Consider the following 72,089-nt stretch of genomic DNA (forward strand, 5'->3'; position numbering starts at 1 on the left):
GTAATGAGTCATTAGCAATTCATAATCTGATTTTAGCTGGTATAGAGTAGATTATGAGTTTTTAATAATCTATCCATCTAGTTTTTATAATCTACACCATAAGCTGTGCTGTTCGGAGATAGAACAGATTATAAAAACTAGATTATATAATCCGGGTGGTTCCAAACAGGGCCTAAGGCCCATAAGGTTTGAGAAGGAAAAACACAAGGTAGAAAGAGTTTCCAAGTGGGAAGGTGGAATCCTACTCCAAGTAGGATTGGAGTAGGACTCCTCCACCTCCAATTTCGGCCAAACCTTGAGGTTTTGAGGCTGCCTCCTCCCCTCCCTCCCTCCTATATATAGTGGTGATTTAGGGCTGATTTGACACAACCTTTTTCCACATGCAACTCAGATCTAGACACCATAGTTCTTCCTCTAGATCGTATTTCTTTGGAGCTCGGGCGGAGCCCTGCAGAATTAGATCGTCACCACAACCGGAGCGCCGTCACGCTGCCGGAGAACTCTTATACCTCTCCTCCCCCTCTTGCTGGATCAAGAAGGTGGAGATCATCATCGAGCTGTATGTGTGCTGAACGCGGAGGTGCCGTCCGTGCGGCACTAGATCGGAACGGATCGTGAGATGGATCGCAAGGTAGTTCGTGCAACGGATCGCGAGATGGTTCGTGGGACGGATCACGAGACGGATCACGGGACGGTTCGTGGGACAGTTCGTGGGGCGGTTCGAGGGACGTGAAGACGTTCCACTACATCAACCACGTTTCTTAACGCTTCCTGCTGTGCCATCTACAAGGGTACGTAGATCCAAATCTCCTCTCGTAGATGGACATCACCATGATAGGTCTTCGTGTGCGTAGAATTTTTTTGTTTCCCATGCAACGTTCCCCAAGAACTACTAAAGGAAGCAACAATATACATATCATCAAAATATTGAACGAATACCAACTTCACATGATTAATTATAACAAGACTTTTCCCATGTCCCCGAGAACAAAAGTAACTACTTATAAATCATCACCATGTTCAATATCAGAGGTATAATAAATACGATAAAAGTTTTGAACATATTATCTTACACCAAACAAACCAACTAGCATCACCTAAAACACGTAATCAACACTACTAGTAACCCACACGTGCCAATCTGAGGTTTTGAGAGAAAGATTGAATACAAGAGATGAACTGGGGTTTGAGGTGATATGGTGCTTGTGAAGATGTTGGTGAATATTGTTCCTCCCACGAAGGACGAAGCGTTGGTGATGATGATGGCTTCGATTTCCCCCTCCCGGAGGGAAGTTTCTCCGACAGAATCACTCTACCCGAGAGCAGAAGGGCCTCTGCCTAGGTTTCCACCTCGAGATGGTGGCGCTTCATCCCGAAAGTATCCTCTTGATTTTTCTAGGTCAACACCCATCATAGAGAAGAAGAAGGGTGGGGCGCGCGCGCGCGCGGGGGGGGGGGGGGGGGGGGAGGCCGCCTATGGCCCTGCCAAGCCATCAGGGCGCGCCTACGGGGGTGGGCGCGCCTTGTTGGCTTGGCACCAACATGTGGCTCCCCTATGGTATATTTTTTCTCCATAATTCAGATATATTTCACAAAAAATCCTCTTGAAGTTTCAGGTCATTTTTAGTCCAAAGAATTTTCAGCATTTTTCTTGGTTTTGAGGTCCAAAATTCTAGTTTCCAGCAATTTCCCTCTTTGTGATGTACCTTGGAAATTCAGAGAGAAAATACATAAAAATTGTATCATAAAGTGGAAGAATAACTCAAAATTAAATAATTGTTCATAAGAAATCATGATGCAAAATGGATGTACCACTATCTATCTAGCAAGCTACTCGTGAGAGGGGCGAGCCTCATGGTCGTCCCTGGTGGACCTAGGACGACGCTGCAACGGTTGAATCTCTTCCCCCTGCTCCTCCACAAGCTTATCCCAATCTACGGGATCCTCCTCTGCTCTCTTCCTCGCTACATAATGTAGGAGCATCATCTTATTGGTCTCTACGAGTTTCTCATCTCTAGCAAGCTCCCTCACTAATGGGTTGAATAACTGTTGCTCAGCCTAGATGTTCTCCTTCTCCTCAGCCCTAGTGCATATCCTTATGTTCTCCGACACGAGGAACTTTGTGAACTCACGACAATCAGGGAAGTTCTGATTCGCATATCCCTTATGGTACTCAACCACCATTGCATCGCCCGCGCCGCTAGTGCTGGGGCATCCTAGTGGCCAACCTCGTGGACGACATTGTCCTTCCTAATGGTTGCGTAGTACTTAGTCCCCTTCTGTTGCACATCACGAATCTTTGGAGCCATCTATCACGGTACCTACAACACCTATATATATACAATCTAGACAATTTAACTAGAGTAAAATTTTCTACACTACAACTACACAACAAATCTTACTAAAAAGTCTACACTACAACTAGAATAAAAGGTTTGACACTACAACTACATAAAAATCTTATACTATAGTCTTACAAAAAAAACTACACTACAGCCACACTAAAATCTTAAACTACAATTACACTACAAATTTTAAACTAAAATCTCAATAAAAATTGTACACTAAAAGTACACTAAAATCATACAGTACAATTACACTACAAATACTGCACCACAAATCTCATTAAAAATTATACACCACGACTACACTAAAACCTTTCATTCCAATTACGCTAAAAAATTAAAATACATTCTTACATTACAACTACACTAAATTCTATACTACAACTACAATAAAATCATATATACTATAATCTCACTACAAATTCTACACTAAAATTACGCTATAATCTTACACTATATTTACACTAATAATTCTATACTACAGCTACAATGAAACTCACGAGCAACGAAGACGATGTGGCTGGTAGGTCCTTGACGACGGCGGTGGATGCGGTGTAACAGTCCAAGTGCAATCTTCTTGTAACCATTCATGAATCCAACCTTGTATGTCTTGTCATCATGTGGTTTGATTTAATAAATTTGAGCTTCATGTCATTCACTTGTGCATCATGGCATCATGACATCCATTTCATTTTGTTGCATCTTGCTATGTTGAGTGTGAGATGTTTTGTTGATGTGCTTGCATCTTGTCGTGTGGACTTGTTCGATTATACTTAAAATTATTGCAATCACTAAACCCCTTCTCAATTCTTACTTATTTCTATTTTTTACCAAGTGTGCCTCCCTGCCATATTTTTAATGTTTACTATTTGTCTAAAACCCCTAAATATTGGCCTAAAGCCCTCCTCCAAATTTCAGCCAGCTTCAAATTGTTTTGGTTGGATTCAAAAGTGCTTCAAGTTTGAATTTAATCCAAACTTCAATTATTTTCTATCCCTAAAAATATCCTAACTAATTTTATAAAATAGGGCATATTTTTGTGAGTTCAAAATATTTTGGTTTCATCCTTAAACCCTATCTCTTTCTCTCGTTATTCTTTTCTTACTTCACTGATTTCAGGATGAGGAAATTTGGCTTTTGAGAGGGATAGAGTGCAACCGAATGCCGACAGCTGAGCTGGGCCTCTTCCTTGTTGGCCTAGCGCACCACAGCAGCCCAACTCGCCTCCTAGAGTTGCCTTTCCAGCGTGGATGCCTGCTTGGCTCCACCTGCCAGCGACGCTAGCGTCCCTTTCGTCCTTCTCCCGGTCCCCCCTCTCTCTCATGGTAAAATCCTCTCGCCGGAAGTGCAGTAGCCACGACGGCAGCCAGCCGGGCCTAGCCTCCCCTATGAAAGCCCCATCGGCATTGGGGCCCTCCTTAGGGTTTCTCTCTCCCATCTTCCGCCGCCGCTAGGTGAGTCCGACCTCTAGATCCATATCCTGGATACATCCCGAGTGTGCGAGAGAGCACTGTTCATCGCTGCGCGTGCCCTCCAGCGATCCGAGGAGAGAGCAGCGTGTCGAGGAGCTTCACCAAGTTCGTCTCCTTCCATGACGTTGTCTGCATCATTGCGGGGTGCCAAGACGCCGACGCTTCTTCCCGGTCTTCTTCCTCAACTGGAGATCGTCACCTTCTAAATTCGCAGCGTCCTCTCGTCCTCGAGCTCGAACGGCTACATCAGGCCCCCCGAAGTGGGCAACCGCGCCTCCCTAATGGCTTTCCCCCCTCAATTGCACATAGGTTCGCCGTCCTCTTCGAGCCCGAGCCCGTGCCCGTCGGAGCTTGCTTCGGGCGAGCGCTTCGAACTAGCTAGCCATGCTTGTCCGTGCATAGAGGTGCACCATGTCTAGCAGGGTCCATTCCCGTCGTTAAGTAGGTGGTTTTCACGCCATAGCATGATGATGTCTACTAGACAACTTGTTCTTGTTGACTCGTGTTAGGCCTCCAAGCGCAGAATTTTGTAGGATAGTAGAAAATTTCCCTCAAGTGGATGACCTAAGGTTTATCAATACGTGGGACGCGTAGTATGAAGATGGTCTCTCTCAAACAACCCTGCAGCCAAATAGTAAAAAGTCTCTTGTGTCCCCAACACACCAAATACAATGGTAAATTGTATAGGTGCACTAGTTTGGCGAAGAGATGGCGATACAAGTGTAGTAATGATAGTAGATATTGATTTTTGTAATCTTAATAAATAAATAAAGAAAGGTAGCAATTCATAAAACAAAGCACAAATGGTATTGCAATGCTTGAAAATGAGGCCTAGCGTCCCTACTTTTGCTAGTGCAGTCTCTCAACAATGCTAATATAACTGAATCACATAAGAATCCCTCAATATGCAATAAAGAATCATTTCAAAGTTCCTACCTAGCGGAGAACATAAGAAGAAATTGTTTATAGGGTACGAAACCACCTCAAAGTTATTCTTTCCGATCAATCTTTCCAAGAGTTCGTACGAAAGTAACAAGTTATCATTTCCGATCGAATTATCGAAGAGTTCGTACTAAAATAACACCATAAAAAAATTCAGATTCATAATACTCAATCCAACACAAAGAACCTCAAAGAGTGCCCCAAGATTTCTACCGAAGAAACAAAGACGAGAACGTGCATCAATCTGTATGCATAGATTACCCCAATGCCAGCTCAGGAATCCGCGAGTTGAGTGCCAAAACATATATCAAGTGAATCAATATGACACCCCATTGTCACCACGGATGTTCATAGCAAGACACAAATCAAGTGTTCTATAAAATTATTCAATCCGATAAAACAAAATCTCAAAGGGAAAACTCAATTCATCACAACAAGATAGAGAGGGAGAAACACCATATGATCCAACTATATTAACAAAGCCCGCGATATATAAAGATCGTGCCATCTCAAGAACACGAGAGAGAGAGAGATTAAACACATAGCTACTGGTACAAACCATTAGCCCCGAGGGTGGACTACTCCCTCCTCATCATGGTGGCCATAGGGATGACTAAGATGGCCATCGGTGATGATCTCCCCCTTCGACAGGGTGCCGAAACGGGCTACCGATTGGTTTTTCATGGCTACAGAGGCTTGCAGCGGCGAAAGTTCTCATCTAGGGTTATGGTCCTCCCATGAAGCTTCTAGTGCCTATTTTGTTCCAAAAACAATAGTCAAAAAGTTTTGTTGCATTTGGAGAACTTTTATTTATGCACAAAAAACAACACCGCGATAGTTGTGCTGAAAACAACGTCATTTCGGGTTAGTTCTAAATAAATCATATAAAGTGCATAAAAAGGATATAAAAGTATTGTAAACATAGGCAAACGTGGCACAAATACTTCATAAATTATCGGTACGGAGGAGACATATCAACATCCCCAAGCTTAATTCCTACTCGTCCTCAAGTAGGTAAATGATAAAAGAAAATAATTTATGAAGTGTGAATGCTAGCATAGTACATAAGTTTGATCATTGATAATTTCAATCACATTTCCTAGCATCATAACAACAACTCTTTCTCATAAAACTCATCATGATAAAGTAGCAATTGAAAACGGAATTTTAGATGTGGAATGCTACCTATCATATTCTTCATGTACTCTTTTCTTTTGTAGCATGGACATTTGGACTTGAATGATTGAGAGCAATAGTCTACAATTTGACATGAAAACTTTAATACTCAAGCATATCAACAAGCAACAAAATCTTTCAAAATATCAATGCTATAGAATGTTATCCCTAGCCCCTCATGCTCAATCATTGATCCATTCATGGAACACACCCAAAAATTAGCTACATCCAATGCTCAATTATGATAACAGTGTTTCGTAGTTGGTGCTTTATAAGAGAAGTTGGAGACTCAAAGAAAGTTTTTTGCATAAAGGTAAATAGATAGGCCCTTTGTATAGGGAAGCAGAGATTTGTAGCTCTGCCACAGCTCAAAGCGGAAAAATTAAGAGATAAAATATTTTGGGTGGCATGCTTTTCCTGTCAACGAAAACGACTAAGAGTTCCCAATATCTTCCATGCTAAACAAATCATAGGCGGTTCCCAAACTGAAAATATAGTTTATCCCTTTTTTCACCATTCTTTCAGAGTTCGCACCTAGTTCCATCCACAAGTATCGTTCATACCAACAAAGGAATTTAACATTTGACAATATAAAATAAATTTCTTTGCATTTCGGGACTGGGCTCCCTATTACCGCCACACTCTCGTACAATGACAAGTGAATAAACACTCCTCTTTAGAATAACCTATTTAGCATGGAAAATACTGGCCACCCCTCGCCGCTTCATGAGCGGTACGGGCACACAAAACAAAAGTTTATTTTGAACATTAGAGTTGGCACATACAAACTTACTTGGAACGACACTCAAATACCGCATATAGGTAGGTATGGTGGACTCATTTGTCACAACTTTGGGTTTAGGATTTGGATGCACAAGCAGCATTCTCGCTTAGTACAAGTGAAGGGTAGCAAATAGATTGAGAAGCGCCCCAACCAAGGAATTAAAACCATCATAAATGAACATTAAACATAACTAGCACCGAATATTGCAACACAAGTAGGATGTAACTTCATAGCATAATTATTGACTTAATGTGCATGCATAGGGAATCACAAACCTTAACACCAATATTCTTGCTAAAGCATAATTACTCGTCAACACAACTCACATATCATTATATTCATATTGCAAAACTACAACAAAGAATCAAGTTGAACATCCAAGGATTAATTTTTTTATTATATCTCCCTTGCATATCTATCACTTTGGGACCAATTTCATTTAAAGTAATTTCCATTGCAAATAACGAGCTCTCAAACAAATATAACTTAAGAACAAGACCACAAGTTTCTTTAAAATTTTCAACTCTCAAAATAATATAAGTGAAGCAAGATAGGATTTCTTCAAAATAACAGCACCATCGTGCTCAAAAAGATATAAATAAAGATCAATGAGTAGTCAAACAATTAAGTAGCTATGCAAGAACTCTCTCCCAATAAAGATTTTCATATATGATATTTTATTTCAAACAGCAAATAAAACAAAAGAATCTCCAAGAATATCACATATCATGTGGACAAATAAAATTTTAGGCTCAACATAGGCTAACCGATAGTTGTTGATGAAGAAAGGTGGGATGCATAGCATCCCCAATCTTAGATGATTGAGACTTCTTGAAATATTTACTTGGGGTTCCTCGAGAATCCCCAAGATTGAGATTTTGTATCTCATTCAATCCCCTCATATCCCGGTTTCACCCAAATCTCAAAAACTTCATCCACACAAAACTTGAAAAGAACTCGTGAGATAGGTTAGTACACGTAAAAGTAAATCAACACTTAATGTACTACCAAGACAAGTTGCATAATAATTTTCAAACATTGGGTATTGTATACTATCATTTCCATAATTTATATCTACCAATATAAGCTATGAAAACTCTAGGACAAGTACATAACAAAACTTTGACCGCAATCTGTCCAAACAGAACAGTATGTAGCAACTTATTTAAAACTTGTACTTATATATCTCAACAAAATCCTAAAATTTAGGAAATTATAAAAAATTTGCATTAAAGTACTGTGTAAAATTATAGAAACTTTCCTTGTTCCACTAAAATATGATAATCCAAATACTACAACATAAGTTTCTGTTTTTGTATAGCACGCATCACACATGCAGTTCAAGCATTCTAAAGGAATTCTTGGAAGTTTTTAATGAAAAACAAGATTATAAATAATATATAACAGAGGAAAACAAAATAAAACGACTCTCCAAGCAAAACACATATCATGTGATGAATAAAAATATAGCTCCAAGTAAGATACACCGATAATGTCGGAGATGAAAGAGGGGATGCCTTCCGGAGCATCCCGAAGCTTACACACTCTCTTTCTTGGATATTACCTTGTGGGTTCCTTGGGTATCAGTAAGCTTAGGTTTTTGTTGCTTCTTATTCTCCTCATATTGGTATCTCATCCAAAACTTGAAAACTTCAATCACACAAAACTTAACGGAACTTCGTGAGATGGGTTAGTATGGTAAATATAGATCATTCACTTAGGTAATGCCAATACAAGATTCACAATTGTTCTCACATGATGTCTAATGTATTATATTATTCACATAATTTATACCACTCAATATAAGCTATGGAAACACTAAACACAAGCAAACTATGCACGCAAAACCGAATCTATAAAAAATATAACAATCTGTGAAGATCAGAATGAAAACTTTACTTTCCTGACTCTAAAAATTCTAAAACATTAGGAAAACTCGGACAATTTGCATATCCAAACTGTGTAAAAATTTCAGAATTTTTTGACGCTCTAGTAAAATCAGAAAAATTCTGCACTAGACGTAAAAGTTTCTGTTTTTGCACAGAATCAAACAAACAAGTATCCATGCTATCCCAAAGGCTTTACTTGGCACTTTATTGAAATAAAATCTATAAAACATGATTAACAAATTATATGAATCATGTTAACACACAAAAACAAAAAGTAAAATTGTTGGGTTGTCTCCCAACAAACACTTTTCTTTAATGCCTTTTAGCTAGGCATGTTGATTCTAATGATGACCGTATAGGAATAATAGTTGAAACATGCAAGAGAGCATCATGAATCACATGGGAAGCACATTAAATTATAACCCACTTACTATGCATAGGGATTTTTCAAGAAAATAATTTGTTGTAGCAATAATCAACTTGCATATGAAGGCAAAACAAGCATGAATTCAAAATTGTGAACACATAGGGAGGGAACTTCATATTATTCCAATTCCTACAAGCATATGTTCCTCCCTCATAATAATTTTCAGTAGCATCATGAAGGAATTCTACAATATTACTATCACATACAACATAGTTTTCATGATGGACAAGCATAGAATTTTTGTTACTACCCACACAAGCAAAATTCTTATCATTCATAGTAGTGGGAGCAAAGTCAACAAAATAACTATCATGAGATACTTGAGTGGCATAATCCAAATGAAAATTAGAATCATGATGGGAAGTTTCATGGTTATTATTACTCTTTATAGCAAACATGTCATCGCAATAATCATCATAGATAGCAACTTTTTTTTCATAGTCAATTGAAACCTCTTCCAAAATAGAGGACTCATCACTAAATAAAGTCATGACCTCTCCAAATCCACTTTTATAATTATAAAAAGATTCAACACCCTCCAAAATAGTGGGATCATTAGTACCTCGAGTTGACACTCTTCCAACCCCACTTTCGTCAATATAATCATCATAAATAGGAGGCATCTTTTCATCATATATAACAAATTTTCTCATCAAAACTTGGGAACTAAAAATATATTCTTCATCAAACATAGCATCCCCAAGCTTGTGGCTCTGCATATCATTATCATCATGGATATTCAGAGAATTCATACTAGAAATATTACTATCATGCTCATCATTTAAGGAATTCACATTAACATTTTCATAAATTTTTCCTCTAGAGGTTGAGCACAATTTTTTGAACCAGCATTTTCACGAAAGACATTATAAAGATGAACAATATGAGACCACATGAATTCAATTTTTTTGTATTTTCCTTTTTATAAACCAAACTAGTGAAAAACAAGAAACGAAAAGATTTAATTGCAAGATCTAAAGATATACCTTCAAGCACTCACCTCCCCGGCAACGGCTCCACAAAAGAGCTTGATGTATACTACACAACTTGTTCTTGTAGAGTCGTTTGGGACTCCAAGCACAAAGTTATGTAGCACAGTAGCAAATTTCCCTCAAGTGGATGACCTAAGGTTTATCAATCCATGGGAGACATAGGATCAACATGGTCTCTCTGAAACAACCCTGCAAATAAATAAAGTCTCTTGTGTCCCCAACACACCAAATACAATGGTAAATTCCATAGGTGCACTAGTTCGGTGAAGAGATGGTGATACAAGTGTAGTAATGATAGTTGATATTGATTTTTTTAATATGAATAAATAAAAACAACAAGGTAACAATTCATAAAACGTAGCACAAACGGTATTGCAATGCTTGAAAATGAGGCCTAGAGTCCATACTTTCGCTAGTGCAATCTCTCAGCAATGCTAATATAATTGGATCACGTAACAATCCCTAATTATGCGATAAAGAATAACTCCAAAGTTCCTATATAGCGGAGAACATCAGAATAAAATGTTTGTAGGGTACGAAACCACCTCAAAATTATTCTTTTCGATCAATCTTTCCAAGAGTTCGTACTAAAATAACAAGTTATCCTTTCCGATCGATCTATACACGAGTTCATACTAAAATAACACCATATTTTTTTTGATTCATAATACCCAATCCAACACAAAGAACCTCAAAGAGTGCCCCAATATTTCTACCACAGAAACAAAGGCGTGAACGTGCATCAACCCCATGCATAGATTACTCCAATGTCACCTCGAGAATCCACGAGTTGAGTGCCAAAATATATATTAAGTGGATCAATATGAAACCCCATTGTTACAACGGGTATTCATAGCAAGACATAAATAAAGTGCTCTTAAATCCATAAAAGTATTCAATCTGATATAATGAAATCTCAAAGGGAAAACTCAATTCACCACAACAAGATTGGGAGGGAGAAACACCATATGATCCAACTATAGTAACAAAGCCCGCGATACATCAAGACCATGCCATCTAAAGAACATGAGAGAGAGATTAAACATATAGCTACTGGTACAAACCCTCAGCCCCGAGGGTGGACTACTCCCTCCTCGTCATGGTGGCCGTAGGGATGATGAAGATGGCCAACGATGATGATATCCCCCTCCGGCGTGGTGCCGGAACGGGATCCCGGTTGTTTCTTCATGGCTACACAAGCTTGAGGCGGTGGAACTTATTATCTAGGGTTCGTTCTGGGGGTTTCTGTATTTGTAGGATTTTTGGGCGTTGGAATCACACCAAGATGGGCCACGAGGTGCCTACTACCCACCAACCCAGGGGCAAGCCCTCTGGCCCACCCTGGTGGGTAGTGGCCACCTCCATCACCTTCCGGTCCTCCCACGAAGCTTCTAGTGCCTCATTTTTTCGCAAAAAAAATCATCAAAAAGTTTCCTTGCATTTGGAGAACTTTTATTTCTGCACAAAAAACAACACCATGGTAGTTCTGTTGAAAACATCGTCAGTCCGGGTTAGTTTTAAATAAATCATATAAAGAGCATAAAAATCATATAAAAGTATTGTAAACATAGGCAAACATGGCACGAATACTTCATAAATTATCGATACGTTGGTGACATATCACCTGACGTCTGAGCTCGTCGTCGTCGCCTTTGTACCTTGTTTTCGGCATCGTTCCCATGGACGTGTGATGCTATGGGTCGCATGCCGGTGTGCGGGATGTTGTTGCGGTCGGATCCGTGCCCTCCGACACGCTAGTAGGTCACGTGAGCAACTCCAGCACGATGTCGCCGTCCCTCTGCCTGATACGTCACAAACGTATCTATAATTTCTGCTTGTTCCATGATCTTTTGGGTGAAATTGTTATATGTTTTGCTACACTTTTATATCAGTTTACACATATTTGGACTAACCTACTAACTCAGTGCACCCAGTGCCAGTTTCTGTCTGCTGATGTCTATTTTGCAGGGGCTTTTACCCAATTTTTCGAAGCCCAAGAAAATCCAAATATATATATATATATATATATATATAGGGAAAATACAGTCTACCTCCGGTGGTAGTTACCCCACACTAGCTGCCGTACGATCTCGCCTCACTCCGAGCTTTGATTAACGGGTTAGGTTGTAAATACAGTCAATTCCGCTCGCGAGGACCCGATAAAAAATGCAGCCTGATGCCTCTGATCTTCATGCATCCTATTTATAATTACCCAGCCTTATCCAACGACCTGCTAGCTTTCAGTTCTCGACAGCCGCATGCATGCATACACGTTGGACCCTTTAATATGTCTCAATCTCAACAATTTCAGTTACGGCCGCCAATGGTGATTACAACCAATTGGATCAGGAGAATGGAAGGTACATTTTCTATTAGAAATCTTTCATACTCTTTCTCATCGGTTTCTTGTTTCCTTCTTGCCTCATTTCTCCAGTCATGTCCATGTATACATGATCCTAAGACCCATTACAGATGCATAGATGGTTCACTTGTCCGATGAGGCATGACGATGAAGAAGTATGGCTTCATCCCTAACACAACCATAGACTATGAGTAAAGGCTTTGCTCACTAACAACAAACGGCGACAAATGGCTGCTCCAACTTCGTGAAAGGGGCAACGATGATGAACAGATATACACCTGCTTCGATATCATCGACAACATGGTTTTATTGTCCATGGCTGTCTTTTTGATTTTCTCAGGCACGGGGACATCATCCATCGGCCATCAACGTTGAACGGCCGGTCGATCGTTCACCGTCGGACTGCCTACATACCTGGATCAATGCCTGCTAGTTCAGATGATGCATAAATGACGCTGTGTCTGCATGATGTACGTATATGGCATGTACTATTCGGATGCATCAGCTAGATGTATATGCACATGCTCTGTTGTAGATCATGTCCACCAAACTCCTTGTATATTTATATTCATACTCCTTTTTTCTATATATATACTTCACATACTGCTACCTACTCTTTTTACATACTACATACTATGTGCATATGGTCTATTTTATGTCGAATGTCTCAACTAAATTTACTCTACTGTATTGTCATTGACATTCTTCATACTACTCTTTTTTCAGCACAAAGTACTCCTTTCCCAAATGATTGTATACTCGACATACCCTCATTAGCATAAAAAATAAGGTCCAGGCTACTACTTCAGTATATGTACAGATGCACACTCAATATCTTGGTTCAGAGACAAGTATATATGTTTGCTTCTTTCTAGAAGAAAGAAAATTACATACTCGTGTACCAAAAAACATACACACATACTCCATACTAAAATTTGTAACTATACTCCATACTACCACTAAGCGTGTTCATGGTCTGTGCTTTAAAAAGAACCACATACTATATACTACTTTTCTCAAGGTTCGGAGTTTATATTTTAAAATGTTCCAATAAACAAATATTAATACTCCATTCTTCAATTTTAAGTTAATACTCCATACATCAGATCTAAGAAGTACATGTCAATACTCCATACTCCATCGCGAGTAAGTATATGTAAATGTTGTAATGCAAAACAAGAGTACATGTTAGTACTCCACAATCCAATTATACAGGAGAGCATACATACTGTTTTAAAAAAGCAATATATTTGATACTATATTGCGCAAACTCTAGAAAATGTTACGAAGTACACAGTTTTTGTAAGGAAAACTATGTATGTATTCTGACTAGCAAAAAAATCAGCAAACAAATATCCATAAGAAGTTTATCCATAAGAAGTTTGTTCTATACTAGTACCACATAGCCTAGAATCAAGGAGGTAGTTCAACCAGTGCCTACCTTGCCGGAATATTTAATTCGTAAACTAATATTGTTGTTGCCTATTGGATTGTACAGCACTGGCTAATGAATCCCTCTACCCGACTCACTTGATCCCACGTTTGAGGGAGGGGGAAGAGGGACACGTGGAGGTCAAAGAAGATGGTGGTAACTACCGCTGCTTGTAGATAAAATTTGTCATATATATATATATATATATATATATATATATATGCGAAACAAAAGCTTCCGGATCACCGAAGGAGGGCCAGGGGCCTCCCAGGCGGCCTGCTGGCGCGGCCAGGCCCTAGGCCAAGCCAGGAGGTCGCCTGGGTGGGTCCCACCTCTTCCGGTGCCCTCCTTTGGCCTATATTTAGAATTCCGTGAGAAAACCCTCGCAGACTTTCTGGAATCGCGAATTTCTCCATCGTTCCGCCGCCGCAGCGCTTCCGAGATCGGGAGCGTCACGAGACCTCTTCCCGGCACCCTGTCGGAGGGAGGATTGACCTCCGGGAGCTTCTCCACCATCATGGACGCTTCCCGGACATGCCGTGAGTAGTCCCGCTTGGACCATGAGTCCATGACCAGTAGCTATGTGATGTATTCTCTCCAATCTTGTGCTTCAATGGTTAGTCCTTGTGAGCTTCCCTACATGATCAAGGCATCTATGTAATTCTCTTTTGCTATGCTCGGTTTGTTGGGATCCAATGGATTATGAGATTATGTTCAGATTTTTATGAGTTATATATTTGATCATCCTTTTATATTATGTTCCTTAGTGATTCATGCATGTTCTCCGTTGCTTTTTATTGCTTTGGTCAAGTAGTAGATCGTAACTCCAAGAGGGAGCGTTATGCATGATTGTGGGTTCGGGCCCCTCGATGTCTAGCTTGAGTGATAGAAACATGAGACTAGGGTATGTGCTTGTTGCCACCAGGGAGAAAACAACGGTGCTTGTGACCACGGTTGCAAGGATTGTTTACCTTACACATAGTTCGTTAATGCAGTTGTCCGTTGCTTTGAGTTTACACTTTGGGTGGGGCTCGCAACTTAATACCGGAGAGATGTTCTGGATAGATATCTCAAGGTGGATGATTAGTAAGTAGATAATGATGAATAAACGGTCTACTTGTCTTGGCGTACTGCCCATTACTATTGAACCTCTAACTATCAAGGAGCATAATTAGCATTGTGGTGCAATCATAATTCTGTCAATTGCCCAACCGTGATTTGTTTACCCTAGCATGGTTGTTTATCGTCTTTTGGGAGAGAGACATCACTAGTGAACATCATGTGACTCCGGTCCATATCACTATCATTGTTTACACCTCCATCCTTTACCGCTTTCATTTATTTTCCGTTGCAATTATTATTACCTTCCCTCTTGTGTTTTGATCCTTTGGAAACTACAAGGCCGGAGAGATTGACAACCTCTCTGTACTCGTTGGGAGCAAAGTTATTTGTTGTGTGTACAGGTCCACGTCTTCTGCTAGCGCCAGGGTGGAAGACACCTACTTGTTGAGCCTAGGAGTCCTCCTGGTTCGATAAACCTTATAGTCTGCGTGTAAGGGAAATTTTCTGCTGACTACATCTCCACCTTCCACTTGGGGTACCTAATGAGGGGCGAGAAGTATATACATCAACTCGTCATCAAGTGAATTTCTGGCTCCGTTGCCGGGGACTCCACTCTTCAAGATAGGGGAGTTGCACACTATCCTTTACCTTTGCTTTTTAGTCTTGTTAGTTTTCTTTCTAGTTTTTCCTTTAGAGTCTTATACCAGAAACCACAAAAAAAAGCAGTTGCTTTGTTCTTGCTTGTTGCTGCTGCTATGGGTTCCAGTGAGAACACCAAGTTGTGTGACTTCACTAGTCACAACAACAATGAATTTATTTGCACTCCTATTGCTGCTCCTGCCACTAAGACCACGTCCTGTGAGATTAAACCTGCTTTACTGAACCTTGTTATGAAAGATCAATTCTTCGGTGCTGGAGATGATGCTGCCTTGCACTTGAACAATTTTGTTGAGCTCTGTGATATGCAAAAACATAAAGAAGTAGATGGTGATATTGTTAAACTTAAGCTTTTTTCCTTTCTCCTTAAGAGGAGAAGCCAAAGTGTGGCTTCAATCTTTGCTTAGGAATAGCATAGATTCTTGGGATAAGTGCAAATATGCTTTTATTGGGAAGTATTACCCGCCTGCTAAGATTATCCAGTTGAGGAGTAACATTATGAATTTTAGGCAACTGAATAATGAACATGTTGCTCATGCTTGGGAACGTATGAAATCTCTTGTTAAGAATTGCCCTACTCATGGTTTGACTACTTGGATGGTTATCCAAACTTTCTATGCAGGATTGAATTTTACCTCGCGAAATCTGTTAGACTCGGCCGCGGGAGGAACCTTTATGTCAACTACACTTGGTGCTGCCACAAAGCTATTGGATGAGATGATGACAAATTATTCTCAATGGCACACCAAAAGAGCTCCAATGGGTAGGAAGATAAACTCTGTTGAGGAGATCTCCTCCCTTAATAATAAGGTTGACATGATCATGACTCTACTTACTAATCAAGCTCCTATAGATCCTCATGATGTTCCTCTAAATTATTTGGTTGCTCAAGAAAGAGAGCAAGTGGATGTTAACTTTATTTCTAGGAACAACTTCAATAACAATGCTTATAGGAGTAATTTTGGTAGCAATCATAGACCGTTCCAATCCAACAACTATGGGAACAATAACAATTATCCTAGCACCAAAAACTCCACTTCTGAATTAGAGAGCATGCTTAAGGATTTTATCAATTCTCAAAAAGCCTTCAACAAGAGTGTAGAAGAGAAACTATAAAAATTAGATAGTCTCTCTTTGAATGTGGACAACATAGCTCATGATGTAGAGATGCTTAAAATTAGAACTTCCCCACTTGAGGTAAGGAACACTACACCCATGAATGCTATCCAAGTCCAAATTAATGAGAACATAAGAATGCTAGGCAAACTTAAGGATAGATGGACTAGAGAAAAGGAAGAGGAAGAGAGAATTAAGAGCCTTCCTACACACACTACCATTGCTACTATAAAAGTTGTTGAGGATCTCAAAACTTGTAGCACCCATCACACTCCTAGTCCCAATGGACCTATTAATGGTGATGCTAATACCTCAACTATAGGACAAGAAGGTCCTATGAATTTATAGACTACTAAAAGAATGAGCTTAGATGATATTATTACCACTTTAATTAATGGTAGTAACCTTCATTTTGACAATTGTAGTCTTTCCGAAGTTATCACCTTTGTGCAAAGAATGGCTATGGACCCCCACACTAGTACACTCAATGTTGCCTTCACTGAGCATATTACCAATGCTCTTATCAAAGCTAGGGAAGAGAAGCTCAAGCTAGAGACTTCTATTCCTAGAAAACTAGAAGGTGGTTGGGATCCTATGGTCAAAATTAAATTGAATAATATCTCTTGCTTTGCTTTGTGTGATGTTGGAGCTAGTGCTTCCGTTATGCCCAAAAGAATGTATGATATGCTTGATTGGAAACCTTTTGATCCATGTTATTTTGGTGTTAGTCTCATTGATTCTTCCATAAAGAAACCTTTAGGGAGAATTGATTATGTTCTTGTTATTTTCAATGATAATTATGTGCCCGTTGATTTTCTTATTATGGACATTGAATGTGATCCTTCATGTCCAATTATTTTGGGACGTCCTTTTCGCCGCACCGTTGGTGCTATCATTAACATGAAAGAGGGAATTATTAAATTCCAATTTCCTCTTAAAAAGGTAATGGAACACTTCCCTAGAAATAATATTAAGTTACCTTATGAGTCCGTTACACGGGCAAATTATTCTTTTGGAGTTGATAACACTTGATCTTCTTGCATTATGCCTAGCTCAAAGGCATAAAAGAAAGCGCTTGTTGGGAGGCAACCCAATTAGTTTTTAATTTCTGTTTTAGTGGTCTTGATGTGTGTTACTACTGTAGAAACATCAGTGTATCTTTATTTTTAAGCTTTGTGCCAAGTTATAGCCTCTGATTGCAAGAAAATTCAAAAGTTGTGACATGCTGTCCAGAAACAGATTATGTCTGGTTGACGGAAAAATTCGCCAAAAATCACCAAATCATCCTGTTTATCTGAATTGTTTTGACATCATGCTCTATATAATTTTGTTTCTGGCATCTGTTCTGAGTTTTTTTTATTTGAGTTACAGAAGTACCCCGAATAAATTATTTACTACCTATTGTTCTATTTTTCACAGATTCTGCCATGTTTTGCGTTTTCATTGTTTTACAAATCCTAAGCTTGCTTTTTATTTGCAAAAACATTTTGGCATTCATAAGAAGCAGTAGCTTTTCATGAAAATATTTATTTCCAGCACGTAATGAATTGTTTTATTAAGGGTACTAACCACTCTAATCAGCTTATGGTGAGTTTCGTATGAAAAGAGTTTTCAAGTATGCGATGGGAGAGATGATGAAAGAAGATACAGGATTTTCAAGAGATCAAGCTTGGGGATGCCCCCATGCATCCCAAGAAATATTCAAGGAGACTCAAGCGTCTAAGCTTGGGGATGCCCCCGTGCATCCCCTTCTCTATCAACAACCATCAATTCGTCCATCTCCATGCTATATTGTTATCACTTCATATGATATGTGCTATGCTTGGAGCGTCCCGCTATTTGCTTTTAGTTTTGCTTGCTGGTCATAACAAGTCGTAAACTAGCCTACCTTGTTTTCATTCTTATCTTTTTTGTGTGTTCTTCATCTTTTCGTAGCTACTGTCTTGCTTAACTCTTAGTTTTCATGCTTATCTTTTTAAGAGCTAATATTTAGGTTGTATTTGGAACTCTCTTGAGTTATCATGCTTATCTTGTTTAGAGAGTTGGCTCATTGCACTGAGTTGTGTGTATTTCATGAGTAGGTAATTGAGGTTGCTATTTAAGTATAGTAGTAACTTGCAATAGTTTTGAGGTATTGATTTGAGTAATGTCTGGACTATTGGTGCCAAGAGCTTGAGCCTATTAGTGATAGGTGTCGTATTTCGGGAAATCCGTGTGTTTTTCAAAACCTAAAAATTAGTTGAGAACTCTAGCTACTAAATTAATCGCTAACCTCTCGAGGGGTTGGAATATATAGAGTACCCTCACGTTACCATGAGTCGAGGATGCGCAAGGATAACCAAACCCCCAAACACTCCTCCTCGGGGTACTTATCTCTTTGTGAATTTTCTAACTAGATAGAGAGTTACCGATAATAAGTGTATGAGTTCTTCGGACTAATCTGAGTAAAGATTGTTGGCACTTCCACCATCCATATTTTGCTAGCCTCTTCGGTACTGTGCATTGCCCTTTCTCACATTGAGAGTTGGTGCAAACTCCGCCGGTGCATCAAAACCATTGACATGATACGCTTTGTCATACATAAGCCTCATTATATCTTTCCTCAAAACAGCCACCATACCTACCTATTAAGGAATTTCCATAGCCTTTTTGAGATACATTGCCATGCAACATCCACCATATCATGACTTGATCTTCATGTCATACATGGTTTTGCTTGATCTAGAGTCGCATGCTAGTTGGGCCTTGCCCTCATTACTGCTACATGACGCGCTAGTATCATTGCATATCCTGCTACACTGGTAGAGGCATACATTTGCATACATCATTATAATTTTCACTTGTCTTTATGTTGAGTACTTCTTATAAAGTGTGATGATTTTTCTTTCTATTTATGTAAAACATAGAGTGTTGCCCTTAAGTGAGGAAAAGATCCCAAAGTGGAAAAAACAAAAGATCCCAAAGAGGACAAATGAGAGATAAAAAGAAAGAGCCAAAGAGGCCACAAAAGAAGAAAATAAAAAAGAAAAAGAAAAAAGAAATAAAAAGAGAGAAGGGGGCAACACTACTATTCCTTTTGAAAGATCCACACTCGTACTCCATTGCTATATTGGTACTATATAGAGATTATGCACAAATATGTGGGGACCCTTACACTATAGAACTTGGTTTGCATATTCCAATGATGAGCCTCCTCAAATGAGCTCTAGGTCTTCATGAGCAAACAAGTTGGATGCACCCCCACTAATTCCATTGGAGAGCTCACCTTAGCTCATATGTGCATCCGCTACATGGCAATCCCTACTCCTCACATTATATCTATCATTTGGCTTTCTCTCGCCTATGGTTGTCCTCATTGATGTGAGCCTTTCACACCTTTTTGTCTTCCTTCCCCATCATTATTCTATTTGCCATCTTAAGTGCCAACATATCTTGCTTACCCTCATCCATTGCATGAGTGCTAAAAATCGAGAGGGAGAGGATCATTTTGACTTGTGCCTGACAAGTGGTCTGGGGATGAGTCAGAATAAGATTCTGAAGGAGACTAAGTGTGAGGTTTAGAAGATTGAGTTCTCAATTTAAAAATTATTTTATCTCTGAACCCATCTCCCACTTCTTGCATGCAAACACCATTTGGAGACATTCGAGTCACGGAGAACGAGACCTCTTGCACCTTTATGTTCTTACTTTGCTAAATTCAATACTAGATATAGACTCTTGCTTGTTATTATCTTGACTTGAATTGCATATCTCACTAGCTTTACTTTGAAGTCCTTATATGTGTGTTAGCATGTCACCACAGAAATTATTATGTTATCATTTATCTACTCGACGTCGAGCAGAAATTAAGCTTGGGGATGTTGATATGTCCCAAACATATCTATTATTTCTCTTTGTTCCATGATCTTTTGGGTGACATTGTTATAAGTTTTGCTACACTTTTATATCATTTTACACATATTTGGACTAACCTACTGACTCAGTGCACTCAGTGCTAGTTTATGTCTGTTGATGTCTATTTTGTAGGGGCTTTAACCCAATTTTTCGAAGCCCGAAAAAAATATAGAAATAATATATAAAAAATCAGCGAAACAGAAGTTTCCTGATCACCGAAGGAGGGCGAGAGGGGGGCCAAGGGCCTCTCAGGCGGACTGCTGGCGCGGCCAGGCCCTAGGCCGCACCAGGAGGTCGCCTAGGTGGGTGCCACCTCCTCCGGTGCCCTCCTTTGGCCTATATTTAGAGTTCCGTGAGGAAACCCTCACGGACTTTCTGGAATCGCGAATTTCTCCATCGTTTCGCCGCCGCAGCGCTTCCGAGATTGGGAGCATCAGGAGACCTCTTCCCGGCACCCTGACGGAGGGAGGATTGACCTCGGGGAGCTTCTCCACCGCCATGGACGCTTCCTGGATGTGCCATGAGTAGTCCCCCTTGGACCATGAGTCCATGACCAGTAGCTATGTGATGTCTTCTCTCCAATCTTGTGCTTCAATGGTCAGTCCTTGGGAGCTGTCCTGCAAGGAGCATAATTAGCATTGTGGTGCGATCATAATTCTGTCAATTGCCCAACTGTGATTTATTTACCCTAGCATTGTTGTTTATCGTCTTTTGGGAGAGAGACATCACTAGTGAACATCATGTGACTCCGGTCCATATTACCATCATTGTTTACACCTCCATCATTTACCGCTTTCATTTACTTTTCCGTTGCAATTACTATTACCTTCCCGCTTGTGTTTTGATCCTTTGCAAACTACAAGGCAGGAGAGATTAACAACCTCTGTGTACTTGTTGGGAGCAAAGTTATTTGTTGTGTGTGCAGGTCCACGTATTCTGCTAGCGCCACCGTGGAAGACACCTACTTGTTGAGCCTAGGAGTCCTCCTGGTTCAATAAACCTTACAGTATTCGTGTATGGGAAATTTGCTGCTGACTACATATCCACCTTCCACTTGTGGTATCCAATGAGGGGCGAGAAGTATATACATAAACTCGTCATCATTGCCTCAACGGCGTTAGTTCGCAAGTTTCTCTGTTTTGCGTTGTGTGTGTCTCTTATCCGTGGGCCCCGAGAGGCTCCGCGGTGAAGTCATATATCCATGACCCCCCTTCTCGCAAGCTGACCGAGCTAGCCCAACTGGTTCGACCCAGCCAACCCTAGCCAGCGACCTAGGTATGAACCCCCCGGGGCGCATGATATTCCCCCTTTTTCCTTCCCTAAAGAGGCACTAAAAGTGGGCCCATGGACTCACTTATCATACTGACATTTTCTTAGTGTCACTGCCAAGTGGCCTCGATGTCTTCTTAATTAATTTAATTTGTTAATTTCAGTAATGCCATTTAGGGCATAATTCCAATTCTGGTAGTTTCCTTTTCACTTAATTCAAATAGGGCAAGTCCAAATATGGAAGTGTCATTTTTGTCGTGTGCCATTTTAGGCAGAATTCACAAAATCCATCTATGGCATTAGTTTTGTCTTTTGAGCAAGTTTCACTACTAGAAAAAAGGCTGTTAGTGGCGCACCTATTTTTCCTATTAATGGCGCACTATAGGTGCGCCACTATTATCACGCCACTACTAATAAATAGTAATGGTGCACGTCTGGTGCGCCACTGTTAATCGACATAACAGTGGCGCACCACCTGGTGCACCATTACTAGGCCCAGAAGTGCGCCACTGCTGTGGGTTACTAATGGCGCACTTTTAGATGGTGCACCACTACTATGAATATTAGGAATTTGTTTTTTGCTTTTCTGATATTTGCATAGGTTACAAAATACATTACAGTACAGAATATAAAGAACACAACATATAAACATCAGATTTATCGAATACAATAGAAGATTAGTCTCCGAATACAATTCATCATAGTGATACATATATAAGTGATGTAGAAGTAAGTGATACATATTCTATACAATAGTTTTATAAAATATCATCACATCATCTCAGAAATAGCGATACATAGGGATGTAGAAATAATCATCATAGTCAATGAGACATCATATAACAAAAGTTGGTCACTAGTTATAATCACAACTCCTCTTCATCATCATCGTCAACTCTAACACATTGTAGCACATCATCACATCATCTCGGAAATAGCTAATAATCATCATAGTCATTACCACCAATACTATTTAATACATTGTAGCACATCATCACATTAACACATTGTAGCACATCATCACATTGTAGCACATAATAACACATTGTACCTAGGACCTACTCCTGTGCTTAGGTATAACATCATCTTGTCTCCAATTCTTGGCCTACGCACAATGTTGCTTCCAAGTAGCTCTCTACGATAGACCATACATTTTTTCCAATCTTTGATTGTCATGACTTCATCGGTTTTAGAAATCCGATATGGACAGGAGTGAATCAGATACCTAGGCTGACCTGGCCGTGCTGGTCGAATCATCATAACATCAACGCGACCTCTTGGTAACATCAGATGAGCACACAAGCTTCCAGGACTTTCTGTTGAAAAACAAAGTATTAGCTTTGTAGCTAGCAATGTAGTTTAGTTTTACAAGAATTTATGCAAAAGATGCATGGATGTCGTAATAGTAGAAAATTTTACCATGCAATCTCCATGCATGTTATTGTAGTTCACCACGTGCACTAGTGGCACATATTGACCATAATGTTGGGGAGTTTGCTGATAGGTATTGTAATTCTCAAGGTCATTGATAAATTGGACAAGATGATGTTTCTCCTTACAAGTTAATTCTGCTTCATCATTGTAGTAATAGGTTCTTTCTGTCATTTTCGGTACATTTTTTGAAGAACGAAAATAAGCTGTCAATGGAAATAAGTTGTCAACTATTTTTAAATAAACAATATAAATTACTTAATAAATGTGGTTGAGAAACTCACATAATGGTAAAACTGGAGGCGTCTGCACATCGACCCAGATGTCGATATTACCTTCAATTTCATCTTCCGGACGAATATGAAAGGTGATAAGCATATTAGGCTCAAATGCATAAGCCTTGCATAGTGCTACCCAAGTTTTGCATTCAAAAAAACGAGTAGGTGTTTGCATTGTATAATTTTACGGCAAAAGTATAACCATGCTTGGTCCTCAAGTGAACTATCTTTACCTCCATATTTATTTCAGTACTGAAACCAATCTTATCCAACACATAATGTCTTGCATAGCAGGGGATACGCTAGTAGAATAGTAAAAAATAAAAATTATAAGTTGAAGCAAAAGAAGTCATGCTTAATTACGAAAAAAGACTTGTCGTCACGACTTATTGTATCCACTTTGAAGTCCTCATCCAGCATGATGCTGAAGCGCCTATCATCAACTAGGTAAGGCGTGTCGCAAAGGCCGCGCTTTGTCTTGACGGTATTCGCACATAACGAATTCGTCGTCAGACATTTCCTAAAACAGAGAAAAATTGGGCATGACATTTACTAAAAAGTGGACATATGGAGCGCCGGAAATTTACCGGAACGGAAATGAATCAATATTCTCGCAAAACATTAAGTTGACCAAACCTCAGAAATACAAGCAAAGCTACCAAACGTGAATATCACTCTTTCGGTGCAAGGGATGTATCAAAAAGGAAAAGCATCACTGGTGGAAAAAGGGCCTTTGGTCGCGGTTCGCAACTGCCATTAGTCGCGGTTGCGCAACCGCGACCAAATAGGCGCGACTAAAGGCCCCCCCTTAGTCGCGGTTGCTTAAGAACCGCAACTAAAGGCCCGTCCACGTGGGCGCCAGGCGGCCGTCGGGGCGGAGGACCTTTAGTCGCGGTTCTTCTGGCCAACCGCGACTAAAGGCCGCCGCAGGTTTAGGTAGCCCCCCCCTAAACCTGTTTTCTATTTAATTTGTATTGTTTTATTTCTTTTGTGCTTTATTTTAATTTTGAAGGAGTTTCACATATTCTACGGTACTACATACATGCATATGAATGTACAATTTCAAACAAATTTGAAATTAGAACCAAAAAGAATTCAAGAGGAATATACAATATATATTCAATATCATCGGATGACCATATACAATTTTGAACAAGTTTCCATACATAATTTAATGCATATAAAGTTCTACGTCCTCGTAATGGTGTTCTCCTTTAGGATGGAGGACTTCCCTCCTGAACCATCCAGCTAGTTCCTCTTGAAGTGGTCGGAAGCGAGCTTCTGGACTAAGCATCATCCGGAGGTTATTCCTCTGAGCATTGGTATCACTCGGAACCCGCTCAGAGGTGTATCTCCGGATCATCTCACAGACATAGTATCCACATAGATTGGTCCCCGCTGGCTGAATATCCCCACCATTCTTAGCCTTTGACCTTTTGAATTCTAGCTCTTTTTTGAATTCACCGACCTTTGTATCTACGAATTGTCTCCAAACCCTACGAGGCAAAGAAAATTAAATGAACAAGAGAGTTATTAGTTACTTGATATTAGGAAATGAACGAAATAGGCCGATCGATATAGAGCGCAAATGAATGAAAATAATTACTTCTGCAGCATTCTTCTCATGCCGCCCCAAAGCTTTGGATCCATATTCAGAGAGTCGTGGACGAGACATTCTGAGGTGTCAACTTTAATTACTAGCAGAATCCAGTGGAACCTGCGGACACGATACATGCACAGTACGTCATGCATAACTCATCGATTAGCCGGCCACATACCATGCATGGAGTAAACAAAAGAGAATGTGCTCAAGACAGAAACACTCACCCAAAATGGTAAGGAAATAGAATATCACTTTTGAGTTCCTGCTTTGTAAGAAACTGCCACAGGTCTGCCTCCATGTCGGCGGGGTGATGCTCCAACACATATCCATTAACGATGTGTGGGTCAATGAACCCAACATCATGGATGTTCCTTACTCTGCATTCCTTAATCTTCATTCTGCATGTATAATAGCGGACACAACAATATAGTTAGGACATATATATAGTGCAGGCAATATGAACGAGATGGGGTAGAAATAAATCACTTACAGAACGTAGCAACTGATGATAGATTTGTCGAGCTCGCGCAGATTGAAAAGCTGGAACAATTCACTCAGATGAATTTGTACATAGTAATGTTTGAAGTGATGCTCATATCTAACTTCCGCATAAATATATTCTTTGGCGTTTTTATTTTTTATGTAACCCTTGTACCATTTCAGCAGACCTTTCATTTGTGGAGGTAGATCCTCTTCCTGCGCAGGCTCGACGAGAGGCCCATTCTTCACATATGTAATTACTACCTCCTTCACTGGCGCCTCATCAAGGCCTAACAGTTCACGAAGAGTAATACCTAAGTTGGCCGCTTGTTCTCTGGCACTCGTTACAGTCAATCCATGTGCTGCCGCAGCTGCTATGATATCGGGGTCATCCGGACCGGCGGCTTTCACTATAAGCGGGGCAATCGATTGTTTACTTTGTTCCCCGAGCTGGGCAACTCGTTTCCCGCTTTTTTTACTTTCTAATTCCGTTTTCTCGGCCTCCTCCAAGGCTTTGTTCTCCTGGTTCTCCGCCCGCTCCTTCTTCTCCTTCAACATGAGTGCCTGCCTACGAAGTTCACGTGCATAGTCGTCAGGCAGATTCTTCGCGGCTTGGGACGGTGTGCTCAAAAATGACTTAGCCCACTTCTTTTGCTCATCAGAAAATACTGGCTTGGGCTCGGGCTCTCTTTTCTTCTTGCAGTCCGCCTTCCATTTCTCATGATCAGCAGCCGCGGCCGCGGCAGTTTCCTTGGCACTACGTTCCCAAGGCCTTGTGGGGAGAGGCTTCAGTGATGGCTCCGGTACCTTTGTGGTCTTAGGTACATAAGGGTCCGGGTTAATAATCCAGGACTGCTTCTGCTTCTTTGCCGGAGGTGGATTGGGGGGCGGCGTCTGATCACCCGCCGGACGAGGACTGGGGGGCGGCGTCTGATCACCCGCCGGACGTTGTGGACTGGGGGGCGTCGGCTGACGTGACGGAGGTGTAGGTGAACCGCCACCACCACCACCACCACCACCACCGCCGCCACCGCCACCACCACCACCGTAGGGGGGTGGACTTGTTGTCCTTGGCGCCTCGCCTGGAAACTTGATAAACTTCTTTTGCCATAGAATGAAATGGCGCTTGACATCTCCAAGTCTTTTCTCCCCTTCAGGTGTAGCAATGTCAATCTCCAGGTCCTCAAACCCTTGGACTAGGTCCTCCACCGTGACACGAGCATGGCCATCTTGAATGGGGTTGTTGTGGTGGAGTGCTCCAGGTAAACATGGTAAAGCACTGCCGATGGCTACCTTCATGGACATGTTCCCGATAGGATAATACAGATGACATTCTTTCATCTCCTTTATATCGTCCACGGGGTAGCGAGGAGGCTCCGGTGCAGTAATTTCGACCACCAGAGGCTCCGGTGCAGTAATTTCGATCGTCGGTGCATCTGCACCAGCCGGTGGGGCCTCCGTGGAAGCCACCTCCGTGGAAGCCACGCTGCTTCTCCGCTGCTGGCTTCCGAGATCCGCTGGATGATCTTCATGCTGCGCCCGAGCTACATCTCTTTCGGCTAATAGTACACTCACGGTTTTCTTCATCACATCCATTTCCGATGCCAACCGCGCCACAACATCTGCTTCCCGATCCATCTTTCTCTTACGGCTTCTGTAACCGTACGGGTCATCGTTCTGGGGGAACCCTATTTTCCACGGAATGTGCCCCATGCCTCGTACACGTCCTCCGTGTTCAGGATTCCCGAGGGCTTTTGTCAGCGTGTCGTTCTCTCTGTTGAACTTGATCTTCCCCTCTTGAGCATCCCTCATTGCGTCAATAAGGGCTTGGGTGGGTTTAATTAATTTGCCCCGGTAAACACACTCCCCTGTCTCCGGGTTCAGCGTTCCCCCATGCCCGTACCACCAGCTTTTGGCCCTTGGGTCCCATCCCTCCGTACCTGGACGGATTCCTCGCGCCCTCAGCTCGTTCTCCATCTTCTCCAACCTAGGCACCCAAATGCGATGCCCTCCTGGCCCCATAATATGATTGTACTCCTTCTTAGCCGCATTTTCCTTATTTTTTTCGATATTTGAATGAACTGCTCCGATTTCTTTTGCTTCACAAATTCTGGCCAATCATGTTTCAGTTTCTCATATTGTCCTTTGAAATCCGGAGTCTTGTTCTGCTTGACAAAGTCATGGGCTAGATTTTGCTTGAATTTCCGGAATGCGTCGGCCATCTTATGAAGAGCGAACTGTTTGACTAGCCTCCTCCTCTCCTTGTTTTCCTCAATCTTGTTACCCTCCACATCGAATTTGTTGTATTCCGGAGGTAGAACGAAATGTTCCATAAGCTTCTTGAAGCAATCTTTTTTTGTTCTCTTATCGACAAAAGTGAAACCAGCAATTCGTGCCTTCTTTGGCTTATTCCACTCCTGGACGGTGATCGAGACGTTGTCTCTAACAACGGCTCCGCATTGGCTGACAAACTTGGTGGCGTTCTTGCGGGGCTCCAGCGGCCTGCCGGTTGCACTGTCGACAACCTCGATGGTGCATGTTTCTCCTTGTTTCATCGTCTTGGTTGCGCCACGCTTTGACGACGTACTCGATTGTTTCGACGATCCGGCCGAGGGCTAAAATAAGAAAGAGAGTCGCGCGCGTTAGTACACACATATTTATTCAAATCAGTTAGTTTGTATCACCAGAGGCTCAATGTATATATATACCTCGGCGCCGGAGGTGGTTGCTACTTCCATTTGAAGATCGTCGTTTATCGACGTTTGTTCGGCATCATCTTGCTGACGGCGCCCTTCATCTTCACCGTCAAGGTTCAGATAAGAAGAGATATCATCTTCTTCTTGTCCGGTCGGCACATATAGAATATCGCCGTTTATGATGCCGAACATATGTGCTTCACCGTCCGGATCATAGTTGTCCATAATCGGGTCAACTCTATCGTCCGCCATTATGTCAGTCCTGAAAACATGTAGTAAAAACAAATTAATTAAGTGAAGAAGGGGGGCGGTGGCGGTGGCGGTGGCGAAAGGGCGGTGGCAAAAGGAGGGGGCGAGGAAGGGGTGGGAGAGGGTGTCGCGGTAGAGCGCGAGACGGGCGGCAGACGACGGCGTCACGGAGAGGGAGGCGTTATGGAAATGCACAGTTTTTCATACAAAAAGTTTCTTCCAACTGTGAACGGTTTAAAAGGTTGGAAAGCTTATTTGAAAATGGCTAGCCAGATCGACGCAAATAATATAGATGTTAATTTCTCAATGGTTTGCTGTAATGGAGCAAATGATATAGCATTGGAAAGGTTGAAAAAATACGAAAATTTTATATGTTGTTTGTTTTTTTAATTCCGTACGGTTTTAAGTCAGTTTTAAAATGTCTAAGAACTTTTTTCCGTAGTTTTTACAAATTTTATCACAATGGGGCAAATAATATACCATTGAAAGCTACAAAAAATGCAAAACCTTTACAAGTAGTTTTTACAAACTTTTTTCCGTAGTTTTTACAAATTCTAAGAACTGAGAGAGGCGCGCGCGTGCGCGCGCGGCAGTACCGGCCGGCCGGCGGCGTTGAGGGCGGGCGAGCGAGGCGGCGCGCGCGCGGTGGGCGAGGGAGGCCGGTGATAGCGGCCGGCGGCGCCGTACGTGGGCGAGAGGGGGCGGCGTCGAGGGCGAGGGCGACGGCGGGCGATGGCGGGCGGCGTCGAGGGCGAGGGGCGACGGCGGGCGTCGAGGGCGACGGCGGGCGGCGTCGAGGGGCAGGCCTTCGGCGCGGCAGAGATCGGAGAAGACGAGAAATGGAGGCGACGGTTCGGGCCCTTGTATTTATAGCCCCCCCCCCCTTTAGTCGCGGTTGGGGAGGCGACCCGCGACTAAAGGGTAACCTTTAGTTGCGGTTGGCCAGACCAACCGCGACTAAAGGGTTTTTTGGCGGGTTTTTGCGTTCCCGCGCGCAACGACCTTTAGTCGCGGTTGGCCAGGCCAACCGCGACTAAAGGTATTTTTCAAAATACTTTTCTTTTTCAAAATCTTAAAAATACAAATAATATATCAAAAAATTCAGAAAAATAAAACTAATTCAATTCAATATGTTAAAAACACAAAAATTATATCAAAAAATTCAGAAAAATAAAACTAATTCAATTCAAAATTCTAAAAATACAAATAATATATCAAAAAATTAAGAAAAATAAAACTAATTCAATTCAAAATGTTAAAAATACAAATAATATATCAAAAAATTCAGAAAAATAAAACTAATTCAATTCAAAATCTTAAAAATACAAATAATATATCAAAAAATTAAGAAAAATAAAACTAATTCAATTCAATATAATTTATAGGCACGGCGCCGCTTCTGCTTTGTCTTGTTCCTCCGACAAGGGCGTCGTGCGCTACCCACGCATCCTTATCCTGCCGACAGCTTTAATCACGGTTGCACCCTCCAGCCGGGACTAAAGCTTACCCAAACGTCCTTATCCCACCGACAGTTTTCTTAGATGACACAAAAACCACATTTAGTCCCGGTTGCACCAACCAGCCGGGACTAAAGGTTAGATGACCAGCTCTGGATTCCTCTTCTTCCCGCCATTTCTTCCCTGTCTTCCCGCCTCTTTCTTCCCGCCACTTTCTTCCCGCCTCCTGTCTTCCCGCTCCCATTTTTCCCGCCATTTCTCACTACATATATGTAGCCCGGCTTGGCCAGCATTATCACATCTCTACACTCTCTCATCACTCTCTCATGGCTTCCACCGCACCCACTCTAACCTACCAGCAGGTGGAGGAGCTTTGCGCCTCGAACTACCCTTGTCCACCGGGCTACCGCGTCCCCACCGGCTGGAGCCTAAGCGCCGGCGGCGTGCCGATCCCTCCCGTCCCTCAGGGTACTGCGCGCCGGGCGGCCATCACGAACCACTACTACCTCGACCTCACGCCGGAGCAGCGGATGAATCCCCGCTGGCATCCCGATAACCAGCATACTTGGGACGCCTTCTTCATCAATCGGCGTGAGAGGGCGCTCGCCAGGTATGAGGAGGACGGTCTGCCTCCTGGGAACTTCCACGAGGCCGGCCGTCGGCTATGGTGGTACGGCCGGACTCTGCAGAGCGTCATGGACTACATCACGGCCGGCGATATCCCCCGCCTGCGCTACCCTCAGTTCGAGCCACGAGCGCCGCCCGACGACAGCGACGACAGCAGCGACGACGACGGCGGCAACTTAGAAGGCGACGACTACCAGTACCACGGCGGCGGCTATGAAGACTACGAGTATGCATATTATACGCCTAGGCAGGAGTATGACTAAATCACTCCAAATTTCATGTATCATCAGTGGTATCTCGAATCATTCGAAAATGGACACCAAACACATCACGGGTAATATAATTCACATGATCCATTCAACAAATTTGGTACAATAAATTATTACACATCATTTCTTCCCTTGTGTCCCTGCTTGCTTACGATTGTGCCGTATCCATGGAGCATCCTCATCATTTAACTTAATGCTTGGGTCGGTGTTCACTTTGAAGGGCGGAATTTCAGCAAACATATTATAATCTTCTGACATGTCTGTCTTGTCCTCCACTCCCACGATGTTTCTTTTCCGTGAAAGAACAATGTGGCGCTTTGGATCATCGCATGATGTACTGATTGTTTTCTTATCTTTCCGTTTCCTCGGTTTGCTACTCATGTCCTTCACATAGAAAACCTGAGCGACATCTTTCGCTAGGACGAATGGTTCGTCAAGGTAACCAAGATTGTTGAAATCCACCATTGTCATTCCGTATTGCTGGTCCACCTTTACCCCACCTCCTGTTAGCTTGAACCATTTGCACCGGAACAAAGGGACCTTAAAGGAGGGTCCATAGTCAAGTTCCCATATCTCCTCTATGTAACCATAATATGTGACCTTTTGCCCATTCTCGGTTGCTGCATCAAAGCGGACACCACTGTTTTGGTTGGTGCTCTTTTTATCTTGGGCGATCGTGTAAAATGTATTCCCATTTATCTCGTACCCTTGGAAAGTCGTTATAGTCGAAGATGGTGTCTTGGCCAACATGTACAGCTGATCTACAACATCATTGTCATTCATTAAATGTTTTCTCAACCAACTGCCGAAAGTATCCATGTGGGCCTTCCTAATCCAGGATTCAGGCTTCCCCGGGTTGTCCGAGCGTAAAATATTCTTGTGTTTCTCAAAGTACGGAGCCACCAAGCTGGAATTGGTCAGTACAGTGTGGTGTGCTTCAGTCAGAGAATGGCCGTCCATACATATCGTTGATTTCCTTCCGATCGTGCCTTTTCCACTTAGTCTCCCCTCGTGCCGCGATCGAGGAAGACCAATCGGCTTAAGGTCAGGAACAAAGTCAACACAAAACTCAATTACCTCCTCATTTCCATAGCCCTTGGCGATGCTTCCTTCTGGCCTAGCACGGTTACGAACATATTTCTTTAATACTCCCATGAACCTCTCGAAGGGGAACATATTGTGTAGAAATACAGGACCGAGAATGAAAATCTCTTCGACTAGGTGAACCAAGAGGTGCGTCATAATATTGAAGAAGGATGGCGGGAACACCAACTCGAAACTGACAAGACATTGGATCACATCGTTCTGTAACTGTGGTAGAACTTCTGGATTGATTACCTTCTGAGAGATTGCATTGAGGAATGCACATAGCTTCACAATGGCTACTCGAACATTTTCCGGCAGGAGCCCCCTCAAAGCAATCGGAAGCAATTGCGTCATAATCACGTGGCAGTCGTGAGACTTCAGGTTTTGGAACTTTTTCTCCGCCATGTTTATTATTCCCTTTATATTGGACGAGAATCCAGACGGGACCTTCATACTGCTCAGGCATTCAAAAAAGATGACCTTCTCTTCTTTGGTCAGAGCATAGCTGGCACGACCTTGAAACCATTCCGGATGCCGGTCATCAGGGTCTTTCAAACGTTGCTGGTCCTGCCGTGCTTCCTTTGTATCATTTGTCTTCCCATACACGCCCAAGAAGCTTAGGAGGTTCACGCAAATATTCTTCGTAACGTGCATCACGTCGATTGCAGAGCGGACTTCTAGGATTTCCAATATTCTAGCTCCCAGAATATAGATTTCTTCTTCCACATGGCTGCGTGCCCGTCAGCTCCCTTCGGAACTGATTGTCCGCCAGGACCCTTTCCAAAGATGACTTTCAAATCCTTGACCATATCAAATACCTCAGCACCAGTGCGTTCCGCAGGCTTCGGCCGGTGATCTGCCTTGCCGTTGTAATGCTTGCCTTTCTTTCTTACTGGATGAATTTTCGGAAGAAATCGGCGATGCCCAAGGTACACGTTCTTCTTACAATTTGGCAAATGTACACTTTCAGTCTCATGTAAGCAGTGCGTGCATGCATTGTATCCCTTATTTGACAGTCCCGAAAGGTTACTAAGAGCAGGCCAATCGTTGATGGTTACGAAAAGCAACGCTCGTAGGTCAAATTCCTCTTCTTTGTGCTCATCCCACACACGGACACCAGGTCTGCCCCACAGCTGTAAAAGTTCATCAACTAATGGCCTTAGGTACACATCGATGTCGTTGCCGGGTTGCTTCGGACCTTGGATGAGCACTGGCATCATAATGAACTTCCGCTTCATGCACAACCAAGGAGGAAGGTTGTAGATGCATAGAGTCACGGGCCAGGTGCTATGGCTGGAGCTCTGCTCGCCAAAAGGATTCATGCCATCTGTACTTAGACCAAATCTTATGTTCCTTGCGTCAGCTGCAAAATCTTTGAACTCTCTGTCGATCTTTCTCCATTGCGTTCCATCTGCGGTGTGTCTCAACTCCCCGTCCGACTTACGGTCCTCTTTGTGCCATCGCAACAACTTGGCATGCTCTTTGTTCCTGAACAGACGTTTCAACCGTGGTATTATAGGAGCATACCACATCACCTTGGCGGGAACCCACTTCCTGGGTTTCTCGCCCTCAACATCGTCACCAGGGTCATCGCCTCTGATCTTATAACGCAATGCAGTGCATACCGGGCATTCATTCAAATTCTCGTATTCACCGCGGTAGAGGATGCAGTCGTTGATGCATGCATGTATCTTCAGAACCTCTAAATCTAGAGGGCAGATAACCTTCTTTGCTTCGTACGTACTGACGGGCAACTCGTTATTCTTTGGAAACATATTCTTCAACATTTTCAGCAAGTTTTCAAATGCCGAGTCAGCTACACCTGCCTGTGCCTTCCATTTCAGCAAATCCAGTGTGCAGCCCAGCTTTTTCAGACCATCATCGCATCCGGGGTACAACGACTTTCTGTGATCCTCTAACATGCGATCCAAATTCTCCCTCTCCTTTTCAGTTTCGCAGCGTCTCCGTGCATCAGCAATGGTCCGACCAAGATCATCAACGGTCTCATCACGTGCCTCTTCTTCACCTTCACCTTCCCCTTCACCTTCCCCTTCACCTTCAGCATCCTCCATGAAAGTATCACCGAAATGAGCAAGATAGCTTTCATCGATGAAATCATCCCCTTCTTCATCTTCTTCCATTATAACCCCTCTTTCTCCATGCTTGGTCCAACAATTATAGCTTGGCATGAAACCGTGCCGAAGCAGGTGCAGGTGAACTTCTATTGAGGAAGAGTAACCCTTCTGATTCTTACAGTCAACACATGGACAAATAACAAAACCCTTCTGCTTGTTTGCATTAGCCACTACGAGGAAATCTTTCAAACCCGTAGTGAACTCGCGGGAGAGTCGGTTACCGTACATCCATTGCCGATTCATCTGCATTATTATAATATAAAATATATAATTAACCATCATGCATTTGTTAAACTAACTAGCTATAAACAATAGAAATTAAACAATGAACAACACACATGCATATTTTATCAATGACACACATGCATGAAAGGTTCAAGTTGCTAACCGCGATCGAGGAGGAAAAAATAAATGAGGAACCTCAAGTGTGGCTCCAACACTTCATATCATGTTTGTTTCACGCTCTTGGGGCATTTCATCAAACACCTTGTGTGCATAAGAGGAACCAAAAGCAAATCTACACCCCCTTGTGAAGCTTGTGAAGAGAAGTGGCACCAAATGGCTAAGTGAGTGTGCTGAACTGGTATATATAGGGGATGAGATTTAGTCGCGGTTGGCGTGGCCAACCGCGACTAAAGGCCTTTAGTCGCGGTTGGCCTGGCCAACCGCGACTAAAGCCCCTCACGTGCACCAGCTGGCCACCGAGCGCCCTGGGCCCAGGCCTTTGGTCACGGTTCGTCTTCCGAACCGCGACTAAAGAATTCATTAGTCGCGGTTCCTATAGTTTCGCGACTTATGGGGCTGGACGGAAGCCTCTTTTTCTACCAGTGCATGAATGAAAAATAATAAAGAACATCAGCATTCTACTTTCATCTTTGTCAGATAATAATTGGTTCGGATTTTCTTTCAGCACGGCAAGCACCCTAGGCAGATTTAGGAATTACTTAAAGGTTCTAACACAAATATTTATGCACAGTATGTTACTTGCCTACTATTTGGAGATTACAACATCATAATATGTTCCTCCGAGAACACTAGATGAAGCAATCTCTTTCCAAATTCCATTGCTAAGCAGATGCAAATATTACCCTCAAATGCAGATACACAAATGGTTAGATTCATTAGTTTTGGCGGCTGGTTAATTGGAGTAGCTACATGTATATGTATATAACTACATCTTCAATGGACGGCGACGGCGGCAACGACCAACGAAACAACCCAAGAGCGAGAGCCAAAGACAAATTCAATTCAAACGAGTCGAGCCGGCGGCAGCAGCAGCAGAATTTTAATCCTGTTTTTATAGGGAGCGATAAATTATTTTTTAACACAAAAATAAAAATAAAAATAAAAATCTAACTATCTATGTTAATAATTTGCTTTACACTAAACTTGACAGTTTTCAAAAGAAAACATTTTATTATAGAGGAAACGATTTCTTTCTGGTTGACTGCGTAATAAATCGTACGAGCTAGAAAACTATTTGTCTGATCTTGTGTGCAATGAGCTTATACATATTAGTAGTATAATAGCCTCTCTCTCTCTCTTATCTTGCTCATCCCGTTCATTTGAACTGTGTGTGCATACTTTAGTCGCTCTTGACTCTCTATGCATGGTCCCAATTGTTTTTATTGGCTAACTGCTCTAGCAACAAAATTATGTGAGAGTGCGAGATTAATTGAAATTTATTTTTGCTGGTTTCAGCTGTCAAATATTTATTCTCTAAAACAGGGGATTATTAAAGTCATCTCATAATCACACCTGATGCTTATATGTAAGTAGCGAAGTTCGTCCTTGGCTTGTTTCTTTCATAGGAAATACTCCAGATCGCAATACACCAACAAAAGACCTATACTGCGAGGAACAACGTCCGAGCGGCCGGAGCTGACATCACTGTCACGGTGCTAGGGCAGGGCGAGTGTATGGCAGGGTAAACCCTAGGGGAACGAAGGAGGCGTGAAGGGAGGGAGGGGGCGAGAGGGGCGAACCTCGCGGCCGGAGGAGGAGAGCGCGGCGGAGGCAGAGGGGAGGCGGCGGCCTTGTCGTCGCCCATCATCGAGGGTCAGTCCACGTGCGGTGGTCGGCGCGGGTCGGAGGGAGGAGGAGGCCCTCGCTCGTCGGAGGGAGGAGACGAGGACCGGACGGCGGGGGAGGAACCCTAGAGCGCTCAGTCAATCGGTGGGGGAGGACCGGGCGGCGGCGGGAGGTGGTTAGGGCCGGCCTTCGGGGGAGGAGACAGGGGAGGGAAGAGTCCGTAGGGGTTATATTGGGGGAGGGTTAGCAATGGCGCACCTCCTAAGAATGTGTCATTGGTAATCAGGATTACTAATGGCCCACCTGGTGTGTGGTGCGTCATTACTAGTTTTGAAAAAAAAATGTTATAATGACGCACCACACCCACGGTACGCCACTACTAACAAATTTTTTTCAAAACTGACGCACTTTTCCTTGGTGCGTCACTGCTAAGTCTGGGAAGGGTGTGGGGCCAGGACAAAAACTAGTAATGGCGCACTGCACACCAGGTGCGTCATTAGTAATATGGCCAATAATGGCGCACCTGTATCTGGTGTGCCACTGTTATATAGCAGTGGCGCACCACATACATGGTGCGCCATGAATGTCCATATTAGCTATAGCCGGTTTTCTAGTAGTGTTTGTGTGCATGTTATTTTTTGCTAATTAAGATGTCATTTGGTCTATTTTGTGTGATTTTATCTATGCACCTTTTGAAAAGTTGTGAACATGAAAAAAGCCATTTGACATGTGTACTAGACCCTAGTATTTTTGGTTTCCATGAAAATCTATGTTTAGGTATTATATTCTTGCTATCAACATGCTATAAAAATGTTGCCGTTTTGACGCGCCAAAATAATTACAAGTGTGAAACTGCTATATTTTGTTGCTATGTTGCCATGTGAATTGCCATTGATCTACAACTCCTTTGCGGTTGGCCCCATGGAGTGTTTTGTAAAGCATGCTATTCTCTGTGAGGTTGTGCCATTAATTTTCCTGTATAGATTTTGCATCATAGTTAATTCTGCTATAAAACATGTCAAACTGATAAAACTGCTCCTCTTTACACCATGTTATTTTTTCTATGCATAGTTAAGTCTAAGAAACTGTTTATTTCAGATTGCCATGTTGTGTTGATGCTAGCCATGTTTGTGTGCATATTTTGATGATGCCCGTGTGGAGTTATTTGTAGTGCATCTTGCCCACTAACTCTAAGCACTTGAGCAACCAGATCATCATAGGTACCTCATCCCCTTTTAATAGTATTGGCTTTCCTATGGACTCAATTGTGATTTCTCACATAAGAAAAATGTAGAGTTTTGAAGCTTGTTGTCAATAGATGTTCCTTGGATCTAGGGGATCTTTTCACAATCCTTAGCCAATCCATTCATTGAACTTTTCCTGAAATATACTGGGTAGAATCATTAGTCCAACGAAATATGTTGTTTTTAATTACCAAAATTGTTGGAAATATGCCCTAGAGGCAATAATAATTAGTTATTATTATATTTCTTTGTTCATGATAATCGTTTATTATCCATGCTATAATTGTATTGATTGGAAACACAATACTTGTGTGGATACATAGACAAAACACTGTCCCTAGTAAGCCTCTAGTTGACTAGCTCGTTGATCAAAGGTGGTCAAGGTTTCCTGGCCATAGGCAAGTGTTGTTACTTGATAACGAGATCACATCATTAGGAGAATCATGTGATGGACTAGACCCAAACTAATAGACGTAGCATGTTGATCGTGTTATTTTGTTGCTACTGTTTTCTGCGTGTCAAGTATTTGTTCCTATGACCATGAGATCATATAACTCACTGACACCGAAGGAATGCTTTGTGTGTATCAAACGTCGCAACGTAACTGGGTGACTATAAAGATGCTCTACAGGTATCTCCGAAGGTGTTCGTTGAGTTAGTATGGATCAAGACTGGGATTTGTCACTCCGTATGACGGAGAGGTATCTCGGGGCCCACTCGATAATACAACATCACACACAAGCCTTGCAAGCAATGTGACTTAGTGTAAGTTGCGGGATCTTGTATTACGGAACGAGTAAAGAGACTTGCCGGTAAACGAGATTGAAATAGGTATGCGGATCACTGACGATCGAATCTCGGGCAAGTAACATACCGAAGGACAAAGGGAATGACATACGGGATTATATGAATCCTTGGCACTGAGGTTCAAACGATAAGATCTTCGTAGAATATGTAGGATCCAATATGGGCATCCAGGTCCCGCTATTGGATATTGACCGACGAGTCTCTCGGGTCATGTCTACATAGTTCTCGAACCCGCAGGGTCTGCACACTTAAGGTTCGACGTTGTTTTATGCGTATTTGAGTTATATGGTTGGTTACCGAATGTTGTTCGGAGTCCCGGATGAGATCACGGGCGTCACGAAGGTTTCCGGAATGGTCCGGAACGAAGATTGATATATAGGATGACCTCATTTGGTTACCGGAAGGTTTTCGTGCATTACCGGAAAAGTTTCGGGCTCATCGATAGTGTACCGGGAGTGCCGGGAGGGGTGCCGGGGACCATCGGGAGGGGTGTCACGCCCCAAGGGGTCTCATGGGCTATGGGAAGAGATAAACCAGCCCCTAGTGGGCTGGAATAAGTTCCCACTAAGGCCCATAAGGTTTGAGAAGGAAAAAACACAAGGTGGAAAGAGTTTCCAAGTGGGAAGGTGGAATCCTACTCCAAGTAGGATTGGAGTAGGACTCCTCCACCTCCAATTTCGGCCAAACCTTGAGGGTTTGAGGCTGCCTCTTCCCTCCCCCTCCCTCCTATATATACTGAGGTATTAGGGCTGATTTGAGACAACTTTTGCCACGGCAGCCCGACCACATACCTCCACGGTTTTTCCTCTAGATAGCGTTTCTGCGGAGCTCGGGTGGAGCCCTGCTGAGATTAGATCACCACCAACCTCCGGAGCGCCGTCACGCTGCCGGAGAACTCATCTACCTCTCCGTCTCTCTTGCTGGATCGAGAAGGCCGAGATCATCGTCGAGCTGTACGTGTGTTGAACGCGGAGGTGCCGTCCGTTCGGCACTAGATCGGAGCGGATCGTGGGACGGATCGCTGGACGGTTCGCAGGGCGGATCGAGGGACGTGAGGACGTTCCACTACATCAACCGCGTTTCTTAACGCTTCTGTTGTGCGATCTACAAGGGTACGTAGATCGGAAATATCCTCTCGTAGATGGACATCACCATGATAGGTCTTCGTGCGCGTAGAAATTTTTTTGTTTCCCATGCGACGTTCCCCAACAGAATCCACCTAGGAAGAAGTTGTGCTTTCACATATACACCACCAAATCTATACAATTGAATTCATCATTACATATATTTTCACATCATATAAATTTGTTGGTGTAAATGTTCATATTGTTTTCTACAAACTGGTCAAACTTTATAAAATTTGACTTCAATCAAAGCTCAAATGCAGCGTAAATAAAAATGAAGGGAGTACTAGGTATAACTTCATGACTAGGTCTATTAGTGACGTAAGATGGATGGGAGTTGATCATGAAGAACTGAAGAGACTGGCAGAAAGTCTTAAATTGACAAAAGTTGAGAAAAAGGCAAAGTGCGGATAATGCAAAGGAGACACGGTGTGATACTTGTGGGATATGTAATAGACTATCTAGAAAAGTGTGAGGCAATTGTCAATTTGACTGAGGGTGACACACGATGACAGTGAAATTCCTTCAAGTTCGACGAGGGAGTCAAGAAAGAGCGCTGATGTTGAGTGCATGTAACTCTTATATGTGATGTCGAATATGTGAATTGTTCACTTGCACGCAGATGACTGATCAATGCGTGATGACGTTGAACGAATACTCCGAATGTTGGGAGCACAAAATAGAGTAATGCTGAAATCCATGTGTAATTATGGTCGGTTATTAAGTCATGAAATTACACATGATGCCTCACGAAATAGATGCTGAATGATCTAATTTCATGACTTAGTAGCCGACCATAATTACACATGATGTAGAGTTACTCCCTTTGTCTTGGTTTATAGGACGTGTGTGTAGATCTAAGTCTTAAATTTGACTAGCTAAATGTGAGTTATATGTCATCAAAATATATCATTGGATTCTTATGCGAATATCAAATATAATACATATTTAGCTAGTTAAATTGTTCACCTAAAATGACGTGCATACCTTATAAACCGACACAGAAGAGGTAGCCTAATTCCTTGTGCACAATTCCACCCGATGTGCATCCTACGCAGGTCCGATACACAAATCGCTTCTCTACAGCTCGATCGATATGCATCCTAGCGACCTCACCTCAGTTTTAGGACCTCATTCATCCTCTCGCTGAGTGGCAAGGGCACAATGGTGTTACCTTGCAGATCGGAGTTTGACTCATGTCATTGGCGAATTTTTCACGATCTCATCCGGGTAGGATTCTTCTATAAAAATATGTTCTGAGTGCTAGTGTCCATGAATCTCATTCATCCCCTCGCTTGTTCGGGTGTATCCCACCCTTGTTTGGATGTTTAGGTCATCTATAATTCCAAAAAAAAAATTACAACAAAATTGTATAAATTTCTCCATAGAAAATGTGTAAATGACATCATATTTTTGCTAGAAAGTATATATTCCATGATTTGATCTATATCGGGCAAAATGCCACATGTGCTTGAGATCTAGTGAAAAGAAAAGAAAAGAAAAGAAGAACATGTTTACATCCAATGCTATTTCTCTTCAATTAGGTTAGAGCATCTCCAACAGGCACGCTATACAACCGTCGCGCCGTAAATAAGGCAGTTTTAGCACACGCGCAACGCGGCGGGCAGTTCCGGGTGCGCAAAAACGGCGCGCGCCATTTCCATTTCAGCGCGCTGGTCGAAACACAATCCCGCGCCCCTTATTTGCTGCGCCGGCTCCCGCGTGCGCGACTCTCCCGCGCTCGCTCCTGCTCTCTCCCGCGCTCCCGCGCTCGCTCCTCCACTCTCGCGCCGCCCCCATCCGACCGCGCCGCCGCCGCCGCTCGCGCCCCCGGCGACCGTTCAGCGCTTCCCCGGCCTATCCCCGCGCCGCCGTCGCCGCACGCGCCCGCCGGCGACCGCCCAAGCGCTTCCCCGGCCTGTCTCCGCTGCGGCCACCGCCCGCGCCCCCCGGCGACCGTTCAGGCGCTTCCCCGGTCTCCCCGCGCCGCCGCGCTTCCGCCCCACCCCCTCCTAGTCCGGCCAGCCCTCGCGCGCCTCCGACGTCCGAGGAACAGCGCCCGAGCGCTCGCTGCCGCGCCGCGCCCGCAAGGTGTTCGACAAAACGCATACAAGGTATGTATTGCTCCAAACTTATGAATTTGGTGCATGTTTTGAATTGTAGTTTTTATAGTATAATATTGAACACTGTAGATGAGTTCGTCGTATGATTCTTCCGAAGAAGAATTTGATATGGAAGAGCATGATTTGATTGCATTATTTGTATTGTATTGTATTGTATTGTTCATAAACTATTGGTTGTGTTTATTGCATTATTTGTTGTACTGAACGATAAACTATTTGTTTGAGTTGTAATAACTATTTATTGTTGATTTATTTTGTCTGTTTGATCGTTTTTCTCCTATTTTTTAAAATGTATATGTGGTTTGTGCGTGCTGCGCGCGCTGCATTTTTGGACACTGCTGGAGCGGCGCGCACGCGCTGCATTATAGCGCGGCTGTTGGAGCCAGCGCCTATCCCCGCGCTAAACCAGCCGAAGCGCGCGCGGTAAAACATTTTTTGAGCGCGGCGCGAAGCGCGGCTGTTGGAGATGCTCTTAAAGAGCATAAGTCTAGACAAGGAAAACATACATAAAGCCATGTTCAAATGTTCTAATCAGTTACATTACATAAGAGCGTAAATTACGTGAACTTCTTTTGTTTGAACTGTTTTTGTACTTCTGTACAAATAATACACACACTGATCTTGCTTTATGTCTCCTTCCTAAAACTCCATATCTTGTCAAGCATGCACCGGACCGCACGTTTCCATGGATCGATGCCTGACAAAGCGCATGCATGCATGCATGCAAGATGCGCAACGCACCGTGCATGCACACGGCCGGCAAACTGGCTGGATCATTTGATGAAGCCCATGACGTTAGGCGTGCCGGTGTTCTTGAGCCAGCTCATGCCGTCGATGAACACGCCGGCGGTGAACTTGGTGGCCTCGGCCTGTCCGATGACACGGTACCCCGGCCAGGCCACCCTCTTGCTTGTCCCGGCGCCGGGCCCGGTGTTGGCGTACTCGGCGTAGTAGAGCGTCTTGAGCCCGAGGTCACCCATCCATTCCGACCACCCCTCCGGCTTGATGAGATCGCCGATGGTGCTCTCCATCACCACCGTCCTGGCGTATTCCTTCCACGGCCGGCCGAGGTAGCTGGGGATCGTCGTCCTGACGGGGAACAGCGCATCCTCCGGCACGATCTTGCACCCCTGGAGCACAATGCCGGTGGGCATGTTGGGGTCCGTACGGCCGTGCGCGGTCACCATGTTGCCCTGGTTGTCCATGGGCTTCCGCACCGTCATGAGGCAGTTCTGGAACACCGCCGCCGAGTTGCCGAAGATGAAGTCGATGGTGCCCAGCACCTCGCAGTTTCGGAAGAACTGCCGGTTGGCGTGCACGTACAGCGTGTCCTGGTACCCCTCGAACCTGCAGTTGAAGAACACCGACATGTCCCCCTGCACGTGCAGCGCCACCGCCTGGTGCCCGTCCGGCCCCGCCGTGTTTACGAACCCCATCGACTTGCAGATGAACCCGTTTCCTTCCGCCGCTGCAACAATCCATCGATCAGCGTCGTAAATATATATGATCAACATCAGTGGAACTTGCTAGCGAGAGCTAGCTAGTGGTCTCTGGTAAAAAGAACTGAGCTTACAGAAGGTGCGGGTGGCAATGGTAGCGAAGCCTCCCTTGTTGCTCTTGTCGCCGATGACGCGGGTCTTGGTGGGCCCGTCGCCGTACATGAAGATGTTGGCCTGGTCCTTGTTGACGGTGACGTACTCCTTGTAGTCGCCGGCCTTGACGTAGATGACGAAGCGGGCGGTGGACTTCTTGGGCACGGAGTCGAGGGCCTCCGTGATGGTCTTGAAGTTGCCGCTCCCGTCAGCGGCCACCACCGCGTTGGGCTTCTGCAGCACGCCGGGAAACTGGAGGAGCCTCCGGGCGTGGGACGAAACCCACTCCGGGAACGCGCCGGCGGACAGCAGGTTGCGGCGGTGGTGGTTGGGCAGGTCGTCGATCGTCCCGATCACCTCCGTCGCCAGCACCCTCCGATCCTCCTCCTCCTCGGGGAACCTGCCGTTGGCGATGGCCTCGAGCTGGCAGTTGGCCTCCTTGGCCACGTCGTTGATCATGAGGAGCTTGTTAGACAGCAGCTGACGTTTGCCGGCGAGGTCCTCAGGGAGCTCCGTCGCCAGGAGGCGGCGGTTCATCTGCGCCGACATGTCGGCGATGCTCTGCATCTGGGTGGACAGGAGCCTTCGCCTGTTGCCTTCGCCGTATTGTTTAACCTCATTCTCCGACGAGGCGTCGTTAAACGACATGCTCATGAGTCTTCGCTTGTTGCCTTCGCCATATTGTTTAACCTCGTTCTCGGAGGTGGCGTCGTTAAACGACATGCTCAAGAGTCTTCGCTTGTTGCCTTCGCCGTATTGCTTAACCTCGTTCTCTGACGAGGCGTCGTTGAGGAGCTTTCGCTTGTTGCCTTCGCCGTATTGCTTAACCTCGTTCTCTGACGATGTGTCGTCGAGGAGCTTTCGCCTGTTGCCTTCGCCGTATTGCTTAACCTCGCTCTCCGACGAGGCATCATTGAATGACATGCTCATGAGCCTTCGTTTGTTACCTTCACCATATTGCTTAACCTCGTTCTCTGACGAGGCGTCGTTGAGGAGCTTCCGTTTATTGCCTTCGCCGTATTGCTTAACCTCGTTCTCTGACGAGGCGTCGTTGAGGAGCTTTCGTTTATTGCCTTCGCCGTATTGCTTAACCTCGTTCTCTGACGAGGCATCGTTGAGGAGCTTTCGTTTATTGCCTTCGCCGTATTGCTTAACCTCGTTCTCTGACGAGGCGTCGTTGAGGAGCTTTCGTTTATTGCCTTCGCCGTATTGCTTAACCTCGTTCTCCGATGAGGCGTCGTTGAGGAGCTTTCGCTTGTTGCCTTCGCCGTATTGCTTAACTTCATTCTCCGATGAGGCGTCGTTGAGGAGCTTTCGCTTGTTGCCTTCGCCGTACTGCTTAACCTCGTTCTCCGAAGAGGCATCGTTGAACGACATACTCAGGAGCCTTCGCTTGTTGCCTTCACCATATTGTTTAACCTCGTTGTTCTTGGAAGACGCGTCGTTGAATGACATGCTCAGCAGCCGGCGCCTGACGAAGTCGGCCTCCTTAGTCAGGTTGGAGACGCCGAAGAACATCGAGGCCGACGAGCCGTCACCGAACGACATGACCTTGGACTTGCTCGCGTTTCCGGTGGGGTTGGGCGTGCTCATGTTTCCGGTGGGGTTGGGCGTGCTCACGTCTTGGAGGTGGCGCTCACCGTCGTGGGACATCTCAGTGATTTGGTCCATCGTCTCCGATAAGAGGCGCCGGCTCGCGTCTCTCACGTCTTGGAGGTGGCGCTCACCGTCGTGGGACATCTCAGCGATTTGGTCCATCGTCTCCGATAAGAGGCGCCGGCTCGCGTCTCTCACGTCTTGGAGGTGGCGCTCACCGTCGTGGGACATCTCAGCGATTTGGTCCATCGTCTCCGATAAGAGGCGCCGGCTCGCGTCTCTCACGTCTTGGAGGTGGCGCTCACCGTCGTGGGACATCTCAGTGATCTGGTCCATCGTCTCCGATAAGAGGCGCCGGCTCGCGTCTCTAACGTCTGCGATCTCATCCAGCCTGGCATCGATGGCTAGAAGCCGGCGCCTGCTTTCCACATCGTCCGCGTCACCCAGGTACCACCCGAGAAGTCGGCGGCTCCCTCCGCCGGTGGAGCCACTCTTGGTGTCTTGCCCTTGATGCAGGAACTGGCCGACTCGGGTGATGATAGCCAGGGCGTTGCTGCTGAGCTCGGTGGAGTTGGTCAGCAGCTTGTCCATGGCCTGCTTGAGCTCCGGCTTGTCGAAGCCATCGGCGCAGGTGTAGATATAGGTCATGACGCCGGAGAGCCAGACCCTGAGGTCGTTGACCTGGCCGACGACCTGGTCGGCCCTCATGCCGGCCATGTCTTTCAGGTCCACGATGGCGTCGTCGAGCAGCTTCTTGCACTCGCCGATGGCGCTCAAGGTGATGTTGTCGGCGGCGCCCTTGCCGACTTCGGTGTATTTGGCGAAGGCGGCGCCAACCTCGTTCATGGCCACCTGGAGCGCGGCCCGGAGGACCTCCTCCGGGTTGGAGGACTCGTTGACGACGGGGGTGAGGCTGGTCTCGCACTTGGCCGGGTACAGCGTGGAGGAGCAGAGCTGGGAGAGCTTGATGCTGGTGGACATGTTGCCGCCGTCGTCGCTGGCCTTCTTGGACGTGGTGATCGCGGCGATCGTGCCGATGACGGCAACGACGCCCACGGCGGCGATGATGCTGGCGGTGGCGGCCTTGTTGGTCATTGTGCGCGAGCCTTATATATTAACAGCTGGTTTCGTTGCCGGAGCCGGCCGGGGCTCCTCGCCGCACGGGAGACGTAGTGAGCTTGGCCCTGAGAAAGAAGGATGCCGCGACGGGATTTCGCTTATGTAAGTGCCCCTTGTGGACAAGAGCAACGGCTATTCTTGGAGTGCCCTGGTTTGGCCTGGGGCTCAGCGGCGGTTTGAATGTTTCAGCTCATCCTCGTCTCGTGGTTGGAAACACTTTGAATCTGCATGCATCCATTGATCCATCTCAGGCATTCCGCATGCATAACTCTTCCTTATAGGTGGATACACCTCTAGGTACTATTGCTAAATTTAACGATGTAAGCAATACTTGAGTTTAATAAAGTTAGATAGTACAGTATGAAGAAGAGAAGACCGTTCCGTAAAAAAAAAACATAGAAAATAAATACGGAGTGGGAAGGAGCTAATTGCATTTCAAGCAAAGGAAAAGCACCCATAACCACAAGTAGGGGAGGTTTTTGAAAGGCGACTATAGCAAAACCCAAAACAAATAAACCATATGGCAGCAGCCCGAGGTATTACCAATTTGGCTATGACTACAATGCATTTTGCTTTGCTGCAATAATTAGCCTACAGGTGACGACCAATGCCCTGTAAGATTTTTGGAGGATTGAAATCCTTATAAATTTTCCTATATGGTCCTTTGATTTATAGGATCGGGTCCATAGGAGTTTTTCATATGAAATCTTTTGTACTACACCAGCAAAAAAAACCGTGCGTTGCAACGGAAGAGAAAATAACACACGCTTTGAACACAATATATTTTCACATGGCATCACATTTGTGTTGTCGACGATGGCCTCAGTGCTCACACAACGAAAACGTGTTTAAATGTACAATCACTCGGAATAAGATGAGAAATATGTTGTTTCTCCCCACGAGATTTTCTAAAGGTGTGTATGTGTGGTTAACGATATTTTCTTTCCTCTTAATTTGGTTTTAATTTAATGGATATTTATTGCAATTCGTATGGTCGCCGGAAAGAGAGGAAAAAAAAGGACCGTGCACTACAGATTAAGTTTGCACCAAAAATAATATTTAAGAAGTATTCAATAGCTAAAAATAACATCCTATTTAGATTCTACACATTTTTTCAATCAAATTTCATATATAACATGTTAAAATCGGAGTTACGGTTTAAAAGATATGGATACTTTTGTTTTAGATAAAATATGGATTAATTAACTAAAAAGTCAGGGTTTTTTTGTTAAAACAAAAAAAAAGTTTTGGTTGACTTAAATAGGGACGGCGGGTTGATTACCTGAAACATCAGGGATTTTTCTAAAAAATGCAAAAAAACGGTTCGGCTGTGACTAAAAGATGGACTGCGGGTTGATTATCTAAAATTGTGAGGACTTTTTTGTAAAATGACAAAAACGGTTCGTTCTGACTTAAAATTGGACGGCGGGTTAATTACCTGAAACTGCGAGGGCTTTTCTGCAAAATGACCGATGGCGGACGCCAGAAGCGCCGCGCGCTTTATTATTAGGGGAGATTTCATACAAAATCTAACATTCACTCGAACCTCATTTTATAATTCCTTGTTTATCTATGTCATAAAACATTCCTTGCTAATCCTATAGATTCAAATGGATATGTATTTCAATCCTATACTTTTTCTATTCTTCCGTTTTCAAAATCCTGCAAACCAACCAGGCCCCTAAACTGAATGAGCCCTGGGATTCGACGAACAATGTCCGAGTGAATAAGATAGGCCATCGGGTTTCACTTTGAGAAATCACGGATCGCTATTTGACGAAACAAAAACTTAACATTAGTCTAATCAATCACGAAACCATTAATCGGCGGTGTACAAACCAACTCTTTATTTCCCTTGGAGCCCAAGGGGCAACAAGATGGAAATGTTTAATTTTTAAAATTAGAGGCCAGCTCTTACATGAACCATGTGCAACAAAGCCAAGTTCCATCATGGCGCGGGGGTGGGGTGGAGGGGGGGGCAGGTCCACGCTACTACAAAGGCGAGCACTCGGGAGCATAGCAATGTTAGGATGTTGCGGACCACTATTGAGCTCTGGGACGAGAGTAACCGAATGCTGGGAGGGTGGCCTCAAGGAGTTGTGATGGACATAGTGTGCGTGATGCCGATATAGAGATGTTTCATGCTACAAGGATGGTAGTCGAGGTCACGAGGAGGGGTGACACAGCTGCGTGTTCGACGTGGTTAAATAAGGAGAGAGACGATCGAGGCAACATGTCACCCTAGTTTGCAGTTTCGTGGTACGATCCAATGCTACACGCGCTAGGTCTCACGGCTAGCGGCCTGATTGATTTCCCTCCATAAAATCAATTGATTGATGCCTACCAATTGTCAAACAAAAATGACTACAAAGAACCGATGATTCTCTTTTCATAAACAATCTATATTGTTCACACCTAACCAACACTTGATAGATTGTCCAACCCCAAGTATTCACTCGCATTTTTGAATATTGAAAACTTAACCCCTTGACTCTTTTTGCCAGAAACGGGCAAGTTGTCACACAAATGAAAGAAGAAGAAGAAGAAGAAACATAAGCTAAGTGTATTTAACGAGTAACTTGCTAGCTTGCGAAGTGGTTATTTTTCCTTCACGGTCACCATCCTACCTAGACCAATCTAGGTTTCTCTAGCCACCACATCTCCTGTGCCGGTTGTTTGTCGTCCACCTCCTCCTACAACGGCTCTGCCTATGGGGGAGTGCAGGGAGGCTCTGATCTACCGGTAGAGGAGTGACGGGGGGGCTGATCTATTTGTGGTCTTTTTAGTGTTTTTTGTCTTGTGTTTTGTAGGTCTTAATTATCCGTCTCTTCAAACCTTTTGACGATGGTGACGACAATGCTTACTAATGGCTCCTCTGGCTTCTTCTATGGCTCTCGCAACTTGTGAAATGTTGGAATCCGCAACGAGATTAGATGGACATGTAGGTCTCCAATGTCCGTCGCTTCGTCCCTTATGGAAGTGGTGGTGGCAGTGCGTAAGAAGTGTTGCTACTTCTCAAACAACAGCGCTAGAAATTGATATGTTGACGGAGACTTGCTTGTGTTGGTTTTTCCCTTGAAGAGGAAAGGGTGATGCAGCACAGGAGGAGTAAGTATTTCCCTCAGTTTAAGAACCAAGGTATCAATCCAGTAGGAGAATCTCGTCAAGTCTAGAGTACCTGCGCAAACACAAAAGAGCTTGCACCCAACGCTATAAAGGGGTTGTCAATCCCTTCAAGATTGATTGCAAAGTGAGATCTGAAGGCGGAAAATGCAACGAAGTAAAAGTGTAAGGCTGAAAATATGGTGTGGAGTAGACCCGGGGGCCATAGTGTTCACTAGAGGCTTCTCTCAAAATAGCAAATATTACGGTGAATGAACAAATTACTGTCGAGCAATTGATAGAACCGCGCAAAGTCATGACGATATCTAAGGCAATGATCATACATATAGGCATCACGTCCGAGACAAGTAGACCGATACTTTCTGCATCTACTACTATTACTCCACACATCGACCGCTATCCAGCATGCATCTGGTGTATTGAGTTCATGACGAACAAAGTAACGCCTTAAGCAAGATGACATGATGTAGAGGGATAAACTCAAACCAATGATGAAAACCCCTTCTTTTTACCCTTGATGGGAACAACACGATGCGTGCCTCGCTGCCCCTTCTATCACTGGGTGAGGTCACCGCACGGTATGAACCCAAAACCAAGCACTTCTCCCATTGCAAGAATCATAGATCAAGTTGGCCAAACAAAACCCACAACTCGAAGAGAATTACAAGGATATGAAATCATGCATAAGAGAGATGAGAAGAAACTCAAATAAGATTCATAGATAATCTGATCATAAATCCACAATTCATCGGATCTCGACAAACACACCGCAAAAGAAGATTACATCAGATAGATCTCCATGAAGATCATGGAGAACTTTGTATTGAAGATCCAAGAGAGAGAAGAAGCCATCTAGCTACTAGCTATGGACCCGTAGGTCTATGGTGAACTACTCACGCATCATCGGAGAGGTCCTGGTGTTGATGAAGAAGTCCTCCGTATCCGAATCCCACCTCCGGCAGGGCACCGAACGTGCCCCAGGTGGGATCTTGCGGAGACAGAAGCTTGTGGCGGCGGAAAAGTACTTTCGATGATCTCTTGATTTTTTCTGGGATTTTAGGGAATATATAGGCGAAAGACCTAGGGCAGAGGAGGCCCAGGGAGCCCACAAGCCTGGGAGGCGCGGGCCCCCTGGCCGCGGCTAGGGGGCTTGTGGGGTCCCTGGTGGCCCCCTGCCTTGGTTCTCAAGTTCCCCGATCGTCTTCTGTTTCGGAAAAAATCTTTTTGGAAGTTTCGTTCCGTTTGAACCCCGTTTAAAATCCTCCTCTGAAAAGGGTCAAAAACATGGAAAAAACAGGAACTGGTGCTTGGCACTGAGTTAATAAGTTAGTCCCAAAAAAGATATAAAAGACATACAAAACATTCAAAGTTTGACAAGATAATAGCATGAAACCATCAAAAATTATAGATACGTTGAAGACGTATCAAGTGTTCCTTGAGATTCTTCTCCGGCTTCATCGATATGTGCGCCATCGTATCTAGCAGCTGACTTAGATGAGAGCTTTGTTTTTCTTCTTTGGTCAATGCATGGGGAGTTGCTTGTGTGTTCGTCGAAACAGTGGTGCTTTGGCTGCAGCATCACTTCTTTCCTATTCTGTTGACTTAGCCGAACGTTCTTATGTTGTGATCCAAATTCAAGTATAAAGATAAATACTAACTTTTGAAGAGCGGAGCGGACCTCTGGCCCGTTCCCTATATGGATCAGTATTGACCTAGGTCACTGATGCTATATATATCTCTTGTAACACGCCGCACGGGATAAATTAGTCAGTCGTAAATCTCCAATGTTTGTGATTTCCCCCTTCGGTTGGAGGGGGTTTCACATTAAAACTTGCGTCTCATGTGTTGATTTCATTCTTAATTGTTTCATATTTGCATGTCATATCCCTAACAAACGTCTAGGTGGAATCAAATCAGCATTGTCTTCTTCTTTGGGTCGGGGATCTTTCATGATAGACTTCATCGACACTTCCCAGGTGCCTAAATAGATACAACTTTTTTGTTCAGGCTACGGAGCGGAACTCAATTGGTCGCAACTTCTGCGCATCATCAGTATGTGCATGATAGATAGGATAGAGGGTTCCCAAGGAGTTGGTTATTTCCTTTCTATATTTCTTGCGTTGTTGATGCTTGATTAATTGAGAGCCACATCTAACTCATAAAAAAAACTACCTAGCTTGTGCTGCGTGGAGGGACACCTACGACCTATGCAAACATGTGATATATGATTAAGGGTGGGTGTGTGAGCTTCTCAACTTGTTAAGGCTCGGCTCGTAAAGCTTGTGCTCCTTAAGGCTCAGCTCATTATGCTCGTTATGCTTGACGAGCAAAAACCATGCTCATCCATGTTTGTGTAAAGCACATTAAGCCAGTAAAAGCGCGTTAACAGATTATGATCTATTACAAGCTTACAACATGCGGGATAGGAGTGTGGGTATATTTTCTAGGACGGAAGATGGTAACTACAGGAGAAGGTGCAATAGTTTGTTGTCTCATATGGGCATGTGGTTAGGATGGTTTAGGATGGATCGATTTGATTAAGTAAGCGGATTGAGATGTACCATTAATTTTTTTTCAGTAAGATAAAAATAGATGTTATGTTGTACAAACAAGCTTAACTAGCTACAAGTGAAACTCATTAGCTCATTGAGTTTCATGACCTAAAATCAATGATTATCTTTATTCGTTAAGAAGCAAGCTATGAGCTTAACAAGCTGAGCTATCCAACGCTCGTTAAACTCAGGATCTACGAGCTTTCCATCAAGCCCTATACACATCAGTTTTGCTGAAACTCACCCAGCTGAGTTTTAATTATGGTCTCAATCATTTTTCTAGCCCTCCAATAATTGCTGAGATCCTGATATCTTTTTGTTCCTTATATCGGCAGCTACGAGCGTGTGACAAGTCTGTACGAGGGCAGCCCATGTGTGAGCTTTATCTGGGCCTTTACTTTTTTGCAAGAGCTGAGCTACATGTGGGCTTTCTTTTCCTTCTTTTTTACCCGAGCAGAGAGCAAAGAAGGTTGAGACGCTGTTAGCTTATTGCATGTTTTTTTGTTTGTTCACTATAGCTTTCAGGAGCAAGCTTTTGTTTCTTTTGTGGGTGAGCGGTAACCTCTTTGTAATGACTTTTTAAAACCCTTTTCTTTTGCTTTCGTGTATTTATTTTCTTATTTCACTATATCGTAGAACATATTGTTTTACTATTTTTTCATTTTGTTTATGTTTTTAAAACGGGGTCGTAACTGCATGTTTTTCAAGAGAGGTTGTAGCTGCATGTTTTCCAACTGTTAGTTACTTTTCAGCTAATTGTGACTACGATGACCATTTCTTAAATTCTTGAATATTTTTTAAAATATGAAATTTTGTTTATTTGTTTTTCAAATTTGTGACAATTTTTTATCTGAAAACAATTTTTCAAAATTTTCTTTTAGAAAAATCCATTTTTTAATTCATGAATATATTTTTTACGAATAGATTCATGGACGTTTTTTAAGTTATTATTAAAAAAGAGTAGAAATTTAACAGTTTATCTCGAAGTTGTGAATTTTGATTTCATGTGGTAAATTTCAATAGGAATTCGCAGGCGGGCTCTAAGTACTGTCTGCGTACACACATACCCAACTCCAGTGTTTTCCCACAACAAATTACCATATTGCTTTTTTTGCATCAGAGTATGAGCCAACCAAAGATAGCTGGGCCTAACAAGAAAGAAAATCTAGAACGAGTTTCATAAATAGAGAACCCACGAGACACGACAATGAGGCCCATAAGTAGTGAACCCGATTGTTCCTGTCCGACTAAAAACCATGTTAAACTAGAAAAAAGTCAGCTGACTCAGACATAATTATGTCTCAACCGGCTGAGTCCCAGGCGATCCCTATACACATTGTGTCCTTAGGTTGGTCGTAATGGGAGTATCATAAGTAGTATCATGCATGTCAACTAAGCATATTTGATGAGGTGACATGAAATTAAATGAGGAAAGAGAGGGTTGAGTATCATATTATGATACCGTATCATATTAAATGTTGTACTACTATGTGTCATGCATGACAATAAATAAACTATTCTATGATACTATGCATTACGGATGTAGTATCATATACTATGTGACCAGCACCCTAGAGCCACAATCATCGCCGTTGAACCCTTGCATAGATCTGAAACTTCTGATACTAAATCTCCTCATGTGATGAGAAATCATAGACTCACCATCCCAAGGAGATGACATGAATCTACGCATGAGCTTTGTCGACTAAATCCAAACGAACGAACTCTAGGAGATCGAAACCCAAAAGACAAACTTAAAGAAGTGCCAATATCTGCCGAAGCGCCCGCACCTACGAGGACTCAAAAAATCCTAACTTAACTACTAACCGCATAGTGTAGGCAGTGAGATTCTTCTCCCTGCCAAAGACCGCTGAAGCGACAAGCACATGGGAGGCAAATCCGTGGCCTCGCCGGTGAAGTCTAGAGGAAAAAATTGCCATAGCCGACTAGGTTTAGGGGAGGAACGAGAGGAAGTCATGTAGGACCATCAATACATCGATCCCATCCCCTGCATTTATAATGGTTTCGTTCTACCTGATTTGTTACTAGTAAATACATGTGTGCAATAGGTTGCCCATAGTGGTAGTATCATAGCTAGTGTCATGCATGCCAACTAGACATTTTTTTATGATGTGACATACGATTAATTGAACAAAGAGATGGTTAAGTATCATATCATTGATACCATAACATAATAAATACTATAGTACTACTTGTCTCGCATGACAATAAATAAGGTCATCTAATATAATAATCTTTAATACCACACATGATAGAGATAGTATCATACGGATATTATATATTCATGATACTAACTTATGATACTCTTCACTATGGACAACCATAGAGAAGAAATTAATTACATGTTGATATTAGGTAGGATATGAGTGATGTGTTAGTTATGTGATTGGCACAAACATTGATATTTATAATTGCATGCTAAATATGTCGAGCCTTCACCATTTGAGCGGTCTAAGTTGTTTGATTGACATGGTTTGACGACCGAGATTCATTGTATCTTCCCTTTTAAGTCTTTTTATATTAGTATATTACACGTAGATATACATGCTGATGCCGGTCTTGAAAAGGAGAGCATCTCAAAAAGAAAGTGAACTTTACCATTTCTTTCAGAGGTTACTAGTTTTGCTTTTTGAGGTAAATGATAGGTTACTAGTACTTTAACTGATCTTTGCGGGTGCTATACGTTTTTTTTTAAGATGTACACCCCATGCATACATTAATTTACTGTATTCATAACATTAATGGTATATAGATGATACACATACAAGCAATAGAAAACAAGGAGAATACAAGCATATGTACTGTTGTATACCGCCCTCACTACAACTATAAACACATATGACCTTGGCTGTCACACAAGAAAGAGAGCACCAGAGCCACATCCAAATGTTGAAGTTGAAGAAACCCCTAGCCAGGAGGTGTTAACAAGCCGTGGTAGCCAACAACCCCGGAAGGCTGGATCTTGCCCGATAAGAAACATCAGTTCGAGGAGCCCTCCAAGCTTCTTCAATGCGGGCCAACGCGAACCGGCCCTTCAACTGGCGGCCAAATCCTCCACTGTTTTCCACAAACACGTAGCAGTCATCGCCATCGTACTCCAAGAATAGCTTGAACTCCATCATCCTCTCGCCCACATTAACAACACCTCCGACGAGCAAGAGCATGGGAGAGAAGATGATTATTCCTATGAGCACCATCGGCATCAGCCCACCATGACACCGACGAAGCAAACCCAAAATCCTAGAAACCCAAGGACAAAAACACACGCCTGAACAAGAACCCCCCCCCCCCCCCACCACGGCGCCCGTGATGCCAAGATGGCAATCAAAGATGAAGGGAAGCCACCGAATCACCATCGGGCGTCCTGGAAGTGCTACTGCTTTCTTACTATTCTTGAGCGTAAAGAGCCCGCGAGGCGTTCACGACAAGGGAGATGATGGTGCTATAAGATGGAGTTAACCCGAAATGCTCTAGTAAAACTATCAGGCAGAAAAAATGTGCATACCGATCATAGTGCCAAGGTATGGATGCGTTGTCGTTAGGGAGGGGTGTGTGTGATATGTGTGTCCCATTGCAACAGTGACGCCTTGTGGCACCGTTTAAGCGCATCGAAGAATAACTCGCAGCCCACCAGTGCGAGCTTCATGCCAGCTGGCTCGCTAACCTTTGCATTTGACCGGTTGGTGTAGGATCCAAAGTATGTCTAGGTGGGGGTGACTAGACTATTTGACAAAATAAAAACTTAGCCTTTTTCCAATTCTAATAGTTGGCAAGTTTTAGCAATTATACCAAGTCAAGACCCTACACATACAAGTCTAAAAGTATAACAGCACAAAGTAAAGACATGCACATGTAAGTAGAGGTTAGGGATAGGAATATCAAACGCAAAGATGACATCGAGATTTTTGGCATGGTTCTGATAGGTAGTGTTATCGTACGTCCACGCTGATGGAGACTTCAACCCACGGAGGGTAACGGTAACGAGAGTCCATGGAGGGATCCATCCACGAAGGGTCCACGGAGAAGCAACCTTGTCTATTCAATCATGGCTTACGTCCAGAAGGACTAGCTGCACTCGGGGTAGATCTTCACGAAGTAGGCGATCTCCTTGCCCTTACAAACTTCTTGGTTCAACCCCGCACGAAGTCAATGACTCCCAAGAGACACCTAACCAATCTAGGAGACACCACTCTCCAAAAGGTAATAGTTGTGCTTCAAAAGATAGTCTCCTCAACACTCAATCACTCTCTCACAGATTTGGCTTGGTAGAAGAGATTGATTGGGTGGAAAGCAACTTGGGGAGGCTAGAAGTCAAGATTTATATGGTTGGAGTGGAATATCTTGATCTCAACACATGAGTAGGTAGTTCTCTCTGAGAAAATAGATGGGGCAAGTGTTGGCTTGTTCTGAGTGCTCTCTCTACGAATGAGAGGGAGATGGATGGATATATATAGGCATCTCCAAAAATCAAACCATTAAAACATTGTTGTCCAACTTGGTGAAACCACAGAAAAATTCGGTTGCATCGACTAGTGTGTGGCAACTTTTGGCGTTTCGGTGAGACCCATATATAATTCTCGATGAGTCTGATTTTGGCTGGCCTAGGCAGTTACACATACTCAGTGGATGCATCTAACCGCCTAGACCCATAACTCTAAGCACTTGAGCAACCAAATCATCATGGATGCCTCATCCTCTTAATATCTTGTCTTTCCTATGGACTGAAATGTGGTTTCTCACCAACTGCAAAATATAGAGTCTTCAAACTTGTTGCCAATAGATGCCCCTTGCATCTAGGGGATATCCTCACAATCCTTTTGCCAATCCATTCATTGAAGTTTTCCTGAAATATACTTGGAAGAATCATTAGTTCAACTAAATATATACTGTTATTAATTACCAAAACCACCTATGGAGGAGTTGTGCTTTCAATCTCCCATTTTTGGTAACCGATGACAACATATAGATCAAAGCTTTGATAGTGATATAAACAACGAATAACATCGACGCTTTGAGAAGTATGTGATAAGCAAAAGCTCCCCCTAAATTTGTGCATTATTTTAATTTGCATGTGAATGCAAATGCTCAATCGATTAGGATGATGGGTCACTCTTCCATGTCAAATACGTCTTGGTGATGCATATAAATGATTTGAATGGATTACGATGCACATAACACTAAACATGAGTGAATGATCATCATATAAACATCACAAGGATATAGAAAGTAGTAACATCAATCATGAAGCGTATGATCAAACACCATGAAGTTCAATACAAAAAAAAGATAGACCAAATGTTTTAAAATGAGAAGAGAAACCAAAATGCAGCACTCTCTTTCTCTCTCTCAACCCTATGATCTATAACATTTCTCCCCCTTTGGCAACAAGTTACCAAAAAGCTCAAAGGTATAGAGCTAAGCGTCACAATGGGCATGATCTCCTACATGTGGTGATGAAGTTGCGCCCGTAGTCATGGAAAGAGTCGATAAGAGAGCACCGGAAAATGCTTCAGCAGAAGTCCTCTGGCATGCAGGAGTCGACACTCGAGGTGTTGAGGGAGGTACGGTAGATGTAGCAGCTGGTGTAGACACCGAAGGTCGCACATCTTGAGCAGGTACAATAGCAGATCAAGCGTGAGTCCTAAACTGAATCTAGACAGTGTGGGAATCTCATCATCATCATCTGAGATGGGTAGGGACATTGCATCTACTTCCTACTTCAACTTGTTTACCGTGGTGGTCATCGCAGTCATCTTGACATCAAGATCATGAAATTTTGTCACCACTATCCTTTCAAGACTCTTATGGTTCAGCAAAAGCTCGTTAATGTTCTTCTCCATACCATGAATAGTGCTGATAAGATAGGCCATCTGAACACCTTTTATCTTCAACACAAGAGCACTAGTGGCTCTAGCTGCTTCTGCGTGGGATTCATCCTCAGTCTCAAACCGTGTAGTAGATAAAGTAGGATGAGAAGCATTCATCACCAAGACATTGTCCTCAAATTCTGGCTATAGGGGCACGTGTGGTGGATCAAGCAGATATTTGCTCTTCCCAACTTTGGAGTCGATTAGCATCTGGATGTAAGGATCATATCCACACGACCTCTTCTGGTCAGCATATGTCCTCTTGATGACACTGATCACTCTGGTCCTGGTATGGCTATCCATATGATGGAGCATGTTAATGGATAACCACGTATCATCTTGTCATCACCTGACTTGGGCGTCCAAGTATGCCTCAGAATAGTATTGGTGGTATGCATACTTGCTTGCAAGAATTAGACTGAGCCAAGTTTGCGTGACTTCAGGTGCCCCTTGGTAATTGGCGTGTACACGTTGCTCATAGAATTGTGGTCCATCTTGGACTCAAAGTACAGATCCAAATCTCCTTCCTTCACCTTTGGGGACCCTAAGATGGCAGCCCAATCATCAATTGTCGACTGGTATCTGGTGCCCACAGTCATCCACACAATCCTTCCATCGGGATAAAAGTGTGAAGTGTAATAGAACTGCATGATCATCTCATCATTCCAAGCAGTCATCTTTGCCAACAAAATCTTCAATGTCTATCATCTTGAAGTTCTTCTGGACATGGGGGAAGTAGTCTTCATTGGACTTGATATACTTCGAGTCCACATATCTCATATCATTGACAGCTGGGCTCTTATCAAGCAACACAGTCTCATAGAAGTCATGCTGGTCCTTAGTGTGAAATCTAGCATCCACAACAGTCCTTCTCCTCACATCATAGGGATCATTGGCTCTCCACCTTATGAGTCATTGATCCTTACTATCCTTCATATTCTCTGCCACTGGATGGTCATCATTGTGATCTGGCAGGTTAGGTTTTAGCTTCCTCTAAATAGAAATTTAATATTCTTTCTCAGGAGCATCCCTGGAGGTAGAACCCTTGTTCTTATTAGTAGGTGGAATGTCTATGGTAGTCCCCTTAGGCTTAGAGGCAGCTGGCTTAGTTTTTGTAGGCTTGGCCTTGGGAGCTGAGGGCTTAGCCTTTGGAGCAGGCTTACTTGGCATATCATCCTGCATGAGTTTACTTTGCTTGGAAGGAGGAGGGTTAGCAGCTAGGACCTTCTCTTCCTCTTCCTCTTCCTCTTCCTCCTCCTCATCAGGATATTCTAGAGTGGAAGGGTGCACAACAACTTTAACAAATCTTGTTCTTTGCCTTTTCTGCCATGACTTCTTAGCCAAAGCCTTTGATTGCTTGGAGGTGTTAGGGGCTTCTAGAGATTTTTCTCCTCCCTTAGCAGACTCAGGAGCCTTCCGGGCTTCAGTGCTGGCATACTCCTTCGTGACAAGTTTCCTCTTGGATGTATTTTTCCTCAGGTATGGAATCAACATCCTCTTCACCAGAGTTCCTTGGCTTTCTCGCTCTAGTGCTTGACTTGGGCGAGTCATGGGAACTAAGAGTCCCTGGGTCTAAGTGGCTTGCCTCAGGACTAGTGCCTGCATCAAGATCCACACTTTGCTCTTTTAGGTTGTTCTAGCTATCATCCGACCCTAACATGGCTGAGCACTGACCCTGAGTAGATGTAGAGGAGCAGAAAGGATGAACATAAAAAAATACATAGTTTTTTGCAAAATTTTGAACTCAAAAACTTAGTTTCACATTTTCACTTTATGAGTTTCGGTTCCATCGAGTTTGTAATTTCGGTCTTTCCGAGACAACAAACCTCACTAACAGAGACTTGGTCACCAATTTCAGTTTCACAGAAAGGTGACTCGATCTCACCGGAGTCGATCTTAGAAAACCTAAAACTTCAGATCGGTAACATCAATAAGTACTTTTGGTTTCACCGAGAAGACCTTTGTGTTGTGGGAATCCCACATTGGTGACACCGATCCATTTCCACTCGATGACTCTGAAATAGGTACGACGGAAACCTAAAGTTAATTTTTTTTGTCGCCTATCTCTATAGAATTTTATTGTGGATAGAAGTATTGCAATCAGTGGATAGAAGTGGAATACATCCTAATGTGCATGAATCAGAATTGGAGCACAAGGGGGGGGGGGTCAAAGTTTTACCCTAACTCGGTAAAAATTTCACTACGATGACAACTAAGGAGAGGATTCCCGTTGATAGCGGTGGACTCCTACGGTAAAGGCGCACGGGAGGCAAAGTAGATCGTATGTGGAATCGAGCGGCGGAAGCAGTGGGATGCTGGGTCTTTCGTTTGAAGATGAATTTCAAAGTATGGACTCACGGAGGTATTTATACCCACGTGTCGTAAGTGACACCGAGCCAGAAGTTTCGGTTTTGCTGAGATGCATAACTACATGTAAACAGGGCAACTCGATGATGCCAAGACTTTGAGATCGGTGGTACCGAGATTGAAAACCTGGATCAACCCTAGTGCTTTGGTGGAACCGAGTTTTGATAGTTTGTCACACCGTGAGACACATGGGAGGTTTTGCAAATCATCCCTTATCGAGACGATAACTCTGAGTGCTCCTCACACAGAGGGTCCGAGAAGTGCTTGCTTAAATTTTGGGATGAAGCATGAATATAATTTGAGTCAAGAAAGCATAGATAGCCAGAGGGGGTACTTAGGCATTCTTGTACATCCAATTGGCCAGAAAATTAAAAGCCAATAGAATAGCAATTGGATGTCCTTGAATGAGTAAAAATATGCATACTAGCATGCTCACACAATAGGATGTCAAATAGAACATGTCAAACATACAAAACTACTCTAGTATCTACTAAGCATGTTGGCAATGACGCATTCATCTATATATGAGTATGTTGACTTAGGAGCCAAGTAAGAATACTTGATCATAGGTCATACTCATCCTTTAAGCACAAGTGGGGTTGCCAATTTTACATAAAACTTTTAATGTGTTCACATCTTGTGAGATGCTTTGACTCAAGTCTTAGAGTAAAGCTCCCCTTTGATGTGGCATCCACCCTAAGGGGGATAAACTAACCTTGGGTTTGTCGCTGAAGACTTCATGTAGGTGTTGTAATAGCGGATGCTCATAGTTGATGAAGATGATCTTCGGTTGGGAGCTATCCTTGTTGTTTTGTACTCTTATCACCTACATGGGTTAGTCCCACACAAGGAACAAATACAAGGATATCTATGAACAACACATGTAAGATGATGTCCATTGATACATTAATTACCTTGCTCCTTTGCTTACCAATGAGGGAATGTGTCACTGCTTGCACTATTGCACAAGGTTGGAGTTGATTGCAAATAGTTCTTGCCAATGATGAATGTGAGGGAAATTTGTTGGCGGAGTCACCCCTCAAGAACTTCTATAGTTCTTATTCTTGGGGACCCACATCAACTTAATGGGGATCCTTGGAGTTGAGGTAGCACTTGATGAAGTAGAGCTAGTGGTAGCCTTGGGAACCCACTTGACCATGGCTTGGGATTCTTCTTCAAATGAGTCAATCTCTTCTTGAAGCTTGTCCTTGCCCTTGAGCTTGTGGTCTTGTGGTGGAACGTCATCTTGAGCATTTGTTCCCTTGGGGAGAGTAGGAACATACTTCTCTTTTTGGGAACAAACTTCGTCTTGGGTTATTGAGCGTCTTCCTATTCAACTCCATTTGAATTGAAATAGCCAATGCCTTGCTTCTTCCGCTGTCATGCTTGCTTGCGTACAATCTCCTCAAATTGCATACTTCCGACAAGACTCTTGTAGACACCTTTTTCTATAATTTGTTTCAATAAATCATTTTCTTGCACAAGTGTAACTTGGCTAAGAGAATCATTAGTGGAATCAATAGAAATACTAGAAGCAACGTCATTTGATTTAGTATTTTTATTGTTGCTACTAGATGAAGAACCATTCTTGCCTTTGTTACTAGTTTGCTTAGATTTAACTTGTGGAACAAAAGTAGACAAGAGTAATCGTTTGGCTAGATAAGAAGAACTCTTCTTTAGAAGATCGTCATTGATAGCTTTAAGAAACTCACGTTCTTTCTCTAAATTTAGCTTCTCGAAGCGTATCTTCTCATGAGTTCTTAAAAGATCTCTATGATCTTCTTGAGTAGATTCATGGGCTAACTTAAGAGTGTTTAATTCCTTATTTAGATGCTCAATCTCCTTCTTAACATCATCACACGACTTATCTTGGCAAGCATGATTATTATGAAGTTCATTTTTACTAACATCACTAGTTTTATCAAAGAGCAAGTCATCATCTCCTAGTAAGTCATCCTCGTCACTATTAAAGTCGAAATATTTAGCATGTGGTACATGGGGGCCTTTAGCCATGAAGAAACTTCCACTTTATTAATTTTGTGAATCAAATATGTCATATGAATTGGAGGATACAAGTGCTAGTCCGACAACACCGCCATCTTGACTATAGTCAGAGTTGGAGTGATAGCTTCTCTCGGATTGGTTATCGGAATCGGAGTCGGAAACCCATTCACCAACACGAGCTTGATGTCTTCTTCTTGAGTAGCTCTTGGTGTACTTGTCCTTCTTCTCAGAGTCCTTGCTTCTTTGGGAGGGTCTTCGTTCATAACAATCTTCTCTACTCCTTCTCTCCCTACGAGGTGACTTGTCTCTTGAGCTTATTCTTCTAGGTGACTCTTCTCTTATTTTGTTGGGGGCCGTGCACTGATTTGAATAGTGTCTGTGCCTTCCATAATTGTAACAATTTTGGTCACGACTAGAGGAAATATTCTCTTCATATATTGAGTTCGAGCTTCTCTCTTTGCCTCTGTTTTTGTAGAACTTGTTGAATTTCTTGACCATGAGGCTCATCTCTTCATTAGTAACAAGGTTGTCACTTGAGGTAGCAGGAGTGTCACTTGAAGCTTTGTATGCACCGGTTGACTTGTTGTGAAGCTCTTCTTTGTCTTCGAGTGACATTTCATGAGCAACAATCCTTTCAATGACTTTTGTAGTCTTGAGATATTTGTAGTTCGGCATCATTTGGATCAATGTGCACACGGTGTCATACTTTCCATCCAATTCTCTAAGGATCTTCTTTATGATGAATTTCTCGGTTATCTCTTCACTTCCTAAGCCGGCAATCTCATTTGTGATCAGAGCGAGCCTAGAGTACATTTCAACGACTCCTTCACCATCCTTCATCTTGAACTTGTCAAGTTGACTTTGTAGCACATCCAACTTAGATTTAGTGACTGGTTTGGTACCTTCCTGCGTATCAACCAAAGTATACTAATTTTCCTTTGAATTCTCAAGATGGATTATCTTGTTGAATACTTCGGGGCATTGGCAGTTGAATAGAATGTCGCATGCTTGAGCGTTGTATTGCGACATCTTCAATTCTTTCGCAGTCACGTCAGGATTCGGTTCCTTTCCATCATCAAAGAATACACCTTGCAATCCAACAAGAACAATAGCCCAAACGGCGGGGTTATGACAAAGAACATGCATTTTGATTTTATGCTTCAAACTAGCAAAGTATGGACCTCTATCATGATAATTTCCCTCACTAGATGCCATACTCTCCTAGGTTGTGAAACCAATGCAATGGAGACCAAAGCTCTAATACCACTTGTAGGGTCTGAAGTATGTCTAGAGGGGGGTGATTAGACTACTTGACAAAATAATAACTTAGCCTTTTCCCAATTTTAATAGTTGGCAAGCTTTAGTAATTATACCAAGTCAAGCACACCCTACACATGCAAGTCCAAAAGTATAACAACGGAAAGTAAATACATGCACATGTAAGTAGAGTGTAGGGATAGGAAGATCAAACGCAAAGATGACACGAACATTTTTGGCGTGGTTCCGATAGGTGGTGTTAGCATTCGTCCACGTTGATGGAGACTTCAACCCACGGAGGGTAACGACCGCGAGAGTCCACGGCGGGCTCCACCCACGGAGGGTCCATGGAGAAGCAACCTTGTCTATTCCATCATGGCTTACATCCACGAAGGACGAGCCTCGCTCGGAGTAGATCTTCACGAAGGAGGCGATCTCCTTTCCCTTACAAACTTCATGGTTCAACTCCACACGAAGTTGGAGGCTCCCAAGTGACACCTAACCAATCTAGGAGAGACCATTCTCCAAAAGGTAATAGCGGTGGTATGGATGGTGAGCTCCTAGCTCTTGTGCTTCAAACCATAGTCTCCTCAACACTCGATCATTCTCTCACAAATTTGGCTTGGTAGAAGAGATTGATTTGGTGGAAAGCAACTTGGGGAGACTAGAAACCAAGATTCATATGGTTGGAGTGGAATATGTTGATTTCAACACATGAGTAGGTGGTTCTCTCTTAAAAATATGTGGGGGCAAGTGTTGGCTTGTTCTGAGTGCTCTCTGTGCAAATGAGAGGGACGTGGATGGATATATATAGGCATGTCCAAGAATCAAACCATTACAACATTATTGTCAAACTTAGTGAAACCGAAGAAAAACTTGGTTGCATCGACTAGTGCAAAATGTGGCAACTTTTGGCGTTTTGGTGAGACCTATATATAATTCTCTGTGAGTTTGATTTTGGCTGACCTAGGCAGTTACACAGACTCGGTGGCACCGATTCGTAAAACTCGGAGATTCTGACTTTTAGCAAATGGATATGAGGGAGTTGGTCACTGTTTCTCGGTTTCACCGAATCAAACTTGATGTCACTCAGAAAGTAGGGTTTGGCTCTAGATCTATCTAGGGTGAAACTTGTTAGGGCCGATTTGAAAATATTGATGGCACCGAATTTGAGAGTTAGGCTTTAGATATAATACTTCTATGGGAGAGTTCATGAGGGTTTTTGATGGCTAACTCTAAGCACTTAAGCAACCAGATCATCATGGATACCGAGACAATATCAGCTGGAAACCACTTTTTTCAATGGAATCTTGGAAACCCAAGGGATGGTTGTTGGATACAAAATGAATGAATCAGATCCATCCGTAACTCGTGTGCCCTATTTGCAAAAAAAAAGGCCGGTGGCAGCCATGCTATTTTGGTCATAACCACTCGGTCTAACAAATATCAGTACTAGGTCCCTAGTTGTAACAAGTCATCACAACTAGCTCAGTGACATTGGTTGTGCTTACGCGTTTCCGTACATGCATTGCATACACCAACACATGCCCATTTGGGTAAACGAAGCAACACTTAATTCATGAGGCAACAAAAACTGAACGAAATTGGTTGTAATAATCTCGAAACAGTATTCACTTATAAAGTTATAATGATGTGTCACTTCAGCACACATGTTGCGATTAGGAGCAAATGCTTTATACCTTGTCAAGTTCTTGAAGACCAAAATCTGGACAGTAGCTTTAGCGGAAATCAGCCAAGATGCTAGTATGTCGTTCCCTCCTTCAAATAATATGCTAATCTTGGAGACAACCCACAGTGCACGACCTTGTCCTCTCCTCTGTTTTCCTTGCAAATCTGCCCAGCCTAGAGCAGAGGTAATACATGAGCTACGGGAAGATGCAGAGGGGCAAAGCGGCCCATGATCTAGTTTCCAGGTTTTCATGGAATATGTGGTTTCCACCACATATCACTCCATGGATACCTCATCCCCTTTTAATATTATTGACTTTTCTATAAACTCAAATGTCATTTCTAATCAAATGCAAAATGTAGAGTCTTGAAGCTTGTTGCCAATAAATGTCCCTTGCATCTAGGGAATCCCCTGACAATTCTTTTGCCAATCCATTCATTGAACATGTGCTAAAAATATACTTGATAGACACATTAGTTCAACGGAATATATGTTATTATTAATTATCAAAACCATCTAGGAAGAAGTTGTGCTTTCCGTTGGCTGCGAACTGTTAATCGGTTGAACAACTATCATTGACCGTGGACTTTTTATAAAAATGGATTCTATTATTTTGCAGAATATTAAAAAAATTCACAAATTTGATAAAAAAATAATCATGAATTTGTAAACATTTCATAGATTTGAAAGTAAAAGTCCATGAATTTGGGAAAAAATGATGGATCTGAAATACAAGTTCACGTATCTATTTTTTTTCAAATTTGCATTTTTAGGACATTTCATGATTTTTAGCAAACATTGTGGATTCCAAAATTTGATTACACATTTCAAATTGTTCACAAATTTGGAAAAATCTTGCATATTTTAAAATTATTCGTGGTTTCAAAATGTTAATGAATTTTCAATTTTGTCACGAAATTGAAAGTTGTTCATTTTTTGAAAAAAATCACAGTTTGAAATTTTTTCACGAATTTGGAAAAATCATCTGTGATTTCTAGAAACTTCACAAGTTCCAAGAAAACCCTTTGCAAATTTAAATAATTCATGAGTTTGAAAAACGTGTATTGATTGGAAAAAAGAAAAAAGTAGGAGAGGGGAAAATAAAGAAAAATAAATAAACCAGGAAAACTAGTCGAAAGCTTCTAGAAGCTCCATAAAACTGAGTGGCATCTTCTAGAAACTTCCAGAAACTGATTGGTGTAAAAAACCGTTCGTAAACATAAAAACACACAAATTGACTTGGGCGCATCCATTCCCTACTATGTGCGCTCTGATGGGTGTGCGTCAATTGCAATTAAGCCTATATAAGTGGGTCACAAGGCATTGAAGTTCAGTTCTTTTGAGTATATTTTAGAGAATCTTGTACCGAACAATCCTGAACGAAAAGAACTCAATTGGCCTTCAAAATCTTGACATGATTGTGTAGAATCCTAGTGCAATCTAAAATTTGTGAAAAACTTGACTTTTCCCACAATCTCACGATTCTTGCAAGTTCTTCAAAAGAAAACGTTTCGAGTTAGCGCGTGTAATATTGCAAATATTGGAATGTTAAATTAAATAAATAGATTTAATATTTGTTTGCTTGTTTGAGTGATTGATTGAAGTTGAGTGAAATTTGAAACTTTTAAAGAGAGGGAATAAAAATACTTCCCTAAAACTTTCTTTTGAATTCAAAATTAAATTTGGTAGAGAGAAGATGACATGACTTCTTCTAATATAGGATTTGAAATTTGGATTTGAAAACTACTAAAATTTCCTATTTGGAATTTAGTTCATAATTAGTTATATTTCAATTTTAATTTCTGAAATCAATTCAAGTTCTCCTATGCAAATAAAAAAAATGAGAGAATGAACATGACCCTCCATGCCATGGGTATTTATGAGAGGTATTTCAATTTATAAAACTAGAGGGATATTCTCTAAATATTTGAAATAGGATTCAAAATCATTTTTGGCATTTACAAAAAAATAATTTTCTAAAGTATTTGTTTTGGCTGTGGAAAAATGTTAACCAGGTTACAATGTTTTTTGTTATAATTGTGATATATAATACTTATATATTTGGAGTCATATTTAGTTTTCCTTTTTAGTTTTTATTTTCCTGTTTTAAAATAAAAGGAAAAATATTTTTTTAAAGGAAAATTAGTGCGCGTGTTGGGAAAGAATGACGTGGCCCATACAGTGAATATGGCCCAATCCTCTAATAGCTGGATCGGAATCCTCTTTCGAATCGGCCACCAACCAAATCACCCCTCTCTCATACTCGGTGACACTGTGCGTTCCCGGCGGTCTCATTCGAGCAGTGCACACTGAGCGTCCCCTCCTTCTCTCTTTACATCTCTCTCTTTGACGCATGTCAGGATTTTTTGTATTGTGATGCTACTGCTATGTGTTAATAGGTTGCTTGATTTATGAATGAATGGTGTTAAAAGTTCGTCGAACAGTTTCTGTCTAAGGCTAGTATAGATATTTCAACACAACACTCAATTTGTAATCTCAAATTACAATCTCACAAAATAACTTATCAGAAGATTTTGTGGGAAGCAGATTCTGTGGGAATTCTCTAGAATCTTGATTCTCCAAAATCTTTTGTGAAAAGAATTGGTCTGAATAGGAAATGGGGCCTTGCTCCCTCGCGTGCTTCACTCGCTACATGGGCTTGGACCATAGTGTAACGGTAGGTACGAGCGAGTGCATGCACACACAACCCTGTGTTTGTTTGTTTTTTTCTCACCATTAGTAACTATGAGTAGCACGAATTTGAGTAAGAAATTATAGTGTGTATTATTAATCAAATAAAAAAGACGGGTCACTTAATTAACAATTGTGTGTCTGATTTCCGAAATGTTTTTTTCTGTTTTAAACCATTTTTAGAAAAAATCACAAATTCAACAAAAAGCAATGAGTATGAAAAAATGTCTTGGAATTAAAAAGTGTCATATAACTGAAGAAGTGTACACGAATTCATAAAAAATAATATCCGAAAGAAGTTCATGAATTACAAAAATATCCAGGATTTTTTTTCATGAATTAAAGACATGTTCTTGATAAATTGTTCACAAATTGTAACAGAAGATCACGAGATCGAATTTTGTTATGAATTTAAAATTGGTTTACAAATTCATAAAAAAGTTGACAAATTTGATAAATAATCGTGAACGCGAAAAGATTGCAAGCTCAAAAAAAATCATGAATTTGATTTTTTGTGAACTAGAAAAATGTCATGAATTCAAAAATTGCTTCTGGATTCAATAAATTTCACGAATTTGAAGAAACTCATGAATTTAAAAACATATTAATATATTAAAAATAATATCTAAAATATATTATGATTTGGAAAAATGTTTGTAAATTGGAAAAATAAAAGGAATAAAAAATGCAAACTAAAAGAAAAATGGATTTTAGAAAACTGACCAGAAACCCAAGAAACCGAGTGAGAAACAAATGAAAAAACGGCTACTAGAAATCGTAAAATAACAATGCTGGAAAACATAAATATAAAAAACCTTCTTGAACCATCGAAAGCCAGACGAAATGTTCAAGTAGCCTGTCACGCTAGAGCAAACGTACCAACTACTCCCTCGATCCCGTAAAATAAAAGTATTTCTGACATTAATTTAGTGTAAAAACAATCTTATATTATAGGACAGAGGGAGTGTCAAGGAAACTGGGCGTACCATCCCTGAGTGATGGGAGGGTACGAATAAACAAAACCCATTTTACAGGTCGGCCGGTTGGAGCCGTTGCGTGCAATCGTTAGCTATTGCTCGCATAGAGCGATATGTAGGCTTTCTGGTCGTGAAGGACCGGCATGCATACTGGCCAGCTCTCGGACCTTCACTTGATTTGGCCTACAACATAGGAGTGACGACAAAGAAGAAATAGACCAAAATGGAAGCCCACACTATTAAAAAAACCAAAAAAAATACAACAAATCACCAGTGCATTTAAATCAACACCGATGTGTGCATCGATTTTAAAATGTTGGATGCCACCCTGAGCTCCTCCAAGAACTTGAAGTTGCATCTAAAACTCACCGAGGGCGAAAAATTGACGGTGTAATGTGAGGCGATTGAATGAACTCATGATGGTAATGAATGTCATTTCATCAGAATATCTCGTTGGATCCGCTTGACCAATGCCTGCCCATTGCTGGTTAGTATCGGTAGTCAAATACTTTGCGCTAGGCCTTCAAACATACCTGATGAAGTACTTGACCAGAATGATTAGTTAGACCAACATGGAATGTAAATATCGATTGCCTCTTCAGGTTCTTGACCGGTATTGATTAAAACTTGGTGGCACGGAGTTTCTACCGAACACTACACACTGGCATTTGGAATAATGCCTTGTGAAGTGCTTGCAGGGAACTCATGTGTGCTTTGGTTTGATCATTACCTCGGTTTCTTGAAAATCATTTAGTAAAGCTTGGTAGCATCGAGAGTTCCTCTAGACACTTCACAGTAACAGATGAAATAGTGCCTTGTAAGTGCTCGTAGGGAATTCCTGCTAAAACCAAACATATATGCTTCAGATTGATCATCACTTCGGGTTTTTAACCGCCACCGAGTAAAGCTTGGTGGCACCAATAGTTCCCCAAACACTTCACAATAATATCTGAATAATACCTCGTGAAGTACGTGCTTGCATGGAACTCATGGTAAAACCAAACACACATTCTTCAGATAGACCATCACTTCGAATTCTTGACCGATATTGAGGAAAGCTTAGTGGCACCGAGAGTTCCCCCAAACACTTCATGGTGGCATTTGGAATAATGTCTTATGAAGTGATTGCAGGAAACTCCTGGTAAAACTAAACATGATTTGTAGTACATCTCTCATGGTTTGTGACTTGGAATATCTTCTAAACTTGGCTACAACGAGAGTTCCCCAAACACTATGCACAAAACCTCAAAAAGGTCCTTTGTGAAGTGCTTGCAGGAAATTCTCGGTAAAACAAAGTGTGGCTCCCAATTCATTGGTACATCACTCTTATGGTATGTGGCCAATCTATAGAATGCTTGGTGACACCGAGAGTTCCCCCAAACACTTCAGGAAAGTTCTTGAAAAGATGCATCCTGAAGTGCTTGAAGAGAACTCCGGACGAGGCCAAACGCAATTAATCCCCACGCACCCATCATAATTTACATGGACGTACCACTATAATTTCTGAAGTGCAAACACTCCCAAACCTATCGAAACCGCTGGTAGACACCCAGAGTTCCCCCAAACACTTCACTATGCACACCTCTCTTGTCCCTGCAAGGCTGCAATGCACACTTTTAAAACAGTGCCAATGCAACAATGAGGCAGAAGTTAGCAACTGAAGTGATTTGAGGAGAACTCCAGGTCACAACCAACAAAACTATCTACCTAAAGGTCTTGTTTATCACCCATTGACCACAACTCACTGACTTGTTTAATCTGCGCCTGATGATGAGCGCATAGGCGGTTGCTATTTATAAGTCTAGACGAAAGACTGAATATCTAGTACCAAGTCTGTTGCCTCGTGTGGAGTGTTCAATGCAATGCAATGCACTACATGGTCTTTGCGCTGGATGGATGAACCTGGCAATGCACCTAGCCGTGATGCAGCCTAGGTTAGAATGAAGCTGGATAGCTAGAGAGAGGAATCTCTTGTGATGTGGCCTTTTTGGGCGGCACAACTCAGCTAGATTTGCAGCTCCAAATCGTGCCGAAGCTCATCGAGTAAAAGGTGCATGCTTGCTGAGCCTGCAAATTCCTTATCTCCTCATCTAGTTAGATGCAACTGTTGTCGTGGCTCGGTTTCTGTCCACGCACATTCCTTTCACATGAAACGAGATGCAGAGATCACATTATCATCGTTATCCCAACTAGATCAAAGCTTGTGCCAGTTGCAGGACAGGGGAGCGACATACAGGCTGGGATTCCGCGTAAACTTTGCTTAATTTGTTGCAGAAAATGCTTATGGATGGATGCGGTGGTTGCAGTAGTCTTCTGGTGCAGTATCTATCTTCTATCTTGATAAAGTGATGGATCAGCATGCTTCAGAGGCAGAAGAAGAGAAAGTGTTTTGGGCATCTGTGGCGTTAACATTGAAGTGTTATGCATTTTATACATGTACAGCCGGATCAATAACTACTAACTAGTGCACAGCCGGCCGAATCAATAACTACTAACAACGTTTCACATGCTAGCTTATTTGCATGTTCAGAGAAAAAAACAGAAAGTGCGTAGATAAAGTATTTATGGTCAGTTGGGTAATTCAGTCTCGATGAGCTTAACTAATGACACGTGAGCTGAGCCTGAGCTCGTTACAAAAGTAACCGAAGTGTTTTACTCGTTATTTTCATGTCGGTGGTCGGCGAACTTACAGGTTTCGTGAGTTTATCAAAGGGCAGCAATTATATAAAGTACAGGTTATAAACAAATATGCGTGAGAATGCAGTTTATAAATGCTAGAACACCTTTTGCAAGTATGCAGAAGACAAATAGTGCTGGGGCACACCATACCTAATCTGCCTTTTTCCATTTAGAAACCTCTCTAATCCAATGGGCTAGTTGTCTGTCTCTGTGTCTCGTTATGCGTGACTGTATGGGCAGGCAGCATAAGGGCATCTCCAATGGTTGTATGATCATCGTTGGTAAAATTGCCACATAGATGATTTTGATGACATGGCGCATAATAAAAGAAGAGAGAGAACGAGATCGTATGAACTTGAAGCAACGGTTCACGCACAAGCTCCGAGGCAAGCATGGTTATTTCTTTCATGTTTAGTGGACCCGCTTAGTTATTTTACATACGATTAACATACACTTCATTGAAAAGCTTGTATGATGTGCTGTTGGTTGTTGATGTGGACACTTATACCAACGATTGAACATACGGACCGTTGGAGATGCTCTAAAGAGAGAAAAGCAAAAGACACGGATGGCAACACACTACATGTGCCACCATAGGATCGATGACTAATATTCCCAAACCCCAATGCCATACAACAGATTGAAAAGCTACAAGAAGGTGTCCAGATTCAGTGCACCCGCAGAACGACATCGTTCAAAATTGAGGCCCCAGATGGCTAGCTTCAAAGCCGGTCAGATTAGAGCGGCCGAGCCTCTGATAGGGCATGCAGATGGAGATACTTGGGGTATAACCGTATAAATATTTGGAGAAGCATCATTCGCAGAGGCAAGATGATGATGACGATGCGGCAGGAGCTCTTCTTCTTCATGCCGTAGGAGAGGTCGTCCTCGTCTGGCATGGAGTTCCCTCATTCACACTTCTTGGCTCTCTAGTTTGATGTTGTTCAGTTCAAGTCGGGAGGAGGGGAAATGGGGTTCCCTCATTCGTCATCCCTGTGATCTTCCTTGTGTTGTTCCTTGGGGAGATGGGGTTGCATCTCCTTCTCCCCTTGCTGCGTGTGGTTCCAGCCTGATTGTACGTTAATTTGTTGTATC

General features: G+C 42.8%; 2 protein-coding genes across 2 annotated transcripts; both read right to left on the minus strand.

Moving 5' to 3' along the window:
* Positions 1 to 31,074: 31,074 nt before the first annotated feature.
* On the minus strand, positions 31,075 to 34,358 carry LOC123431068 (the record flags this gene model as incomplete). Its single annotated transcript, XM_045114882.1, has 4 exons — positions 33,305 to 34,358; positions 32,680 to 33,193; positions 31,773 to 32,551; positions 31,075 to 31,646 (listed from the first exon to the last, which is right to left on the minus strand). Coding segments are annotated over exons 1-4 (2,919 nt in total), but the record flags the coding sequence as incomplete, so codon positions are not given.
* A 7,569-nt stretch (positions 34,359 to 41,927) lies between these two features.
* On the minus strand, positions 41,928 to 45,835 carry LOC123431069 (putative leucine-rich repeat-containing protein DDB_G0290503). The gene is made up of 2 exons (XM_045114883.1): positions 43,033 to 45,835; positions 41,928 to 42,927 (listed from the first exon to the last, which is right to left on the minus strand). The coding sequence occupies exons 1-2, from the start codon at positions 45,740 to 45,742 to the stop codon at positions 42,233 to 42,235; spliced, it is 3,405 nt and encodes a 1,134-aa protein (XP_044970818.1). The 5' UTR covers positions 45,743 to 45,835; the 3' UTR covers positions 41,928 to 42,232.
* Between the last annotated feature and the right edge of the window lie 26,254 nt (positions 45,836 to 72,089).

Source organism: Hordeum vulgare, chromosome 2H, assembly GCF_904849725.1.
Source record: "Hordeum vulgare subsp. vulgare chromosome 2H, MorexV3_pseudomolecules_assembly, whole genome shotgun sequence".
NCBI classification, from domain to species: Eukaryota; Viridiplantae; Streptophyta; class Magnoliopsida; order Poales; family Poaceae; genus Hordeum; species Hordeum vulgare.

Excerpts from the sequence above, each read along its gene's own strand:
- LOC123431069 (XM_045114883.1), bottom strand. The coding sequence starts at position 45,742 with ATGACCAACAAGGCCGCCACCGCCAGCATCATCGCCGCCGTGGGCGTC. Across the intron at positions 42,928-43,032 it reads CATTGCCACCCGCACCTTCT|CGGCGGAAGGAAACGGGTTC; the intron begins GTAAGCTCAGTT and ends GGATTGTTGCAG.